This window comes from Rhyacophila brunnea, unplaced genomic scaffold (assembly GCF_057557595.1).
Source record: "Rhyacophila brunnea isolate RB1 unplaced genomic scaffold, BYU_Rbru_1.0 scaffold_4, whole genome shotgun sequence".
In the NCBI taxonomy this organism is placed as follows: Eukaryota; Metazoa; Arthropoda; class Insecta; order Trichoptera; family Rhyacophilidae; genus Rhyacophila; species Rhyacophila brunnea.
Genome location: NW_028233068.1, coordinates 46,857,958 through 46,930,046, shown reverse-complemented (window position 1 = coordinate 46,930,046; position 72,089 = coordinate 46,857,958). Strand labels below are relative to the sequence as shown.

At 35.0% G+C, this 72,089-nt stretch overlaps 3 protein-coding genes across 3 annotated transcripts in view; 1 reads left to right on the top strand and 2 right to left on the bottom strand.

Moving 5' to 3' along the window:
• LOC147067457 (uncharacterized) overlaps positions 1-15,159 on the top strand; it is a 19,997-nt gene extending 4,838 nt beyond the window's left edge. Inside the window, exons 1-2 of the mRNA XM_085953728.1 lie at positions 1-9,610; positions 10,286-15,159. The exon at positions 1-9,610 is cut by the window's left edge and continues 4,838 nt beyond it. Of these exons, the coding sequence (XP_085809854.1) occupies positions 3,330-5,432 (2,103 nt within the window). The 5' untranslated portion in view covers positions 1-3,329 and the 3' untranslated portion in view covers positions 5,433-9,610; positions 10,286-15,159. The remainder of the gene's footprint in view (positions 9,611-10,285) is intronic.
• Positions 15,160-33,219: 18,060 nt separating this feature from the next.
• Positions 33,220-43,623, bottom strand: LOC147067456 (uncharacterized). Its single transcript, XM_085953730.1, has 4 exons — positions 42,907-43,623; positions 38,045-38,286; positions 35,990-36,200; positions 33,220-35,618 (listed from the first exon to the last, which is right to left on the bottom strand). The coding sequence occupies exons 1-4, from the start codon at positions 43,117-43,119 to the stop codon at positions 35,430-35,432; spliced, it is 855 nt and encodes a 284-aa protein (XP_085809856.1). The 5' UTR covers positions 43,120-43,623; the 3' UTR covers positions 33,220-35,429.
• A 9,380-nt stretch (positions 43,624-53,003) lies between these two features.
• LOC147067455 (uncharacterized) lies at positions 53,004-71,764 on the bottom strand. The gene is made up of 6 exons (XM_085953726.1): positions 71,520-71,764; positions 68,486-68,727; positions 67,526-67,733; positions 55,524-55,765; positions 54,048-54,255; positions 53,004-53,627 (listed from the first exon to the last, which is right to left on the bottom strand). Exons 1-6 carry the CDS (start codon positions 71,727-71,729, stop codon positions 53,442-53,444), a joined length of 1,296 nt encoding a protein of 431 aa, XP_085809852.1. The 5' UTR covers positions 71,730-71,764; the 3' UTR covers positions 53,004-53,441.
• Between the last annotated feature and the right edge of the window lie 325 nt (positions 71,765-72,089).

Here is a 72,089-nt window from a genome sequence, read left to right as displayed (position 1 = left end):
AGCGCTGACTCGTTCAATATAATTATGTACTGGAATATAATGTTTAGGATATTACTTTCGACTGTATAAATTACGAATACTGATTTATCAAAATGTCAATCGAATCTAAGTACCTGGCTCGTAACTATCTCAGTACGAAATATGTACTGTCGTTGTATTTATACTAACGTACCGACAATTATGCTGTAAATAAAACTCGCTCCTGCTTACATCTTCGACTTCTTCATCATCATCCTCAACACCATAATCCACACATCGAAAAGGACTGCAAGCGATGGGCTCGCCAGATTGATTGACGATATTAAATACGGTATCACAATGGAAAATTAGTCTAATATCCATTATCCATTCCCAAAGTATCATATTATATTATGACTGTAATAATAAATTGTAGCGCGGGACCTCTCACTCGCACCGAATACTTTCTCCCTCGCACCGCGGCCGTCGCCTACAGTCAACGTGGGCGCCTCCCACCCCAGCGCGTCCCCGCTATCGAGGCATTCCCTACCTGCGCGCACCGGCGTCTCAGCTGGACGGCGAGGAGAGGGTCGCCCGGTTGGGAATATAAGGCGTTACGCAGCCCCAAACAAATCAGTTAACCTTGGGCCAGCTTGGCCTTGACTCAGCATACTAGTCTTGCTTGCACTGAAAATGGTATATGCGGCTTCCCGTTGACACGAACAGAAACGCCGACCTTCAGTTAGTGTTTGTGGCAGAGTATGGTTTAACGACATAACTATACAAATCTAGCCTTGTAGTCAATTCTACTTCTCAATAGCCGTGCGACAACCTCACGACAAGGTACAAACAGGATATATAAGTCCCATGGCTCTAAACTATGGAAGAAGCAGGAAAGAAATGGTCGAAAGAGACCTTGAACAGGTAACCAGTAGCGTAATCGTTTAGTAATAGGAAGTAAAATGTATGTTGTTAACCTTTTCTTTGTAAATGTAATAAAAATTTTACGTAGAAATTTCGCCTCAGAAAATCGAGACTGCTCAAGTGTAATTGGAACACTGTGATCACAGGCCTCGAAATGTCACGTCGTGAAATTTCAACGCGATCTATTTTAATATAAATTTCCGGGTAATCTCCATTAAACTTAGAAAATAAGTTATGGGAAAGATTGTTTACGTAAAATTTGACAAGTACATGCTTGAATAATTTTTATATGAGTAAGGGAAATGTATGAAAATTGGAAAAGAAAATTCAACATTTATAAATTTATGTACTGTGCAATTATGAGCGATGAATTTTAACACTAATTTTATTGAAACAAGATAGAAGCGAACTATCATTATAAAAATACTGTAAATGCGTACCTATATTTATAGACGCGTAATTATAACTATAGATTTTGTTAATACTATAACTCGCTAACTATAATAAATGTTATAAAAGTAACAATTGGAAAAACTTGAGATTCTGGTATAGATGGATTTCTACCCATAAACAATAATAAATCTTAGTCGCATCCTAGGTAAATAAAGGAATCAAATATCGCAACTAAAAACACAAATTAACGCGCAACCTTGAACTTTAAAGAAAATCTATTTCGATCAAATACGCGGCCCAGCTGTGTTGACTTGCGAGGTAAAAATAGATTAAAGGTTGCATTCAAATTACTATGTAAAAGTTACCATGAAAGATTAAATAGGTTAGTAACTGCTCATAATTAACATCTTGTTAGAATTAAGCATTTATATACTTAAGTAGAAATGTTAAGTATAATATTATAGTATTTTTACGTAATAATATTCGTCCGAAAGGTAAATATCGAATGAGAAAGTTTTTGCGAGACCAAACAGTTTTATTAAAACTTAGTAAAATTCTATTGGCCTAAAAAGGCCAAGAGTGGTGGAAAGAACCAGGACGTGGGTGTAACCCTTTCGTTCTGTCTTTTTAAAATTAAAGACTGCCATTCTTATCTAGCACACGAATACCTATTCCGATACCTCATTGGAAAGCTAAAAACTTTCCCCTTCGTAGAACACGAAAAATTATATAAAATCAACTATTTTGCTTACGTCATCGTAACTGCGCATTTAAGAAACTTGTTCTAGAGGGTGTTTAAAACACCCCTATTGGGACTTTATTTTGCGAAAATAAAGTAGAGTAAATTTAACCCGACTAAAGTAGAAGGTATCTCTATTAGAAAGTTGTCAGGAACGGAAGATATACGTAAATTTATCTCATGAGAGAAAGGGATATATCTTCTTTCCTTTACGGACTGTTTCCTGTTAAACCTCTATCCAGAGGGTATAAAAGGTGACATCTTTTTCCGTATATTCATTAGTTTTCTACACTTCTCACCAGCGATCTCCTACAAAGCAGCAGTCCTTCCGCGGATACGAGACATGGTTCTCAGTAGCATTCGTGAAATTTACATACAATAAGTCCCCATCGGCGGGCAAAAAAAAAAAAAAGTAACGCGAATACCACGTATCTGCCGGTAGTGACGTGTCGCGGAGTAATTTCTTTTTCATTACGCATCATACGAGGTGACGTAATCGGAATAAATTACGTGATCGGATTTGTTTTATAAAAACAAATTAATAAACTCAGTTTGTAATAATAAATTTTACAAATCATTTCAGAATTATAAAATAAATTTTTGAAACTTTATTAAGTAAACATAATTATAAAAACAAATTTTAGTAAACAAACCTTTTGTAAACAAGTTTGTAAACACAAATAAATATTTGTAAACATGCTGTGAACATAAATAAATTTTATAAACAACAATAAAATAAATTCTATTCTTTTTATAAACCCAACACTATGTGACTAAAGAATAATTTATATTTTTTTCTTACGGGAAAATATTTCATGAAATAAAAATGTTCAAAGAATATCTGCGTATACATTCCCCGAGTTAGGTGTGACTTTTTGGAAACTTGTGAAAGATTTCACAGAGGTCCTATAGTGAACAAATAAATAGTTTACTGACACTTTAATGAGATTTAATTACGGGAACAATGACAGTTAACTTTATTGTGAAACCGTGAACTCTAGAACCTGAATAAATTCGGTACCACACCAGCTGAGAGTTTTATTTGGGAATTCAAAAGTTGTGATACTACAAAGGAGATCCACCCTCCTAGTTCATCCCTAGTCTCCTCAGTGACGGCCCGGTAGCATTATTGAGCTAGCCGTGAGCCGGGTCATGTCACCGTAACCCTATCAGTGTACAGTGAGCTATTGTGGTGAGCCAGGTATGGGCTCAGGTTTCGCCTTCAACAACACAACGAACCCCTTATAATATTTATTAAGGAAGTACCTACTTTTACCCTTATAAATTGGCGCTCAACGTGGGGCTGATAGTGAAAATGGCGTCCGTAAATCTGACAAGCGATCAGTTTAAGGATTTGATAAAAGAGCTGACAAAAGACGCAAAACATGGAAGTTTTGCGCAGTGCACAGCAAGATACAATGGGACCAACAATAGCAGCCAAGTGGAAGCATTCATCGCAACTGCGACTGTGTTCAGGACGATCGAACACATCAACGAGTATAATTCACTGATTGGATTACAGCTTCTATTGGAGAAACATGCTGCTACATGGTGGATGGGAGTGAAAGATACCATCACTTCCTGGGAGGATGCAATGGCGGGGCTTAGGCACGCTTTTGCACCCAAAAGGCACGCGTACAAGGTATACACAGAGTTATGCACGATCAGTCAGAAAGCAAACGAACTGACTGATCTATTCATCAACCAAAAAAGAGCTCTGTTAGCAGAACTCCCAGCCCCGGCACACGCGGAATCAGTGCAGATCGACATAATATTTGGTCAACTGCACATAAAAATTCGCGATGGAATGCCGCGAAACACTATCAAAAGTTTCGACGATCTCATCAAAAGGGCTCGAGAGATCGAGGACAAGCTGAGAGAAAAATCATACAAAATGCAACCGGATGAGAATCACCACACGCCAGATCCATTCTGTTCGGTGTGCTACAGGAAGGGACATCAAGCTGATACATGCCGGAGAAAGGGGAAAAATAACGGTAACCCAACCGAACGAAACATCGAGACACGCATAGCCGACAAGTTTGCATGTTACGGCTGCGGCAAGCCTGGCGTAATGAGATCCAACTGCCCGAGTTGCCAAAAAAGACAACCACCATCACCGACAAAACTAAGTTTCTGTGCAGTTAATGCACAAGGACCATATGACACCAAGGCCCGCTACCGACCAATTATCAAAATTTCGATCGGTACTGAAACTGGTACAGCCTTTTTAGACACAGGTGCTAAGATGAGCGTCGCATCGGACTCACTATATAAGCAACTGAAAAAACAGGGACACACATTTCATGAGGAACATGCTAATATAATACTCGCGGATGGAATAAAAAATCTACAAAAAATCCTCAAAACAAATACCATAATAAAGCTCCGAGGACGAACAATACCAACAACATTCGTTGTACTGTTAAACTGCAAAGATAACAGGACTCTACTGGGTGTTGATTTCATTGAAAATGCTGCAATGGTGCTCAACTTACCACAGCAGACCTGGCACTTTTTAGACCAACCAACGCGAAAATACGACCTGGAAAGTGAAAAAACAATACGCGAGTGGGAAACAACCGCAGACACTCAGGTGATGAAGACCGACTTCTCAACAGAGAAACCAATATCGAGTGAAGAGTTTGGAATATACGGACCGGACATTCTCCTGAGCCCGATAACCGGTACTCCACAACGCCAAGTGGACGAGACAACCTCATATCTGCTCAAAACTGATGCAAGCAGTAATGCATCAGGGGCTGTTTCACTCCAGGGGGAGAGAAAAGAAGAGCAACCAGTAGAACATGCTGGTCGTCTACTCACACACACAGAGAGAAACTACTCGATAACGGAGTCAGAGAATGTTATACCCGAGATAACGCCGAATCTACTCCAACTCACCGACACTCTCAGATGCACTAGGGCAGTGCATGACAATCAGCAGGAGATTAGGAAGCAATATGCCGACCACAAACGCAGGCCAGACCAGGGAGACGCCGTACGAATTGCGTCGCATGTACTCAGCAACGCATCAAAAGGCTTCAGGTCCAAGCTTGCTCCACGACGGGATGGCAAACCCATTACCAGGACCGGTAACTCCTCTACGAAAACAGGGAAGACCGAAGAAAGGATCAGCTTAGAACCAACATCAAGAGACAGATTCTGGATCTTCAGCGGGGCGCTTATCAGATCCAGAGGGGGAGATTGTAGCGCGGGACCTCTCACTCGCACCGAATACTTTCTCCCTCGCACCGCGGCCGTCGCCTACAGTCAACGCGGGCGCCTCCCACCCCAGCGCGTCCCCGCTATCGAGGCATTCCCTACCTGCGCGCACCGGCGTCTCAGCTGGACGGCGAGGAGAGGGTCGCCCGGTTGGGAATATAAGGCGCTACGCAGCCCCAAACAAATCAGTTAACCTTGGGCCAGCTTGGCCTTGACTCAGCATACTAGTCTTGCTTGGTTTGAAAATGGTATATGCGGCTTCCTGTAACCCTATCAAACCACAGTGAGCTATTCTTGCTAAACCCTGTTCAACACAGTAGTCTTGCTTGCACTGAAAATGGTATATGCGGCTTCCCGTAACCCTATCAGTGACAGTGAGCTATTGTGGTGAGCCAGGTACGGGCTCAGGTTTCGCCATAGTTTCGCCTTCAACAACACAACGAACCCCTTATAATATTTATTAAAGAAGTACCTACTTTTACCCTTATAAAATAAAATTCACAGCTACTCGTATTTAAAGCGCTGACTCGTTCAATATAATTATGTACTGGAATATAATGTTTAGGTATTACTTTCGACTGTATAAATTACGAATACTGATTTATCAAAATGTCACTCGAATCTAAGTACCTGGCTCGTAACTATCTCAGTACGTAATATGTACTGTCATTCAGGGACGGCTCTAGTAAAGGAGCAAAGTGTGCAGTGCACTCCCATCATAGATTAAATAAAAATATATAATATAAAACCCCCATGTATTCAGAAAAATGCGATATCGAAAACTTATGCGAAATAACTCATTTTAAATTCCGCGCGTTTTCAAACAATGGTAACGCAAGTGCTTCAACGCTTCGCCACAGTCACCTATACACACAAATGTCGAAAAAACAATGTCGATGAGACGCGACCAATACACACGTAATAATTCCATCGATGTGACACGCAAGGAGCATTATTCGAAGTGTTCCTTGAATTTACGCACATTTTACACGCACACATTTATAGCGGACAACTACAACGACAAAAGAAATGAAGCTTGTAGAATCAAAATCACCAAAGTTCTATAAGACTACATGAGTCTTCGTTGGAAACGATGTTTTTCATCTTCTTTTTATTTAAAGTACACTGTACCGGTCGAAAGCACACACACATTAACTAGTCATTTGGACTTTTATACACAAACCTGACTAACCGATATGAATATTCCTACATATAACTCAGGCGACGCGTCGAGGTACAGTTGGAAGCCTAATTATTATAATGAAATGACAAACTTCATGTCGATGCATATTGTGTCAAAAATATAATCATATTCACGACGGTTAGTCTGGTTGTTTGGTTGATCGTTCGCGGTTCGACAGTTGGGTTTATAATATAGATTTAATAGTATTTACAATGAGTACCGTATATTCAGTTTCATATATTAAGGACAATCGTCACGATTTTTCCAAACGAATTGATATTAAAGTGGCAGGCCGTCCTTTGCCATGTATAAATTTAATTCAAAAGTGTACAGTGAAAACGAATATTGTTAATCGGAAATTTAATGTGCAAATGTACTCAAAAACACAATGGCTTTGCGGATGTAATATTCTTAAAACCCTATTTTGTTTTCCGTGTCTGTTGTTCGGCGGAGATGTTAATTGGACAGACCATGGAATTCAAGATTTGGTCCACCTGTCAGTAGAAATCAAAAAACACAGTGGTTCAGAAAAGCACATTTTAAATGAAATGCAACTTGCAGTCTTGGGAGAAATAGATATACGTTCACAATTGGATGCAGGGTACCGTTTGTCTGTGAAACAATTTAACAAACGTGTCGACAAAAATCGTTATATTTTATCCAGATTGATTGACTGTGTGAAGTTCTGTGGTGCATTTGAATTAGCTCTTAGAGGACATGATGAATCTGCAGATTCAAATAATCCAGGTGTTTACCGAGGGCTTATTGACTTCGTCTCGGAAATTGACATAGCCATGAAACAGCATTTGGAGAGCAATAATGTTTTTAAGGGTACGTCAAAAACGATTCAAAATGACATTTTAGATTCGATTCTAGAGGTGTGCCGTAACGAAATTAAAAATGAAATATCACAAAGCAAGTTTGTAGCTATACAAGCAGATGAAACAACGGACATATCTACTACAGAACAACTTGTTTTGGTCATAAGGTATGAACTACGCTGACAGATACATGAACGTTTCTGGAAATTTATGACGCCGAAAAACCACACTGCGGCAGGTATTGCATCTGAAATTTTGAAAGAACTTATATTTCTCGACATTAAGCAAGCACAACTAATTGGCCAGAGTTATACGTCGCATCCGTGATGAGTGGCCGATTAGGTGGTGTACAGGCTTTGATAAAAGCTTCGTATCCACACGCACACTTCATACATTGTTATGCACATCAATTGAATTTGATAATGGAAAGAAGTGTTTCAGCTAACACCATAGTCCGAAACTTTTTTGCTAATTTACAAGTGCTTCCAATTTTTTTTTCGAGGTCTGCGAAGCGAACTGATATCTTGAAAGAAATAGTTCATAGAAAAAAACCAGCAGCACCAACAACGAGGTGGAATTTTAATATAAGAACAGTTACTGTTGTCCATACTTATCGAGATCAGTTAAAAGAGTGCATGGAACACATTTTAGAATCTGAAAATTTAGACGCCGATACCATTAATCAAGCTGGAATGTTGTTACGGTATTTAAACGAAGACAATTTTAACTATTGGTTAGATTTCTTTGCCAAAATTATGCCAAACTGTGATATACTTTTTAAACAACTTCAATCGAGGTCAAAGGACGTGTTGGAGATAAATATGGACATTGAACACTTTACGCGTGCTATACAATGTATTCGTCAAAATAATCATATGTCACAAATTCAACCAACGAAAAAACGCCGTCCCAATGATCTACCGCATTCTGTAATATGCAATGAAGTATGCGACATTATAGTGAACCAAGCGAAAGATTGTTTCGAATATAAAGGTCATTTAGTATTGGCCAAATTGTTTTTTAGTGAAAAGTTCCGGGATTATCATACAAATTTTCCAACTACAGATTTTAATACGGTAACCTCATTATACGACATTATTGACAAATTTAAACTTAAAAATGAACTAATAGTCTTATACAGTAGAGAAGATTTCTACGTTACTGATGGAGCATTGTCGATACTTCAACTTTTCACTAATAATAATTTACTGGAAGTATTTAGCGAAAGTGTTACCCTATTAAAAATAATTTGTACAATTCCGATGACTTCCGTGGAAAGTGAGCGTTGTTTCTCAATTTTAAAGAGGGTTAAGTCATTTTTGAGAAATACCATGTCTCAAGGCAGGCTAAATGCTCTTGCGATGTTAAGTATAGAAAAACAATTGATATCGTCAATACCAGACTTTAATATTCGTGTTATTGACGTGTTTTCAAAATCCAAGGATCGGAGGATGGACTTCTCGCATAAATAGGTGAGTCTTTTTTGCACTCCCTCATATTCTTGTCACTGGCCGCCACTGCTGTCATTGTATTTATACTATCGTACTGACCATTATGCTGTAAATAAAACTCGCTCCTGCATACATCTTCGACTTCTTCATCATCATCCTCAACATCATAACCCACACATTGAACACTACAGATGTATAGAAAAGACACGAGGGGATGGATACGGAGGAGTAGCGATCTTGGTGCATAAATCACTGCCATCTAAATAAAAAGCCCTACAAGGCATTCCAACTGAAGTGGAAATTAGAGGGACACAAAAGTTAAAAATAGTGACAGCAATATATTGTAAACCCAATGTTACCATTCGGAAAAACGCAGGGAGCAGGCTCTTCGATCAATTATGGGCGGGGACTTCAATGCACACCACCCAATGTGGGATCCAGTAGCGCACCCAGGGGGGGGGGCCAGGGGGCCCTGGCACCCCCCAAAATAAAAATTATCAGAATGTAATTCACCAGCACCTTTATAGAAAAATTTCTTAGATTTTAATTTCTAACACAAAAATTTCGAAAATGTCGGGTTTTTTTAGAAACTCAATCCCTAATGGAAGTGTCAAAAAATTCTCGGTGTCCACTCGAATTCCGGAGTGGTGTACACCGAGTGCAATAGACAAAAGACCGATAAACGAGAAATTAGGATGTGTTGTGTTGAAGAGGTTTGTGCATAAGTTAAATGCAATAATACTTTTTTTTGTCCATTGTCAATTAATATTTTGGAAACTCAATATTAAAAAATCGACAATAACAATTCGGCGTAAAGAACGACTACAACCACCACAGTCGGCGGTGGTGTAAATCAAAATAACATTTTTTTTCGATGGAATTTGCCATAAATATTGTAGCTCTTGAGTCTAGACCAGTGCTTCTCAAACTTTTTCATACCACGGGCCCCCGAAACCAGAAAATAAAAATTCAAGGCTCACTTCCCCAAAAATTTTAGTCTTTAGTGACCAACAGTACTTTATTTACCATTAATTATTATTAAACCTATTATGTATATTTTTATTTAAAATAATAAAACATTTTCATTTACTTGCTTGTAAAGCAAAAACAAAAAAAATAACTTAAAATGTATTACAGCTCAGCCTACAAACACAAATTAATGAGAGGGGAATGATCGCATATTTTTACATAAAAGATCAAAATCCGGTACAATGTTTGAAATGATATTTCGCAGGGTTGTTCCCATTGAAAGACATGTACTGTGTTTATTTTGTATTACCAGTAATAATAAAAATGCTGTTTCGCATAGGTATGACTTGTCGCAATTAGGTCAATATAAATATTGTATAAGTAATATTTTGTTTATCTAAAAAATCTAAATAATTTAGAAATATTAGCAGATTATTTATCCATATCGGATAGTGTTTTCGAAAAATTCGATCCGAGATTTTAACTGGTTTGTATCAGGTATCACATTTTTATGATTTTTATTCAAATACTTACTGAAATATTTCGCGGCTCCCTAGTAGGAGCTACAGGGTCCCCTAGGGGGCCGCGCCCCCCAGTTTGAGAAGTACTGGTCTAGACCAAGTGGGTAGCATAGCCGATATTATTTGAGTAATGGTTTAGCATGCCCCGTTATATAAGCCGTATAACTTAACTAAAACATAATATTAGTCTTACGACAAGTCGTTTTTTATTTCCTGGAATATTTTTAAGTATTTACAAAATAATTCGTATTGCATTTTTGAGATTACGTCATATAAATAGCACTTGGTAAAATTCGGTAATTCGGGGAATAATTTCAGCAACACCGATGTAAATTATTGATACGCTGTACCTAATTGGTGACGTGCTCTACTTATTTGAGTTATATTAATTAGTCTAGACTCTTAGACGCTACATAACAATGCATGCTAATCACCTCGCCAAACCTAAAATTGGCGTTAGTATTGAAGTCACAGGCCCATATTGCACTCTTGGTTTAAGATTAACAAAGTTTTTATTTAGCATTTGTAAATTTGTTTCTATCATTAATTTAGTGAAGTGAATTTGTGTAAAAGATTAAGTGAATTTTGTGCTTTCAAATATGGCTGAAAAACGTAGGACAAGTGATATATCGACCTATTTCTTAAAAAAGCCGAAAAAAGATACTTCAAATCCAAATGGGAACACCAATGTCAACGATATTGAAGACAATTTGATTTCGGTTACAACAGTCGCAGGTCAAAATCATCAGGATCATCCCAAAGAAATTCCTTCTTCAGTCGTAATTATAAATAATTCTCACGATATCGCAATTTTCAAAAATCAAACTTTAAATAATGATGATAACTTAGATATCGTGAAAAAATTATGGAAACCTGATCCAAATTATAATTTCCCCGCAACCTGTACAGGAAATCATAACAGAAGGTTCCAATATATATGGTTTGAAAAATTTACATGGCTTGTGTACTCTCAAGATGAAAATAATGCGTACTGTAAATATTGTGTGTTTTTTGCACCTACTAATGTTGGAAAATCTAAATCAGAAGATCCCGGACAGTTAGTTACGCTAGGATATAATAACTGGAAAAAAGCCATTGAAAAATTCAATAATCACCAAAAAACAAACTATCATATAACGTCTATTATGGCTTACGAGAGGCTCCGTAACATTCGAGACGGAAAATGTCTTTCAATCGATCGGCAAATTGATTTGGGAAGTGCATCACAAGCAGAAATTAATCGAAAGCGATTAGAACCGATTATAAAAACCGTGATTTTTTGTGGTCGGCAAAATATACCGTTGAGAGGACATCGTGATTATGGAGAATTCTCATTTGAACTGGAACCAACCGTCAATGAAGGTAACTTTAGAGCATTGTTAAGAGCTCGAATAGATGCGGGCGATGAACACCTCACCGAACATTTTAAACATGCCGGAAAAAACGCTACCTACGTTAGCTGGAATATACAAAATCAAATTATAAGTGCATGTAACAATATTATTTTGAACCGTTTGACAGAAAAAATTAATAAGGCGAAATGTTTTTCAATCCTTGCCGACGAAACTTGTGACATTTCGACAACGGAACAATTTTCTTTGTGTGTTAGATACATCGACGATGAAAATAACAACAAAATTTGTGAACAATTCATCCAATTTGTTCCTGTAACAAGCACCACAGGAAAAAGCTTATCTGACAAAATATTGGAAAGTTTCCATAATTTTGGTATCGATTTGTCATATTTACGTGGACAAGGTTACGACGGTGCCGCATCAATGAGCGGGAAGTTTAATGGTGTCTAATCTCATATATCCGCCATATATCCACAAGCTTTATATGTTCATTGTGCATCACACAGTTTGAATTTGGCAATTGGAAATGCTGTAGCTGTGACTGAAATAAGAAATTGTATTGGCATTATTGAAAAAGTATATAATTTCTTTAATACCCCTAAGAGACAGGCAGTCCTTGTTGAAAATATTGATAAATATTCACCGGAAACTAAAAGACAGAAACTACGTCAAGTATGCCCAACTAGGTGGGTGGAACGGCATGAAGCCATCATGACCATGGTAGAACTATTTGATGCAGTGATTCATAGTTTAGAAACAATTACTTGTTGGGAAGATAGAGATTCGTCTTCTAACGCAAAACTTTTGAATAATTCGTTATGTGATTTTGGTTTTATATTATCATTACTGTGCTTGCAAACTATATTTGCGTACACCTTGCCATTGTCTAAAATATTGCAAAAATCAGACAGTGACCTTTTAACTGCCCTAACTTTTGTTGATGATGTTGTGTGTGAACTAAATATCGTTCGCAAAACAACAGAATCTTCATTTAAAGTTATTTATGATGAAGCGTGTGCAAAAGCCAATACCTTTAATGTTGATATAAAAAAGCCGCGAACTACATCGAAACAAACATTGAGGTGTAATGTTCCAGCTGATTCAGTAGAAGAGTATTTTAGAAGAACTATATTTGTTCCATTTATTGACCAAATATTAAATCAGCTCAATGAACGTTTTATACGACATCGCACAGTAATGAAGCAGTTTTTAACTCTTCTTCCAAACGGAAAAGATGCTCTAACAGAAAGTGCATTGGAAGAATTTCGTGAGCTGTGTGAATTTTATGACCGTGATATGCCTTCGACAAATATTGCAATTTTGAACGCCGAATTGAAATTGTGGTACAAAAAGTTCGATAAATCAAATGCAGTCACTCCATGCAGAAATGTTGTTGACGCCATTTCAAAATGCGATTAAAACGATTTACCCCAACATCTTTAATTTACTTAAAATATTTGGAACACTTCCCGTCACAACATGCGTCAGTGAACGATCATTTTCTACCTTACGCCTTTTAAAAACATACTTAAGGTCTACCATGACGCAGTCAAGATTAAATGGACTGGCCTTACTTTATATACACAGAGACATTAAAGTAACCACGGCCGAAGTAATTCAAGAGCTTTGCAAAAAGAAAAGAAAACTTGATTTTGTTCTGTAAAGTGTCTAAATTGTAAATCTGGTTGTTGTTCAAATTCTAGGTATGTACTTTTTTTTTTTTAATTGCATGAAAAATATATTTAACCCTCTTACTTGGCCCCCCCCAATATTAAATCCTGGGTGCGCCACTGGTGGGATCATATACTTTGAGACGCAAGAGGAGAGGATGTCGCAGATGTATGTCTTGATTCGGATTTAGTATCGATTAATATTGGACAAAGCACCAGGGTTGCCACTCCAAATCAGAGAGGAGCGGCACCAGACATATCATTTATCTTCAATGAGTTGGTACTAGAAGCCGAATGGAAAATAGACTCCGATACGATGGGCAGTGACCACCTACCCACTATCATCGGGTTATCCTAAGGCAAACTGGGAACAATATCAAGAAATTATCTCAAATGACATAGAGAGATTTACAGAACCTACCAGAGATGTCCATTAGAGTATGATAAACTGGAGGCAATATTGAACAATGGCGCACACGCGAGCATTCCGAGACTCAAAGTATGCAGTCTATAAAAATGCAGTTTATAAAATAAAAATTATTTTTTAAACTTAATATTATGTGAATACAATACGATTGTGACATTTTATAAGAAAATATTTTACGAAATAAAAATATTTATCTAACATTTGCGTGTACATTCCACGAATTGAGTGTGAACATTTCGAAACTTTTTGAAAGGTTCCATAGAGATTATATAATAAATCAAATAAATAGTTTACGGACAACTTTATAAGTTTTAATTGTTTGAACAATAATAAATAACTTGATTGTGACACTGTGAACATAGAACCTGAATAAATTTGGTATCACACCAACCAAGAGTTTTATTTACGGATAATCAAAAGTTGTATTACCACAAGGGAGATCCACCTCCTAGTTCATCCCTAGTATCCTTAGTGACAGCCCGGTTAACATTTTGAGCTAGCCGCGAGCCGGGTCACGTCATTATGGCGCCCAAATGCGCGCGGCATCTTCAGGTCGCGTGAGCCTGAACGATCCTACAACTAAGATCTACTAAAAGATTTTAAACAATATATTGTGAAGTGTATCGATCAATTGTGGTTACCTGAGAGGTTTTATGAACCCAATACCGGAGCTACAAGAGCGATCTACCTCAACTTAATAAATGTGAGTACAATGAAATAAAGTGTAACTCACATTAACAAGGAACTAGTGATGAATACTTTTGAAAAATATAATTTGGGGAAAGATACATACGTGAAGGCAACTATATATAGAATACTTTTCTTAGCCTATTTGGAAAGAGAAAGAATAAATAAAATAAATACTTTTAGTAATTTATTAGAGTCAAATACCGACATTAAGCAAAAATATGTCGATGAGACTATCCAAAGGATCTCTCTGGCCTTTTTAAATCACAGAGCAAGTACTAAAACAAATCGTGACTCACCGTAACAGAAATAATATAATTAAGAAGAAAATGCACAATAAAAATTTTGCATGAATTTTTAAGCTTTTTTGTAAAATAAAGTTAAGTACCATATGAGTATAGGTACAAGAACCCAAAGAAAAAACAATTTTGAAAAAATAAATTTATACGACTTTGTATATTAAAATTTTGATAATTATCATAGTTACCGTGACGTCATAGGTATAGGTACATGAAGGCCTGTACCTATTACAATATAAGATTTTAATCGGAGAAGATTGGACGCCTGTAGCAGGAGTTACAAGTCACTAAGGGTAACCGGCGACAAGCAGCGCATACCCTCAAAAAATTTAAACGTCGATTGCGGACGAACGGGTGGTCGTAGAGAGTTGAAAAATAGCGGGATCGATAGCTATAATTTTATATGAATTTACGCTCGAAGGTCCGTTACTTCCACCTTCAGGGAACGGAGGAATTCGAGGAAATTATGCCGAATCCTGTTACCGATCCAGAAGCTACTGAAGACAGTATATTCGCTGACGAATTCCAAAACGCTCAAGTATTCTCTGAGGAAGGTTCGTGTTTACAAGTAAGCACGTTGAATCCTAAACAAAACATGGCACCACCAGAACCAACTGTCTGTACCCCTTGTCATGTAAAACTGGAACTTCAATCCACATACGAGGGCAGCCCGAAACAAAGCGTTGAACTTTTTCTCGACCGCTGCAAGGAGTACTGTGAAGCTGTGAAGTACCCGGCCGAGCATTGGACGGAGTTGGCCTTGCGTCAACTCAGAGGAGAGGCTAAGACCTGGTCCAAGAATATTGATGCGTCAGATAGCTGGCGGTCGTTTAGTAACGACTTGAAAGAGCACTTTGAATCGCCTTCTCGGCGGCGTGCTCAACGAACCGAGCTCGAACATAAAGAGCAAGGACCTGAAGAAGGAGCTTATGGTTTCCTCTTGAAGAAGATGGAGTTAGCCAAAGTACTCCTTCCAGAAATGAAGTCAGAAACCTTGGCCTCGACCTTTTATGACCTGCTCACAGTGAGCGACCAAATAAGGGTCAACCAAGAAAAATGGAAGACGATGGACGAGCTGCTTCAAGTGGCTCTTACACTTCGTCCGTTAAAATCAGCATTGGCATCCGTGCCATCTACAGCAAATGCCGTCAAGGCGAATAATGAAAAAAGGCCCGCTCAACAAAAAACTTGGCGCAAAAAGCCGCGCTCAGTACAGGAGCCTAGTGCGCGTTCTGATAAAGCTCCGGAGGCTGACGACAAAAGGCCTCCGCGGCAATCAGATCGACCAATTAATTCGGAAAGACCTGTGTATCATCCGCGTCCTCGCGTTGAAGAGCGAGACGCCAACAGACAAAGGCGCTGTCAAAACTGTCCTGGCTTCCACGAGTTTTAGCTAAAGAAATAGACGCTCTTCTGGCGAATAAAGTTAACAATGGAAGTGAATTGAGAGATACCTTTCCGGTGAAATCATTTAATTCTAAGGTTCTCTGTAAGGTCGAAGCTGGCCCCAGTAACCAAGTTAATCTTTGTACAGGTCCTCTTGTAAAGGATAGAAGCGTAAGACCGGAAAAGCATCGCAAACGCGGTATTAAGAATTCTGCTAATAAAATAGTAAATTTTAAAAATAAAAAGAATAGCGGTAAGACGTTGTCCAATGTTGGGACTTCGCGAGCTAATAATTCTTTTACCGGCGCTGAGGTAGAATATAAAAAGTTTTTAAATAAATTAGAATTAGGGGATTGCGAAATAAATGTTGGCGGAGGGGAAGAAAAAAGTTATCAAGATGAGCAGTCAAAGACAGCTAGCAGTAGTTGCAGTGAAGGCGTAAGCAGTGGCGCTCTTGCTGTGCAGAGAACGTCTGAAAACGTAAGTAACTGTAGTTTCGTCGATACTGACGACAGACCTCTTGTAACAAATAATCTAATGAATTATTGTGCTTCCGCTAACCATTTGTGTAAAACATTAACTATACTAATCCTACTAGGGCCGAAGCTGGCAGTTTACTTGGTATTGATAATGACATATGTAGTTTAGATAGTCGATCGTCGTTGCAATTGAGCAACAAAGCATTAGGAAAGGACTTACCTTTTAAATTAGCGACCAGACCCCACGAGGTTGGCGTTAAGAATATTATTAGGAAGAGTAAAACTAATCGTCGGCTACGAAATATTAATACCTTCGGAAAGTTAAGGCGAAATAAACTTAACGACGAAGAGCTTATAGCATTAGATGACTATGATCATTATCTTAAACAAAGATCAAGTAAATGTAAGTCCTTTAGTATTAAAAATGTTAAAAATGAACTCTGATAGCATTAAGTTTGAATTAAAAGATATTAACTTAAGGTGATGTCTCTAGGTAAAGTTGTTATCGAAAAATAGCTAGAAAAGTTTATTAATCGGTAAATATATATTCAAAAGTAATGAGAAAAATAAAATAAAAAATTAAGATGTATCGTGGAGTTCTATATACCAAAAATACGTGTCAAATTCGGTACATTTCTATCGGGTGGTATGGATGAATGACATAAGATTTATTATCAAAATTACGATAAAAATGTACGTAAATCTATTACCTAGGGAAACGCTAAACGTTAATTGGAATTTATTATATCCTTATATCTTTTTTTTCAAATTTAAAAAACATCGATTTAGAGGTTAGAAAGCATGCAATTAAAATCGAAACATCTCGGTTCAGATGTAATTTATCGCAATAAACGCTTAGCGTTTCTATTAAAAATATTATTTAATAATTTTTAGGCTAGTTATTTAAATTTAATCTTGTATTTTTGTATATTAACGAATCGATTGTAAATAAAATGAATATTTGACAAGACTTTATCGACATATGCTGCTAACGCGGAAATAAATCGAACTATTTTTGAAACAGTACTTGCATAGATTAAAAAATACATACACACACACATACATTGAAAATAAAGGTTCGCCAGGTACGAAGACAAAAACTGTGTTAATTCTGCTGTCAATAATTTTTGTTTGCGATATTGGAGCATATGTCAATGGACTACATATATCAACCTCCACTTTCTGAAATAGTGTTGTGTAATTATTTCAGATATTTATTACTGTTTTGACGTACCTACCTTTTATAAAGCGATTTTAAAATAAATATAGTTTCATAATAATATAAAGAAAGCATACGAGCGAAAATGCCTAAGATACTTCTGACACACATCAAATTTAATCTTTGTCTAGTAACTGTACAATTTATCCATATTTATGTTAAGTGTTTAAAATGTTATAAGTAAAAAAAAAATCGTCTATTCACGTGGTAGTCGCGAAGAACAATATACAATGTTAAAAATAATAAGAATTGTTAAAATTTCTAGTCACAATATTATTCAAAGACAAATTAACCCGATCAAAACAGCCTCGACAAACTTCCACTTCACTAACGTTTGTTCTATATGTTTATCCTGGATACAGCGGCAAACACATTTTGAAAATAGCCGATATACTGGATTATTTGTTAGTTTGGGTTAGTTTAAGTTAGATTAAGTAATCCTAACAAATAATCCAGTATATAGGCTATTTTCAAAATGTCTTTGCCGCTGTATCCAGGATAACCGACTTGTACCCTAACTTTAATTACATACATACTATTGTACTATATTTGGGCCATCAAACGTTCATTCCTGTCTACGGCCTTAAAATTATTATCTACGTGCCTATATAACTGTATGCCGTCCTGTCAAAAAGTGGAGGTTGATAATTTAGTATGTAGAAAATAGAAGTTATTATTAGTCTCCATAAAATATAGGGTAAACAATTCAGTGAATGAACACATAAGAGGTGAATTTGAAAATAAATTAAATTAAAAACGATTAAATGAACTAAGAAAATTATAACAATAGGTAGGTACAATAAATTGTGTATAACCGTGGTATTACTAATTTTATGCCGTGATGCTTTGATAGTTGAACTTTTCATAATATTTGGATCACTATTTAGTTGCTCATTTATCTGCTACATCATAGAGTCGTAAATATTGTTTTTTTATGAAGCAATCATAAATACAAAAAATTAAGATCTACTTTTCAATCATAGTAGATACCTAGGAATATGGTATAGGTGTTGATAATTTTTAATTATTTATTCGAGATCTTCAGGGAATTACAAAAGTCCACACCTAGAAACCACTGGGCCAATAAGGTTTCTTTTTATATCTCCAAATCCATTTCACTTACACATTTATAGGTAAAATAAATAAAACTATCTTTTATTTTATCTTGCACTGTTCTTTAAAATCGACATTAGATTTTTTCAAATAAATAACGTTCTGTCTTTTTCTTAGAATATTATGTAATCAGTGGTGCACTTACTTCAAATTCTAAATTTTTTTCTTACGTTTTACAATTTTTTTTTTAATTTGTCACTTATTTTGTCCTTGGGTTTGCTTATCAAGATTTGTTCGCATGTTTATTTACGTTTTTTCTTACCTCCAACTTCTTTTTTATTCAATTCGTTGCGTGTCTTACTTTATTCTTATCTCAGATATAGTTAGTTAGTTAATACAAACCGTCCACTCTGTGGAGGCCCATATGAACCCATTAGGATCGGACATGGTTGAAACGAAATGAATTGGGATGTCTATATAATATCGACATTGTCATAATTATAACTACAGTCGAACTCGGTTATTACAATCTCGGACATAGCGAGATCTCGGATGTAATGAGGAAACAGTCGTTGACATTTGGTATATGATTTTATCCGTACATTTTTATTCACTGTTATAACGAGATACTTATCGGATATACCGAGCTAAAATACTGGTAATGTGTTGATCGTTTAAAGACATTTCGACCCTAAGCAATAAAATCCGATCGGACAGGATGCCGCCGGGGACAGATTACGTTTATGACACTAGTTAAGTGTCTAATTGTTGTTTTCGCCGACAATAAAAATACCTATTCTCTGATATAACGAGTACCGCTTATAACGAGCACATTCAGCCGGTCCAACCTTCCTAGTAATAACCAAGTACAACTGTATATTCCTTATTTTGTTTAATAATAATTCGAATGGCATTTGTTTTGCTATTCATTTCATATCATTCTTTTATTCCACCTCTAGTAGAAATTTGATGTAATTGTCAATTGTACAAGATTAAACTCAATCTTATAAACATTTGTACTTAAATGTTCATTTACTACTATAAATGAATTTTACTGTAGAAAAATATTTATATTAATTCGTATTGACAACGTAAAAAAATCTGGTTCATTGACTGGACAGGATACCCTTGTATTGCCACTGTAAAAAAAACTACGGTAAACAAAATGTAAAAATCATAAACACTTTAAATCAAATCAAATAGACATGTTAGAATTCTAAATATTTTATGAGGAAAATATTAATTGTAAATATTTTTACATAGGTAAGTAAATATATAATAAATTTAAATGCATTTTTATCAAGCTTATGATTTTTAATATGTGGCGACACACAATATTTTATTTTATATTTTATTGCCATCTGGTTGCGATCGACGAAAGTTTTTAGTAACACATTTTTAGAAATTCATGGTAGATGCCTGTGGATGCCTTTAGATGGCGTTGAAGTCACATTTGATCGTAAATTGAGGCAAAGAATTCGCCTTAATGTACATAGATAAAACTACATGTAGGGACGATAAGGTTATTATGTATGATCACGGTCTTAAAGCAGGTGATATACATAATATCGGAGAGCAAAAGTTATTGGACGCAGCTACGGCTGCCCATAACGAACAAAGCAACAATTCTACGGATACATTTGGTTTTGTAAATATTTTAGATCCTAGGGACAGGTGTAGTCGGGACAGAATTTTGCGGCGTGTCAAAGGACACTACCATATGTAACGACTATAGACCGTCCAAATAGCGTAATCAGAAATACGTGGGCGATTGTAGGTAGTACGTTGGATGCGCCGGGTGAAGAGACATTACCAACTACTGCAATTGCACGTAATAAAAATAGTTTACCTCATAAGAAATTAAATAATAACGATATTATAAGTTTTAATTGTTTGAACAATAATAAATAACTTGATTGTGACACTGTGAACATAGAACCTGAATAAATTTGGTATCACACCAACCAAGAGTTTTATTTACGGATAATCAAAAGTTGTGTTACCACAAGGGAGATCCACCTCCTAGTTCATCCCTAGTATCCTTAGTGACAGCCCGGTTAACATTTTGAGCTAGCCGCGAGCCGGGTCATGTCACAGTTATAAATTTTTAGGTATGAACCTGGACTATAGATTAACGTGGAAGCAACATATTAATCATTGCGCCAACAGCCTGACACAACCTCTGAACATACTTAAAGTACTAACGGGAGGTGGGTGGGGCGTGCACCTAGAGTAGGGTATTTCCCGAGAAAATCTCAATCTCGAGATTCGGGATTTTTCCAGAAAAGAATTCTCGAGAATTTCCGAGATATCAAGAAGATTTAAAAAAAACCTGCAAAACATCCTAAAATCAGTGTAAAAACAGACAAGATCGAAAAAAATAAATGATTTTTTTTATTTAAGTTCGAAGACAAACAAATAGAAGTTGGAAAACAAAAATAATTCAAAACATTACTTATTAAAATAGACTTTCATTAAACACATACTGTCAATGGCTGCGTCTGACAATCACGTACGCTTTTGGGACACAAAATTCCCTGATGTTGAAAAAATGCGCTCATTTTGAGTCGACGTTGGCATAATTATCCGTGTTAAATGCCCCGATTAGTCTTTGAACGTTTTGTGATTTCTGTCCAGTTTTTTCATATACATTTAGTTCGTTTTTAAACGTTAATAACGTTAAAGGCGTAATTGTATATCTATTTATAAACTAAATTCACACTATCGCACACTGTGTGACATACTCAAACTCAAATTTTGTTTTTTCAATTAATATTTAATAATAAAGAAATCCCGAATCCCGAGAAACGATTCTCGAGATCCGGGATTTCCCGAAATGTTAAAAATTTGAATTCTCGAGATTCGGGATGGAAAATCACGAAAATTTCTCAAGAATTCCCGTTGGGAAATTACCGAAACCCAACTCTACATGCACCCCATTCATATGAGAAGGTTATACACGGCACTCATTAGGAGCCGATTAGATTACGGGAATATGTTTTACCACTCCGCTGCCGAAACTAATTCGGTGAGGCTAGGCCGCATCCAGTCCAAAGCATTAAGAATATGTGGCATTTTATCAAGACAATACCCATTCACATGCTACAAGCGGAACTCAGTTTATCTCCACTAAATGTCAGGAGATGGGCACTGGCTACAAAGACACGGATGAATTGGAAATCTATAATGGATAACCCCCATATTGGCAAAGGTGAAACTCCTATACGAGCCCGTTGAAAGCAATACATACTATGAGAAACGAAAGCTCCCACTGCTGGTAGGAATCCGTCAAGCCACAGAAAGTTGGGATGTATTAAATACAAAATGCCTAGGTATGAATTCGCTGAGGCCAGTTGGTACCTACGACCTCAGCTCTGTTATTAAACTAGATGTCAAAGGAATATACAAACCAAAACGGAGCATGGCATCTGTTAAAGCAAAAAGCTTGTCGAAAAAATGCTGATAGAGAGGTGCGCAAGATGGTTCCACCTTTATACAGATGGGTCCAAAGATGAGAATAGAGCAGGAGCAGCTCTTGTGATACCAGAAGTAGGTATAAACAAAAGCTGGAAGCTAAACCCATCAATACCAATAATGACGGCGGAGCTTATCGCGATAAACAAAGCAATAAAATACACAATAGGCGATAGTTTCTCTGCGCAACCCGTTGTCATATTAACAGACTCCAAAAGCGCTTTACAACACCTTGCCGCAGCTACTCGCTCACTTAACAGTAAAAGCATAGCATACCACATCCTTGACCAGATCGACGACAAGAGAAATGGAGGAGGAGATCTATACCTTCAATGGATCCCATCGCACATGGGAATTGAGGGCAATGAAAGGGCGGATGATCTGGCAAAGTAAGCTGGCCATTCAGGGGAGCCATTTAAGTGGATACCAGAAAACCTGGACTGGAATGAGGCTATAAAGAAAATGTGCCAAAGCATGTGGATAGATTTTCACCATAGGGCATCATTAGAAAAGGGGTAATGGAGTAAGTCTATTCTACCATTACCACGGCTGGTGCCCTGGTTTGTAGTCTCCTTTAAAGAGGAATGAGCTTAAGCTAATACTGAGGCTAAGAACAGGGCACACAGTGGGTAAAAGATTTGATGTTCTCATGAGAAGAAGCGATTCGCAGCTCGCGATGAATGTGATGTTTTAGAGGACATTGTACATATAGCAGTACGATGCCCTAAATATGAACGTCACAGAGTATAGCTGCAAATTGCGGATATATATATGAGAATGTCGACGAATTGAAAGGTGCCCTGGCGGTGGGTAAGACAGAAGAGTTTGCCAAAATTGTAAAGTTCTTTAACAGAATAGGAGTGAGGACCTGATCAGCGGATCCCCTTTTGGAAGAGAAGAGGCGATATGACAGCGAGTCGCAGTCAAAGCCTCAGTAAAATCACAAAAAAAAAAAACTCTATCTTCTTTTCTTATTTCAGAGTTCAATGGATAGGTAGAATTACGAGTCATATGAACGGTTTTGAAATGTCTTTAAACATTACTTTTTTTAAAAACCGAAACACTAGCATTCTACAATAAACAGGTACACTTTCGATTAAAATCAAAGAAACAATATTGTTCCCATATATGCTCCCAATCGTTGTTAAAATAATATGGCCTGTCTCTTGTTGATCCTATCCATGATGGGTGATAATAATTATTACGAATAATTACGATAACAAAAAACCACGTGCGTCAAGAGCAAATGCTGTGGATGCACTGAGTCATATACTAGCATTTGTACATGACTCAAGCTGGACTTCCGAGTGTAATATTTGTCACGGGACCACCCTTTTTTTTTATGAAATTCAACTTGTTAGTGGAGTAACAATATTATATATTGGTGGTAACTGAAGGGCGCACCGGCATCTGCCGTTGCCGATCCCTGGTTTAATATAGTTATAGTATATATCTTTCTCATTTAATGTATTCAAAATATTCTACAATTAATATAAAGTGGAACCCCGATCTACCATTCTCCGATTGACCGTTTTTGTTGAATACTTTTCATTTCGCTTTCGTAGAATTATTTATGATACATACTATTACAGACTATTCAGTCGCGTCGCTTTGTTTGCACAGGTCAGTCGGGGCTCAGGCTTGCCTCGCATCTCGTATCACGAATTTTTATAAGTCGCAACTAAAATGCCCCCCATGAAGAAAACGAAAACTCAAGCTGAGAAACTGAATATAATTCAAGCGTCGAAAAAATACAGTATAAAAACGAGTTTTTTTTTTATATCCCGCATTTATTTATCATTTTTTTTCAAGGGTCTCTTGAAAATCGTAGAATCGGGGTTTCACTGTAATACAAATATTTGAAACATTTTTCAGGGAAAATAATATGATCAGGCGGAACGCCACAATCGAAATGCACTAGAGATCTACAAAGTGAAATTGAACCAGACGATCCAAAACTCACCGACATCAAACATAATTTGGCCATAACTTACAATGCAACAATTATTGTACAATCTTAGATTGTCGTAAAATTAAATATTAGAGAACTTTTTGATCTCAATTGCAAATTAGGTCTCAGTATTTGCTGTCGTGTATTAATGACACTGTCTTTCCAGTATTGTTGTGATTTTCCCACAAACTTAATATCCACTTTTCATGTCTGTGTGAGAGTTTCACCTAAACGTCTTAAATTTTTAAGTTTTACATTTTGGCTATTTTGCAATGCAATGTATCGAAGGTAAAATCGGAAAGACAGTTAGAATTTTTCCCCGAAACAAGCATGCCATTCATAAACTACAAAAGGTAATGAACGCTGGTAGGTACATACCGACTTCACAAATGGAATTTCAACCATATGCGTGGATACTTTTTCAATATTGTCGGCGAAACAACCAATTGGGTAGGTACTGAGACACATAACTAGTGTCATAAATGTAATCCGACCCCGGCGGCATCCTGTCCAGTCGGATTTTATTGCTTAGGGTCAGAATGTTTTTAAACAATCGACACATTAACAGTTTTAAGAAAATTTTTGACGATATTTTAGGTCAGTATATCCGATAAGAAGCTCGTTATAAAAGTGAATAAATGTATGGAGAAAATCATAAACTATAATGAGAACGAATGTTTCCTCGTTACATCCGAGATCTCGCTATATCCGTGATCGTAATAACCGAGTTCGACTGCAGTTAAAATAAAAATAAGTATTATTTTCTTCTTCGGTAGTCTAGGTCCGCTCCTTAGTTGGAGCATAATATGGCAGTGACGAAGGGCGGAGGTAGGCTGTTAAAATTGGACATAAATAATGCACACTAAACTTTGTCAGTCATACTTATTTGTTATCATCGAACTAAGAATACAAATTGCACATGGTGCTGGTTAGGTTTTAAAATTCAACAATCCCTGCCTGAAACCGAAGAATTAATTTTGATACAACATAATTTCAGGAATAATAATAATAATTGCTTTATAAAACAAATATATAATAATAATAATATTATGTAATCCAGTAAGGCAGCGATTTCCAAACTGGGAAGCAAGAGAAGTTCAACAGAAATGTAACCACCGGTTCGCAGTTTGCAAGTGCAATGTGAACGAATGTTTCCTCGATACATCCGAGATCACGCTATATCCGTGATCGTAATAACCGAGCTACTAAAAAAGTCACTAAATGTTATTGGATTATCATAATGCATACAGTGACGTCCCAAGACAAAATGCCGTCCCATTTTTTATCATCCTTTCATGACACCAATATCTAAGAAATGTGTTGTATGGATACATTACTAACAAGACCAATACCACTAAATCTAATTTAAATAGCATCTCTGCTTTAATAGACAAAAAAGAGTCCACGGTTTCAGATACATTTTAAAATAAACGTAACAACTTCCAAAGATCGCGAGTGACTGACAAAAATATTTGGATAAATTTTAAATTAGGGTATGTAAGTATGTAGGTACCTACCTATAATTCAAATGTAATTCGCAAATATGCATAAGGACGTGACGTCCAAGGACAACGGAAGTAAACTAGACATCGGGAACGAGACAAAAAAATTACAGTCCTATTAAACCTTTTTAGTAATTATGAATACACTTTGTTTTCAGCCAGTGAGCTGATTATTATGAAGTTTAGGTAGCTATTTCTATATATACCTAATGATTCTCTTAGATTTGCCGCCCTTCGGTTAACTGCCGCCCCCAAGCGAAGCTCAATCTGCCTACCCCCACGGGACGTCAATGTATGCATAATATTTTCACATTTGACCGGATATTTTTTCATTATATCAAGGTCCTACAGTATAAGAAAAAATCTAGAAAAAAATTCAGTGCTGGGCGGGACTAAATCCATTACATTCCGGCCAATAAACTTTACCAACAATTTTAACACCTGTACTGACACGAACAAAAACGCCGACCTTCAGTTAGTGTTTGTGGCAGAGTATGGTTTAACGACGTAACTATAAAAATCTAGCCTAATAGTCAATTCTACTTCTCAATAGCCGTGCGACAACCTCACGACAAAGTACAAACAGGATATATAAGTCCCATGGTTCTAAACTATGGAAGGAGCAGGGATGAAATGGTCGAAAAAGACCATGAACAGGTAACCAGTAGCGTAATCGTTTAGTAGTAGAAAGTAAATGTATGTTGTTAACCTTTTCTTTTGTAAATGTAATAAAAATTTTACGTAAAAGTTTCGCTTCAAAAAATCGAGACTGATCGAGTGTAATTGTAACACTGTGATCACAGGCCTCGAAATGTCAAGCCGTGTACTTCGACGCGATGTATTTTTGAATATAGATTGCCGGATAATCTCCATTAAACTTAGAAAATAAGTTATGGGAGAGATTGTTTACGTAAAATTTGACAAGTACATGCTTGAATAATTTTTATATAAGTAATAGAAATGTATGGAAATTGAAAAAGAAAATTTAACATTTATAAATTTATGTACTGTGTAATTGTGAGTAAAGAATTTTAACACTAATTTTATTGAAACAAGATAGAAGCAAACTATCATTATAAAAATATTATAAACGCGTGCCTATGTTCATAGACGCGTAATTATTAATTATAGACTTTAGTCATACTATAACTCGCTAACTATAATAAATATTATAAAAGTAACTATTAGAAAAACTTGAGATTACGGTATAGATGGGTTTCCACCCATAAACAATAATAAATCTTGATCACGTCCTAGGTAAATAAAAGAATCAAATATCGCAACTAAAAACACAAATTAACACGCGACCTTGAACTTGTAAGAAAATCTATCTCGGTCGAATGCGCCGCTCAGCTGGTTTTTGTCGCGAGATAAAAATAGATTAAAGATTGCATTTAAATTACTATGAAAAAGCTACTATGAAAGATTGAATAAATTGGTAGTTACTCATAATTAACATCTTGTTAAAATCGAACATTTATATAAACGTGTAAATGTTAAGTATGAAATTATAGTATTTTTACGTAATAATATTTGCTCGAAAGGTAATTATCGAATGAGGAAGTCTCAGAGGGACCAAACAGTTTTATTAAAACTTAGTAAAATTCTATTGGCCTAAAATGGCCGAGAGTGGTGGAAAGGACCAGGACGTGGGTGTAACCCTTTCGTTCTGTCGTTTTAAATTTAAAGACTGCCATCCCCTTATCTAGTACACGAATACCTATTCCGATACCTCGTTGGAAAGCTAAAAACTTTCCCCTTCGTTTGAACACGAAAAATTATATAAAAACAACTATTTTGGTTACGTCATCGTAACTGCGCAATTAAGAAACATGTTCTAGAGGGTATTAAAAACACCCCAATTGAAACCTAATTTTACGAAAATAAAGTAGAGTAAATTCAACCCGACTAAAGTGGAAGTTATCTCTATTAGAAAGTTGTCAGGAACGGGAGATATACGTAAATTTATCTCATGAGAGAAAGGGATAGATCTTCCATCCTTTACGGACTGTTTCCTATTAAACCTCTATCCAGAGGGTATAAAAGGTGACACTTTTTTCCGTAGATTCATTAGTTTTCTACACTATTCACCAGCGATCTTCAGCAGAGCAGCAGTCCTCTCTGCAAGTTTGCGAGACATGGTTCTCAGTAGCATTCGTGAAATATACGTAAAGTAAGTCCCCTTCGGCGGGCAAAACGTAACGCGAATACCACGTATCTGTCGGTAGTGACGTGTGCCGCGGAGTAATTTTCTTTTTCATTACGCATCGTACGAGGTGACGTAATCGGAATAAATTACGCGATCGAATTGTTTGATAAGAACAAATTAATAAATTCAGTTTGTAATAATAAATTTTAGAAATTATTTCGGGATTATAAAATAAATTTTTGAAACTTTATTAAGTAAACAATAATTATAAAAACAAATTTTAGTAAATAAATTTGTCAATATAAATAAACAACTGTGAACAAGTTTGTAAACATAAACAAACCTTTTGTAAACAAGTTTGTAAACACAAATAAATATTTGTAAACATGCTGTAAACATAAATAAATTTTGTAAACAAAATTGTAAACAACAATAAAATAAATTCTATTCTTTTATAAACCCAATACTATGTGTCTAAAGAATAAATTATAATTTTTCTTACGAGAAAATATTTCATAAAATAAAAATATTCAAAGAATATCTGCGTATACATTCCCTGAGTTAGGTGTGACTTTTTGGAAACTTGTGAAAGATTTCACAGAGATCCTATAGCGAACAAATAAATAGTTTACTGACACTTTAATGGGATTTAATTGCGAGAACAATGACAGATAACTTTATTGTGAAGCCGTGAACTAGAACCTGAATAAATTCGGTACCACACCAACTGAGAGTTTTATTTGGGGAATCAAAAGTTGTATTACTACAAGGGAGAACCACACCTCCCCAGTTCATCCTCTGCATCCTTAGTGACAGCCCGGCCACATTTAAGAGCTAGCCGCGAGCCGGGTCATGTCAGTACCCTACCCAATTATGACTAAGTTGAAATGAACTGAAGCGTTTATCTGTTCTTATCTGGCATCATAATTTTTTAACAAGATTTTTTCCAATACGCATATTTCTAAGGTGTTTCCGAATTATGTAGGCTTCTTGAAAGAATGTAACATTTTTAAACCTTGTGAATTATTCGTTAAAAAATAGTTTAATAAATATTTCACGTTAAAAATTCAAGAATGATCACAAAGTAAGAAGTTTTTCTTTTTAAGACCATCTTCAAAAAACATGCAATTTCAGCATACTAGATGCCTACTCAAAAATGTTAGATCTGGCAAGAAAAATGCTAACTTGGGAATGCTCTGCCAGAATAAACACTACTTCATAGCATTCTTTGAAAATTACACTATTCATCTACATTCTAAATGTTATGTATTTTTCTGATGTTCATAACGTAAATCGAATAATAGAGATTCTATTTTATTATAAACGTCCACCATTGACTTTGATTACTTATGAAATTTCATTATGTTATACCCATTAAAATTTCATAAATACATTGGTTTTGTCAACTAGATAATGTTCGAATCACTATAAGATATATAAAAATACTACAGGTAACCCCCCACGTGCATCGCGACCCCGGCGAGTGCGGATTCATTACATCGCAATCTTTTTTTAAAACTGGAAATTGTGGAAAGGAGAAATTATTTTTAATGTGGATAGACGTGATGTAGACGGGACTCTATTGGAAACGAATGCAAACACATACGTTTATTTCCATAGAGGAGAAGACTGCTTCTGGATTTAAAGCATCCAAGGATCGTCTAACTTTTCTTCTCTCAACTCATTGAAGAAACTGATCCGTTTGATTGAAAAAAATCAATATTATGAAAGCTATCTATATAGAGAAACATCGACGAAGCGTGGGATGAAGTCACCCAGTCGTGTATGAAGGATGTTTGGAAAAGGTTGTTCAGCGAAATTGTTGAAGTTCGCTGCAATTATGGAAATGATATTATCATCGAAGAGTATAGCCATATCCGGAAGCATCGAAGGTGTTGATGTAGATGATATTCAGACTTTGTTAAAATCACACGGCAAACCCTTAACTAATGAAGAGCTGCAGGAAATGGACTGCCATTCGTCCCTAGAAAATTACGTCTCCGAACCTGTTCCCGTGCGAAAGTTAACCCTTTAACAGCCACTGACGAGTGATTCTCGTCATGGGCGTCAACTTTCGTGCGCCCGTGACGAGCGAAACTCGTCGCGCCGTTTTTGCGCCAAATATGAGTCATATATTTATTTTTTCAATTTTAGTACGTGTATTGACATCTATGGGCAAGCTACATCGCGAGAATAAAGGGGATTCCCGAGAGGCCCATTCAGGGTTACCGATTTCTTCCCATGTACTGAGAAATTGTTGACTCATTAGTTCGCGCCGCGTTCGCGTAATAATTGGTCGTCGGGATGATAGTCTGATTTGCGTTCTAATTGAAAGATTTTGCATTTTTTCTTATTGAAATTTAATTTGTGTTGAGTTACGAAGTGTTGTGAGTATTTATATTTATATTTCGCGTATGATTTGCGTATACAAGTGTTATATTTACGAGTTTACTTTTAGATTGAAAATTTTATTTGTGTCGAATGACTAAGTACTGTGACTATTTTTATTTATATTTTGCATTCAATTTGGACAAACAAAAGTGTTATATTTACGAGTTTAGTTTACCAATTTTTCCAATTCAAAATGGATGAATATTGTGAAGATGGTGAATTTGACAATCTTTTAGAAACGATTGAATCTGAAGACGATAGTGATGATTCCGAAGTTGATGAAGTTGACGATACTTTGGAAGTTGAAGAAAATGAACCAACTACATCCGAAGCTACTGAAAGACCGACATTTGAGTGGAAATCGGATTTATTTGACCCGCGCGCATTTTCATTCGATGATACTGAATCGGGATGCAAAGCAGATAGTTTAGCTTCGGATGCACTTGAAATGGATTATTTCAAGTGTTTTATCCACATTTCCTTTATTGAAATGATAGTGCGAGAGACAAATACACAATTTAAATTCGTTACAAAAAATATCACGGTTCTGAGTGATCGTTTACGACGATGGGTAGACTGTACAACCGATGATATGTACACATTTTTGGGAGTGTGCATGCTCATGTCACGTAATTCTCGCAACAAAATTACTGAACACTGGTCTATCAAAAGAATGTTGTTTTCACCGTATTATTCCGAATCAATGCCCAGGAATCGTTTTGAGCTCTTGCATCGAATGTTGCATTTTAGCGATAATGAAACTCAAATTCCCGGAGATCTATTGTACAAGATAAGACAGGTCTTGAAAGAGCTGAAAATTTCTTTCAAACAGTACTTGTATCCTTATCAAAATTTGTGCATCGATGAGAGTCTTCTTCTCTTCAAAGGGAGGCTTTTATTTCGCCAATTTATCAGAACGAAGGCAAGTCGTTTCGGGATTAAAATTTTCGTAATGGCCGATTGTAAAACTGGCTTTGTTTTGGATATAATAATTTATACGGGGATACAAACAGAAATTCAGAAGAAAAATTACATCGGAATATCAGACAACGTTGTGGTAACATTACTTGAACCATACTTGGAACGAGGACATACGCTTTTCATCGACAATTGGTACAGCAGCCAAACATTGTTCAAGTACCTGTATAACCACCGGACAAATGCCTGCGGAACCGTGAGAAGAAATCGAATTGGGATGCCGAAATTCGTAAAAAAATTGAAGAGAGGAGAAACCGAGGCATTTCACACTGACGAAATGATGGCATTGGCGTGGAAAGACAAAAAAGACGTGACGATGTTGACCACAGTGCACAATAATGTATTCAAACCGACGGGAAAAGTAAACTATGTGACAAAAATTCCTATTTCAAAACCCGAGTCCATCGTGGACTACAACAAAAACATGGGCGCTGTAGACCAAAGTGACATGATGCTTTCATCCGTAAACTCATCACGAAAAACCCTGAAATGGTACAAAAAACTTTTTTTCCACCTATTAGATTTATCATTACTGAATGCGCATATATTGTACCAACAAAAACTGGTAAAAAACAGCCCTTAGGTGACTTTCAGTTGAACGTTATCGATCAACTGATTCAAAAACACAAGACACAGCCAAAGACAAATTTGAAGCGGAAGGCGCCGCTACCCACCAGGCTTACGGAGAGGCATTTTCTGGGTAAAATACCACCCACGGAAAAAAAATTAGTGTCACCAGAAGGTGTTAAGTATGTTATAATACAAAAAACAATAAGAAACGTAGGGAAACGCGGTTTGTGTGCAAGCAATGTGACATTGCACTATGCTTTAGAGATGTTTATGTGGACAGTGAAAATAATACTGATATTGCAAAAAAAATGTGTATTTGTAAAATTTATAAATTTTATATTTTTTTTGAATTTTTTAAAAATATTTTTGAACTATTTCTTGTAAATTCGCAGTGTTGTGATAACCCTAATTTTAGTGCAAATTTTCCGACATTTTCATGAAATTATGAATGAAAAACCCTTTCGACGAACTTCAAGCGATGTCTCATAATATGTAGCTAGATATAAAATTTTCCACTGATAATTTATTTTTTTATATTTTATTTAATTCTTGGGCCCTGGAGATTATACCTAGTATTATCAGCTGGGCTGCTAAAAGGTTAAGTGTACACACACAATAAACAAAGAGATGCCAAACAAGCGAAATTTTGCTTATAGCGACCATGTCCAGAACATATCCCCCGCGATGAACGGGGGGGGGGGGGGGTTATCTGTATTTACATACGCATATTAATTAGATATCTCACTGTTCTGGCAGAAGACACTAATTCAAAAAAATGACATATTGAGTTAGTTATTCCAAAATGCTCCTTATTTCAAATTCTACTGTCTGGAAAAACACACTAATTTTTAAAAAATATATTTTTACTCAAAAACGATTTTGTGCAAACCACTAAATGAAAAAATACAAAATGTTGCCTGGAAATAACCACTAAATGATTTAGTGTTTTCTTCCAGAAACATTTTTGCTTATTTCATTATACTGGCAAGCGACTTAGTGTCTATGGTCTGTACATCAACTGAATTTGACAGATCGACAGTGTGTGATTTGCATTTAGATATTATTTTTAATCAACACAATCCTTTTATACATTTATTATTTTATATTCAATATCAAATATAAGACAAATAATATGTATAAAACACGCATTGATAGGATTATGCACATGTGCAAACAGAGTCCAGATCATCAGTCAGGTAAGTTCCCACCTCAAAATTTATTTGATTCAAGACATATTACTAACTTCTAATAATTTTATTAGTGTATGTATCTTTAGTAAGTTCATGTGTTGATTTCATTTTTACAGGAACTGAAGCGATTAAGACCAGTGTTAAATCAGATGACGATATTTGTGAATTTTTAAACATCGAGAAAGGCACTTTTACTACATTACAAAATGTTTCGTTTGAACATGATTCAGGTATATCTTCAAATAATATTTTTTTACTATGACGCACACGAGTTTGTTTGTTTTTTATAATTATTGATTTTTTAATATTCAGATCGCAATAATGAAGTACATCCGCGCAGTGAAGTTAATACAACAGAGGGGTCTATTGTTTTAGTTAAAAGCGAGGGATCATTCGATACACATCAACATCAGAATGGAATCTTATCTACGTGTCATTATGAAATAGGTAATTTTACAGACAGACTTAGTGCGCATGAATTATTATTCATTAGATTAATAATCCATGTATTGTATGTAAAGGTAGCAACATATTGATATTTATATCTTAAATATCTACCAATGAACGGACTATACATCTCTTAATTTATTTGTTTATTTTGTCAACAGAAAATGAACATCCTTCATTAAATGACAGAGAAAGTGATACAGGTGAAATCGGAAATACAATCACTCGTTGGAAGAAAAGCAATCCAGCATCATGGAAAAGGAATATTGAAGAGGCTAAAAAAAGCAAATGCTTGCCATACGAAGATAGAAAAGGCATATCCCGAAACGCCAAAGTACCCAAGGAAGTTGATTGCTCGACTAGCAAATACAATTGCAGCAATGTAATTACAATTGACGACAGAAAAAATATATGTAAAATTTACTGGAAACTAGAATCATATAAACGTAAAAAAGATTTTATTATAAGACATGTAGACATTCAAAAGCCAAAGACTCAAATTTTGACTGTAAGAGGATCTCACAGAAGTAATGCTAAATCATATTACTTTAAAAAAAGTGAAATAAGTGTCAGAGTATGCCACAATTTTTTTATGAAGACATTATGCATTTCTAACACTGTTATCATTAATGCATTTCAGTATAGAGATGGCCAAGGGGGTTTCGGTGGAAGTGATAGGAGAGGCTCACATGCTCCATTAAATAAAAAATGTTTAGATGACGTAAATTTCATAAAAAGTCATATTGAGAGCTATCCAACTATGGAGAGCCATTACACTAGGGCATTGTCCAAAAGAAAATACTTGGATAGTGGTCTTTCCATAAGTAAGATGTTTTCTCAATATAAAATACTATGTGCAGAGTATCAAAGACAACCAGTAAAGTAAGCCAAGTGACATATAGGAGGATCTTTTGTACAGAATACAATATGAGTTTTTTCCACCCCAAAAAGGATCAGTGCATCACTTGTACAAATGACGTAAAGGCCACATCAGAGGAGAAAATTTCAATTGAAAGCAAATACAACAAACACATTGATAGAAAGGAGGCGGCAGAGGAATCGAAGCGTAGTGATAAAGATATGGCAGTTAAAAATGAAAATTATGCCTTCATCACTTTTGACCTCCAAAAAGTACTCCAGATACCATCCTCTCAAGTATCATTATTATATTATATGCGAAAACTAAATATGTATAATCTAACGATACACGAAGGAAGTCATCCAAGCAGAGGCATTTGTTATGCTTGGAGTGAAGTAGATGGAAAACGTGGAGCTTGTGAGATAGGTTCGTGTCTTTCTTCTTACATTACAAACAAAGTTCTGCCAACTACAACACATCTTGTTATGTATTCCGATACTTGTGGTGGCCAGAACAGAAATGTTCATATTTCTGCAATACTTCTACATCTAGTGTCTGTCACCAGTGTGAATGTCATAGAACATAAGTTTTTAGAATCTGGCCATTCATACATGGAAGCAGACAGCATGCATTGTGCATTAGAATACCAGAAAAAATTCATGGACGTTTATAGCGTTCAGGACTGGCTAAATATTTTTAAAATAAGCCGGTCAAAACGCCATAATTATAAAGAGCCATATGAGGCAATTCAAATGGCATTCTCAGATATGTTGGACTTAAAAAAATTATCAAAGGATATCATAAAAAATAGAACACACAATGAGTCCAACGAAAAAGTCAATTGGTTAAAAATAAAATGCTTAAAGTATGAGAAAGAGTTGCCTGCATTGTATGACGCTTAGATGCTGTTGAATTTAGAATTCATGTTCCCCATCTATACGCTAGTGCAAAAAAAAACATACTGGTAAAACACAAATATCATCAATGTTCGCTGGATCGATGACATAATCAAGTTTGGCAGATGTATGTGGCCATGTACGACTAATTACTAAAAAGAGCAGAGACGGTAAGGAGACACTTTTATCTTGCGTTGAATCGAGAGTGGGTGAGATGAGGCTGATATGTCCACGGATCTAAAGAATCCTTTATTCAAACAGTTTCACGACTGTTTCGGTGATGAGTTAATCCAAGTGGAGAGTGCAGTGAAGGTGAACCCAAGGGCGGTGAACATTTTCTTAGACGGCTCATTTTCATCCGTGATGCAGCCGTATACCTCTTTGCCTTGTTCAACAAGTCGTTTGCTTAGTATCCTTACAATTAATTGAGAATATCCTTTGCGGCGATATTCCTGTATGAGAAAAATAAAATGATTAATTTGGAGCTTGAATGGACTAATTCATATGTGGGTTTTCAATGTATGTTTGGGTCCAGAGTATGGACTGTGTAAGCGAAGTGAGTGGCTAACATTAATATCTCGCAAAACAAAAATCTATTAAGAAACCTCTTTGTGGGGGTAAAATCCAAATTGGATTGTAGAGCCAATGAAAAAATAAAAACAAATGCCCATGTATTTTTGTATTCTGCGGTGGTTGGAAAACATTGTTCATGTACTGATATCTCAGTCTGGACTAGGCTTAAGGGTTCAATCTCTTTTGCTCTGGGATAGTTGAATGATTAGTATTTATTTTAACATATTATGATGTTTAAAATTCTTTTTACCGGTTTTGTAGTTATAGCGTGAAGATCTCCTCTGGTGCTGATCAATCCCCATGCTAACAGAACATCATTATTCATCAGTCCGAGAGCTGCGCCTCTGGATAGCATCTTCTCGAAGTAAATGAGGGAGGTAGGATGACGGTGAGGCCATTCTACATTCAATTCGTTGGCCTTTTCCGGTGGCACTACTTGCAAAGAGATCCCCTCAGGTAACCTAAACCAAAACAAATATTTGTTTTAATATGTTTTATTCAATACAAAATATATAGAAGATTTCAGTATGCCGGTATCTCAGACGAGTTCGAAGTTATATAGTCCAGTATTTGAAAACAAGGTACAGCAAAAGTTTAAAAAAAATATACAATAATTGAAAGGGAAGCGCAATAGTTTTAAATTTAAAAATTAATACATGAGATTTTAATGTACAAAAGTATAATAATATTATGTAGAAATGACTAACATTTAGTTACTCATATTGTGAAATTTCAATGGGCAATATATTATAACGCGTAAGTACCAAACCATTTTTAGCATGTGAGATAATGCATGGCAATAAAATATACAAATATTTATTTAAATTAGATAACATACAGTAGTAAGCAGCGTATACTTTTCGCTATTTAATTTTGAAGGCCTAGCGCTGACTATACTTGAGACATTCTTTAGTCAGACTTGTCTTTGTCATAAAAAAATTGAAACAAAACAATTTTGACTAGTACATAGCGCACACTACGTCAAATCAGTCTTTAGACTACGACAACGTGCATGGTTAGTATGAAAATGGATACTGCCCTGAGTATCCTAGTATTACATATACGTAAACAAAGATGAAGAGATCCTTCGTTGCATCCTAGATATAGCGAAATACTAATAAATGGAAATTATTGTATACTTTGTAGTAACTACGAGATGATCCATGATTTTTTTTTAGATACTTATGAATGTGTGAATTCAGCTTTGATAATTTGTTACATTACTTATCAATACACAAATCTATGTCAGGCTATGTAGACGCTCAGATGATTCTGGTAGTAAGAAGGAGGGGCGCTAGACTGTTTTGTCGTAGTCTGCGCGTATGACAAAATAGTCTAGCGCCCCTTTTATATATTATATTTAAAAGAGAAGCAGACAGCAGTTAGTGAGACTTATCTAGGAGCAGTTCGCATGGCCGCTAGACCATTTTGTCTATGAGATGTATGTCAATGTGCACATCTCCATTTGTTCTCATGTTTTATTTATAGTCTTGACCATAGTCTGCGCTTGGCCTTAGGCTTGGGTTTAGCAGAATAAATCAAAACTATATGAATATAAAAAAAATGTTTAAACAATGATAATGATTATTATCATTGTAGCATCACTAGTTGTAGCGAGCGTTTGAATGATTTTGAATACGGCAATGACTGTTATAAAGACTATGGTTATAATATGAAAGTTGTTTCCTTGATCACCCAAATCTAACTGATCTTTCAAGTTCTCGCCTATCGCAGTGCAAATGCTATATGCAAAAACTGATGTTTTGTTCATCAACACACCACTGACAGCATGGTCTTTTGACAATGTTCAAGGACATTAAATGTGCCTGATCAAGCATATTATGTGTCCAGTTTAGTTTACATGATGAAACGCTAGTCAGAATTTGTAGACCTAGTGGTTGTAACGAAATCACATAGACAAAATTTTTCTCAGAAGTCTTTACAATTCTAGCAGTTTCTGGGAATAACCAGAGTTTGCGAGAAATGCCAACACATTAAAATTAGCTTACATAATTGTAAAAAGGGCGAATTAACCAAAATGCTATTTTACAGGAGGATTTTTAACTTTTGACATTTATTTATTAATTACCTGTGGATGATTATCTTTATCTTTTTTTTTTATCTATCTATTCTTACGATTATCGTTTTTAAATACTTTCCTGTGGAGATGCAAATTCGCCGTTTTTACACAACAAAGCTAGTGAAGTTAAATTAACAATTTCGCCAAAATGGTTGATTCCCCCTTTAAAAAAAAAAACACTGACGATATTACCGAGTACTAAATTGTTATATTGTGATAACTCACTGTACATCATAATTCATGGCAATATCTTTTTCTACATGAGCAATGTAAGTGTTGTTAAAACTTATGTTGGCTCTGTCCAATTGGTTTAAGGCATCCACGCAGCACTTCACATGTTCTTTTAAGATGGAACAGAATGTGGCTCTGTGGTTCCAATTGATTTGTTTTGTGTTCACCAATGCTTCTGTTATCTTTGACGTGTCATCTTTCATGCAGAATACTGAAATTTCAAAGGACCCTGGCAGCTGAAATATAAAAGAAATAGCATAAAAATTTAGTTGGAGATGTATTTTAAATAGGATACTGCAGTCGGCGATCCCAAGTAAATACTATCTACTATATCTGCTACAGACACAGCATATGAGTCTTACGTGACCTATTTTTAAACAATGAAGTATTTTTGAAATGTTGCTTGATTAGCATCAGACGCATCATTGACATACCTACCCAGCGAGAGTTATAGTTAGGAGAGAGGAGAGAATAACATTTGAGGAATTGAGTGGTCATTAATGAGTGTCAAAAAGTATAAGTTTTAGTATAAAGTAAAAGTATTTTTAGGGGCGGCACATTATAAGGCGACAGAAAATTGAAGAAGGAATGTGAACGACACAATAATATAATGAATTAGTCTGTATAATACGAATGTATTTAACATTTAAAAGTGCAGGTAGTAAGGGGCGACAATTTGAGTCTGTCTATGGTCAGTACTTTACTTAGGCATATAGATTTACAAGTTTCTTTTGTAATTTACCCCTCTGGATCTTAATGGGCGTCATGTAGGTAGGGGTTTCTTGAGATTTTACGAAATGCTCAATGCATTCCGTCAGGCAAAAAAGGTTGAAAATCACTAGTTCAGGGGTTCAGGTTGGTGAACCGGGTAAATTACCCGAAGTTGTATAAATAAAAATTTTCAGGCTAATGAAGGCTCAATAATATATAATTTCACATTTTTTTTCATTTAATAAGCGAATCGAGACTAATCTTATTATATTTTTCGCACACAGTTACCCGACTTATAATGTTAGTACAATAAAATTCAATGATCTATATACGGCATAATCAATTAAATATTGTCAATTATAGTATTTAGTTATAATATGATTTTATACAATTTATTAAATATTACTAGTATCATATTGGTTATTGCCAGTTGTATTTTATTAATAATTTCAGTTGATAATTAACAGCTGTAGCCATGTAAAGCTGATTTATCGGGTGATTTATCTCTTGTTTTATCTGTGCGATATAAAATAACATTTTATATTGTTAACATGGAAAAAAATTTGCACATTTAATAAATAATATTGCCATTATCAGTTCAACTGCGGAAAGACACAATATAATAATAACTATTGTGGTTTTTCCCAAATGAAACAAAATGTAATTACTGCTTGTTGCATGACACTTTGACAGTTCGACACGGGTTCACTGGTTGAATGAAATTCATGTGTAATAAAACGAACGACTAATAATCGATCCTTGAAAAAAAATATTCATGTATCTCCATACTGTAGAGATCAATGTGTTCTATCCATGGCCCCCACACCCTGAAGCGGGCCCCCAGGCCAGGATCTTTGGTAGGCCCCTTTACCTATCACTAAGATTAATCGACTGTGGAAAGGCAAAAGGATTTAACCCTCACTTTTTGCAAAATAGGTTTTATTGAATAATAGCATTGCACACAACTAAATACACGTTCTGCCTAAAGGATGTAAGCTGCAAAATGCCAAATTATTTTGAAATTTTAGCTTTTAATTTTTAAAAAAGAAGGGCGTTTGAAATTTGCGTCCAGGTAAAAGGATTTATTCCACATCAATGACATTATTAGTCCTTCAAGTAATCTTTTACGGAAAGGAAAAAGGCGTTATGCATCTTACGTTGCAAATGTATGAAAATAATGGTAGTTTTACTAAACTCTGCGGGCCGACCAGGTAAGTTAAGAACCAGAAGGAAGACTTAAGCCACGTACATTTCTCGGTCGGTCGTTTGACAGTTAACATGGATTTCGACAGTCTTTTCATTAAAAATCATTTAAAGTTTAAACATTGAGTGAAAATGGCAACAGAACGAAGCAAAATGATTCTTGAAATGTGTGGTGTTAATATGGACGCAACAAATAATCCCGACAAGAACTGTTAGTGTTTAAAATTACATCTTGAAGTTTTTATATCACACACGAGAAGAGCTATTGTAAATTCTATCTATATCGGTATGAAACGGCCTGTGACAACTTATATTGTGTTTTAATTGTCGATTATCGAGTAATTGATTTGATGATTTCATAATATCTGAGAAAAGTAATACAATATTTGCTAATTCACTTAAAACACTGCCATGCGATTTATAGGTTATGTGATGTGTCAAAAATACTTCTCAATTGAAATTGTTTTCAATTCGCTTTAATTTACGATTAATATCATTGTAATAGACTAATATCATTATTATGCACACATTTATGTTAATATATTATAGTAATAACATAAATCGCAAGTAAAATGTACGTGTCTAACTCCAAATATGTTAATACCTACCTAATTTTTTGTCAGGTAAAATGACTTAACCCTCATTTTTATTAGTTTTTCTTCAATAACATCATTATTTAATTATAGATTGGGAAAAAATAACACCAAATTATTAATCATCATGCACTTCAAGTTTCTGTCTATTTTATATTTCGACTTTGGCCCAAAATCTTTATCAAAACGTTTTTTGTGCCTCCTGTAAAATTTGATTAGTGTGGATTAACTCCTTTTGCCTTTCCACAGTCGGTATGGTGCATTACAGTAACGTTTTCCAAATGGTGTTCGAGGTAATTACTATATTTTTTAACGATTTTTAGTATTTTTTAATACATCCACTTGAAATATTGAATTGTCGAGTATCGACACACATCAAAAATTGCATCACATAACTACATGTTTTAAAATAATCAACATTAATATTTAAAGGAAATTAGCGCCGGAGGCAAACTTTTTTATTATTAGGGTCAATTTGTGATATGTGTTTATCTCACTTATCTAGTTGACCTACCCCGCCGGACCCCTCGTGATCCCGGGCCCCCAGGCTAGAGTCATGTCAGCCCTCCCCCCTTGCGGGGGCCATGGTTCTGTCTTGGAGCAGAAAATGTAATTTACCATTTACGTAGGTACTTATTGCTCATAATATTTTCAAGTGTATATCGATTTGCAGATATTGCATCGATTATGAGGGTTTTTTAGGATGGCTAGATGTTACCACAAATAGCAGGAAGTCGCAAATTTGATGATCTGGGATGAACAGGGATGGTTTGGACATTTGGAAATCAGTTATGGTAAAGTGTGGGTATCGCAGCAGAGGGACGTACTGAAAATGATAGGTATAAACAATACATTGTGTCTATGCACAATTAACGCGATGAGTGGTCGGCTATATTCTTAATACAGCATGCACAATACGTATTCATATACTTAGGTACAGTAATCGAAATTTTGTAAAAACTTTAATAAGGTTTGATTACGAGTAGGTAATAGACAATTGACATCAACAGTAGTCTATGGCATAGTTTCTTAACCGGTGGTCCGTGAAGATTTTTGGGAGGGCCGCAAAATTTTTCTGCAGTTCAAAAATAGTTACATAGAAACCCAACATTTGAAGTATGGCTGTATTATATTTCGACAATTATTGTTTCAAAAGTAGTGTGAATATAAATATTTATTTTATTTCAATGATGATGGTCTGCAAAACATTTTTTGATTTTTTTGTGGCCCGCGGATGTAAAAAGGTTAAGAAACATTGATCTATGGCATCTTTCTTAGCCGGCTCTCAAACCTAAACTCGTCTCGTCTGCCGCACAGTCATAAATAAAACCTTCCAAGAACGTCGATCTGGTGTTACAGATGAAGCAGTTACAGACCGCGCAGATCTACCTAGTGACAGTCGCACGTAACCTTCGAAACGTATAGATATCTGGATGCGGCGATCGGCGAGCCGGTATACGAATGACTAATTCGTAGGTGTTTGTATGCGTCCTGGCGTTTTCGACTCGCAGCCCGAGAAGCATGCAACTTGTCGATTGTAACAGTAGATGTCTTTTTCAAACTAAAAAGTCGCATTTGACCAATATGTGGAGCTCCATTTGGCAACATGTGTTTTGTGAATAACGATGACGTCACATCGACGTATTCGACACACTGCAGGTGAGGCAAGTTTTGATGTGAGAGCTGGTTTACACCGATCTACGCGGTGGGAGGTTTCACATGGCAGAAAATGCAGAAAGTGATGATAAAATGAGAAACGTCTGACCTTATGCTTGTCCTATACTTGGATGCTGGAGTGTGAAGTAAGTATTAAGGACGGCATCCCTGATAGTCAATTTATAAATATTGATAAAGCAATCAAGCTACAAGTCGGTTATAGGGAAGCCAGCAGCAAACACATTTTGAAAATAGCCGATAAACTGGATTATTTGTTAGGTTAGGTTAGGTTAGGCTTTCATTCTAGAATTCATGAATTTTGTCAAAATCGGCTATGACGATTACCGCAGTTCCTGCCTGGCTTCCCTATAATTCACTTGTACCGAAATCGGTAATTGTGCCGCAGATGCCGTCAAGAGATTTTATATATATTTTTTTACGAAAACAGTTTATTCCATGTAGACAATTATAATAATACCTTTTTCTGTAGGCGCATAGGCTTTTCGATCCAATAATTGTTAATTTAAAATTTGAAATTTTCATACATACATGCGTCATTATCACAAACTACGATTATATTAGGTAATATTAGGTTGGGGTAGGTTAGGTTAGGTTTGGTTTGGTCTAAAAAGAAAGTTATAAAATCTCATGATGGCATATGCGGCACATTTAACAAAATATGTTAATAATCACCTGACTCCAAGTGCAGACGACTCCATTGTCTGAGTCACCGAAGACTGAAAAAACTTTCACTGGATAATCCGGATCCTTTTTCAGGTTGTAATATTGTGTTAAAATAGTATTGTATGCTGTTAGTCCGAAAGGCCAATTCTTCTTGAAATGGTCTTTTAATTCGAGCAATTCTTCTCTAGGCACAATTACCAAGGGATCAGATGCGCAATTCATCGTGGGCGAGTCACAATTATAGACGCTGGTGTGATTAGTACATCGGATTTTGCTCAACTGTCACGAGGTAGAATGAAGTGTGACGGTGTGATAAGCAACATGTCATGCACTCGTTTTTTAAGTTATTCCGTAACTGATTAGTCAACTATAAATCCATAGCAAACAACACAATGGCATCGCATTTGCTACTTACTTTATCAAGGCTGACTTAAAATGGCTATGCTATTTTATTTAACATCGCGAGGACGATATAACCAAGGCTCAAAAGTTTTTAAAATTTAGAATACCATGTTGCCAATCAAACACTACACAAATTTAACTTATCCGGAATTATTGAAATATTTAGTCACATTGAATATTATTGATAAGACAGATTAGATATTCATGTAATATGTATGTTATCTATGATTATTGATTAGATATTGAGCGTATCTACCGGTATTTATACATAGTGAGTGTCTAACATAGATAAGTGTCAAATAACGTCACAATTCGTGACAATTCGATTACGAAAATGTTGAATTTTTACCAACCAAAGAATAACTTCAACATATTCGGTACCAACAACAGAAAAATAAATTGAAAACTAATTTTATGGCTATTCAAAAATTTATTGATTACATGGATTGTACAACCATTGACGGTTTTGGTATCGGACAGTCTTCAGCTGGTGTGTACACTGTACAGTGTTAATAAAGTTATCCCAATTATGTTAGCTAGCAATCGATCATTTTTTTTGTTTATATTGGCAGAGTCCGATGTAGGTACAGACCTAATATGGTACAGACCCACAAACTTATCTGAAGAATGGGACGGGGCAGCCACTAACTATCCAATCAAGACTCGTAACTGGACAATATCTGACATTCGAATGAAATTTTCAAAATGGCGACCTATGGTAGTTTGTAATTTTATTTTTGGCCATTCTACAGATAAGTTTGTAGGGTCTATACTTCTCAGAAGGGAGCAAAAAACTCCTGGTTAAGAATCTTCCCCAAAGTGAACTTTTCTTCGTTTGCTGTGTTACATTCTTCCTGAGCACCTTGAAATATTATACAAAACAACGACATAAATAATATACAATAATTGATTACATGTAAGTACATACCTACTATTGATATTATTATCTGACAATCCACGACCCATACAGTTATCTGCCTCTCCATCAGTAAAACAAATAGCAACCCCTTACGGCCTACATCTATAAATACTTTAAAAACTGAAGAAGTTTTCTATGTAGACCAGGGGTAGTCAACCTTTTTCTACCTACCGCCCACTTTTGTGTCTCTGTTAGTAGTAAAATTTTCTAACCGCCCACCGGTTCCACAGTAATGGTGATTTATAAAGTAGAGAAGTAACTTTACTTTATAATTGAAAATATGTGATATAAAAGGCATCATTTTTTACTGGTTTTAACTGTTGATACAGATTGGTCTCATTATTAGTTTCCAAAAATTGTATGACACTATCATATAATGCTACAAAACGAGCGAAAGATGTACCCTTTGACAGCCACCGAACTTATGTGTGCAAAAGTAACCTAATAAAATCTTCATTATTGTCCTGGCAAAGCAGTTGAAACATTCTATAATTTTTTGAATTGGATTTGATCTTGTTTACGGCTCGAATTATTATAGTTAATGATGAATGGAGATGACTGCTTCGATGTTTCAACATAATGAATGTTTTTAAAACCCCAGCCGCCCACCATGAAAGCTGGAACGCCCACTAGTGGACGGTAGGGACCAGGTTGATTACTGTGCTGACTGTCTCTCCAATCTCATTCTTCAAGAGTAAGCGAGACGCGATGTTGTTATTTTATACTACTATTTTACAGGACATATTATTGAAAATCAGTTAACTTCAAAACGAGTGGTTTGTTTTTTTACCGGCAGGTTCGCCATTATCGTTCTACTGCGCAGGCACAGATCTAACTTGCGCATAAAAAATCAGAACAATTCAGAAGCTTCCGAACTTGTTTGATTCATGCACGCAATTTTGCCAACTGCAGGATAATACATGTTTCCCCATACATTTTCTTACTGTGCACAGTAAATCCATGCACGTGTAAACGGGGTATAAAGATGTTGAAAAAATCTTCTTCTATAAAGATGGGTCAAAATGTATAAAATTTAAACAAAAAAGGACCTCTGGTATATTAATCAAGTTAGTGAGATACCCGGAGTTCCAGCGGCTAGCTCAGGTGTCCATTGAACCCCGGATTCACAAAAAAAGAGATTTAAAATTGAGGAGAAATTAAATGAAACCACGTCTGTCTCGTGCGTAACTTGGTATTATCTTATATTTTACATTTTCTTTACACGTTTATATATTTTGTTTTAACAATAAGTTTCGCAGGTCCGTACATGTCGGAAAAGGGACGCTTACTAACTTTCTTTCTCTTTTTCAAATTTCGCGTACCCACGCCGTCCAGCAAAAAGGATTCTCGTGATTGGCCAAATTTTATCGCGTGATGCTTTTGATTTGACGAATCACGAGGACCACCCCGGCGCAGGCGCGTGGAAATTTGAACGTTGCCGGCAAGCGCGGCGAAATTTATTATATATGAATACTTATATTTAGTCTTAAAATTATCTCTCTCATCCATCATCATTTATACTTTTTTAAGTCAAATTAACTTTTTCTTAATTACACCTCCGCTCAGTATATGATTTTCACACACCGGACGAAGGCCTTTACTTATGAATAAAAAAAATTACGTAGTTGAGCAAGGAATCAGATTAGACGTTTTATGAAGCCGTTTCTAGAGGTCAGGGTTACGTTTCGACTTATGACTACTAAATGATTATTTTACACCGGGAGAAGCCCGCCTGTAGCAGGGGTGTATCATTAGCTATAAGTAACTTTGCATTATAGGTTCATTTGAAGAGACATTCACATAAAATAATTTGTACTATGACATTCCACTATAATTTCAGATTCACCCAATAAGTTATTTAAATACGTAATTATATGTGCAGATATAGATAGTGTATAAAATCGACTTCAATCTGACATATCACGCATCTCACGTATCCGACATAAGAATATAACATCACCGTTCAGGCAAAAGTCACCAACCCTGAAAATGGCAATTTTGAGTTGAGTATGTCACCCGAAGCGTAAAATTATGTTCTTTAAGATGCAAAAGTTACCACGGTACATTAGTTAGTAAAATGTTGCTTAAATCCGAATTATTTGTTTTCCACAAAATGACTCGATAAAATCTTAACAAGCAAAAGTCATTATAGGTGAATAGACATTATTGACTCTATAAAAAAAATAAATCCTTCGTTATAAATATACAAGCAAAAGTCACTATACTATGGATGGTGAGTTTTACTGATTTGTAATTCGAAAACTTCTAACACTTGTCTGAAATAACCAAACAGGAATAGTTTACCTTAGCTTGTTATAATAAGATCGCTTTGGTCTAAATTAAATCAAACAAAACTCACCATAGCGTAATGGTGACTTTTGTCTGCTCGTAAATGCAGCACAGTGATGACGAAATAAACAAGCAAAAGTCACCATCCATCCATAGAGAGTTGTGATTGATAATTATTTTTCATTTATGGTCAGTTTCGTCCATGATTATGCATTTTGTCCGACTGTCGTTGAACGTTTGGATCTTCGGGTTACGCTATTGTTTCGATTGTGGATTGTTTTATGATTAATTGTTGTTATTTTACTAGATACCGTAATGCAATATTGATTTGTCGAACAGGAGTTCTGTTATCATGCATTACTCGAAATATCACAGTGCATCAAGTGATGTCATGATTGTTGTACCGGTTAATGACAATGACCAGGAAACCGATGACCCTAGCTATGTCCCAGATGATATTGATGGAGAAACAGAAGGTAGTCACTATGACATTGTTATTTACCTGTTATGAATACTATTCAATCCATATTATTCAAAAAATAAAATATTTAAAAACAATGAGACATTTTCTTGACCACATAGTTTAGTTTTCAGAATGCGAGCAACATACCAACAAAAGAAGTCGGTGGCGCAAATCAGATCCTTCTACTTGGACTCGCAACGTTGTAAAAGATCTTAGGAATTCTGGAAAGGCCTATGAAACAAAAAAACGGGCGTTTATTGCCAAAACTCCCAAAACAGCCAGCTGCACTAAATGCATATTCAATTGCTCCACAAAGTGTACTGAAGAACAAAGAGTATTAATATGCTCTGAATACTGGAGTCTGGGTGACTATTGTCATCAAAAGGATTTTATACTGATGAACACAAAGACTGTAAATACAGAATGGTAAAACCACCTCGATCCAAATCCAAAGATCCAAAGATCAAAGCCAAACGATCGAATGCGAAGCAATGCTATTTTTTTTAAGGATAGCAGAGAAGAAAGGGTTTGCCGAGACTTCTTTTTAAAAACATTGTCTCAGTAATGGCCTTGTTAACAAAGCTTATGCAAAAGCCAATGAATTTAATGTATTTAACACCGACGATCAGAGGGGTAAGCATGTTCCAGGAAACAAGATGCCCAACAGCATGGTAAAACTTATCAAACAACATATCGAAAAATTTCCTGTTACGGAGTCACATTACGTATACAATCATCGAGCCGGCAATATTTATACAGAAAAGACCGTGTGCTCTCTGCACAAAATATAACGCGATGAAGGACGGCGACGAGAAGAAACAGTTGGAGCAAAATTACACTGAACATAAAACAAGGATTGAGAAGCCAACACCGACAAAGCTATGGACAAAGAAAGGGCAACTCGAGAAAACACTTTTGCAACAGTAACTTTTGACTTGCAGATTATTTTACAGATTCCAAGTAGCATGTCTCAGCTCTGTATTACAGCAGAAAACTCTGTTGCTACAATTTGACAATTTATGAAAGAGCTCCGCCTAATAATGCTTTCTGTTAAGCTTGGCATGACGTAAATGGCAAGCGTGGTAGCATAGAGATTGGTACATGCTTGTATAGTTATCAAACTAACTTGCCAAGCAATATAAAAGAAGTGTCAATTTTTAGTGACACGTGCGGTGGCCAGAATAAATAATATAAAAAAATATTTTGACCCTTTTGATGTAGGTGGTGCAGAACTCAGACAATATTGAAGTATTGGAGCAAAAGATTTTAGAATCCGGACATTCAATGATGGAATGTAACAGTATGCACAGTGCCATTGCGAAACAGAAGAGATTCATGAATGCATGACTGGATAAACATTTTTTCAGCTGCTCAATTTAATCGCAATAAGAAAACTGCGACACCGTATACCACAAAAGAACTAAAATACAGCGATTTTTATGATTAGGGTCTCCTGTCCAAACAAATATTAAAAAACAAAACCAGGAACATGGCTGGACAAAAAGTTAACTGGTTGAAGGTGAAATGCTTCAGATTTGAAAAAAATAGTCTTTCAATTATAAAGTATGGATATGGCCATTCCGGCGAATATTTACAAAATTAATATTGCCCTTCGGAATCGTGCTCCAACTTTCCGAATGAATTGTCAAAGGCGTATTTATAAGTGATTTTTAATGTGATACCACAAGAATTCCACCACTGGTACCAATCTCTGCCGAGCTCAACCAGCGTTATTGATAGGAATGCAGAACCTGATGACGAAACTGATACAGAGGAGGAGTAGTTTTTAATTATTGTTTGTTAATCTTTCTTTACTTTCATTATGTTATTACTTAATTTTCATAATTTTCATTGGTTTGTTATTATCATTAGATTCCATTAAAAAAACACTTAATTCATTTACTTTAGGTATTTATATCTTAAAACATAAAAAAAATAAACATGTTAAAAGACTATTTCATTCAATAAAACTTATTATTTACCACATTATCTTTATTATTACTTATATCACTACTTTTCACTATCCTTCTTTTGGCTAACGTTGTTCAGATTATTAACAAGCAAAAGTCACCAAACCATAATTAAGCTACCTTGCCTCCTTCAAAACCTTCCAGATGTTTTAATTAGCACTAAAAAGTAAAAGTAGCTTAAAGAAATTATTAAGAAGACATGAGAAAATAATGTAATGTAGATAAAACATTAAAAACATTAAAATCTGATTTTTCCTGCATTTTCAAACTTTCAAATTGCGATATCTCAAAACTATGTTTTTAGGGTTGGCGAATTTTGCCTGAACGGTGACGATAATATCTATAGGTACTCGTAAGCAAAAGGAAGAGGGTGAATCGAAAAATGAGTTAAATATGCCAAACAAACCATACTACATATCGACACCTCCTACGTATAAGGCCGGAACAGCAAAATGGTACTTTTCAGTAGTACGATTTTAATAAATTTTAATGACACCACAATGTTAATTTTTAATAATGAAATCGTAATTTTTTAGTTGATTAATTGATATTATATTGATTGAATTTTTGTTATTTTTCGATTATCATTGTTGTATTATCTTTAAAATTATTTAATAAAAGGCAATCAAGTCAAAATAGTCAAAAACGCAGTTCCGGCCTTTTACGTAGGAGGTGTCGATATAATAAATGTACAAATGAGAAAAATGATAAGTTGAGTTAACACCTCTGAACTACTAAATTCCATACAAAATGGTCCCAATACAGTTCCCATACAAACTGGTTCAAAAATCAATCTTCTTTTGGCTCTCCTGAAAGTGATTTTATACTTAGCGCCTTTTTCCTTTCGCGCACAGATATAAATAACTAGATATTTAGTAGGTAACCCACCTTTTTTTAAATTTACTACAATCTGATGTGGTTCTTGGCCGTCTCACGAAGAGATTTCAAAATAAATTAGAAACCTACCTACTTTATAAAACCATATCTTTTTAACAAAATTTTTCCTGATCATTATTTAATCAAAATCTGATAAATTCAAAATTTCAGACTCTCACATCAATGATGTTTGTTATATAAAATTTTGTAATTGTGATTTTTGACGTCACAATTACGAAATAAATGGGTTTCTAATAAAGTAAAATAGTTAATAGTAAAGCATGAGCATGAGACATGAACACGGGTCGTGAAGTTACATGATCTTTTCCAAGCCGAACTCCGCTATTCCTTCGGAAATCTCGCAACTCATAACTGGAATTTGAATTAAAAAAAAAGGGATTGCACGAGCCTTCAGCTGTGTCTATACTATTCTTTGACTTGGAAAAATTATTTTCAAAGTGTTATAAGTTGACGTACACGTGTTTGTATAGAACGCTTTTCGGAGAATTGATACATTTTTCATATAAAATCTTTCTTTTTTCAACATTAAAGCTGTATCAAGGTACGAGGGTGGGTCAATAAGTCCTTAGAAAAGCCGACAGGTGGCGCGACTATTCCTGTAAGCGGTTTGTTTTCATGCAGCGGCACTACCGATTCAGTATGCTGCGAAGTTTCAATCAGATTGGTCGGGTTGTTGTGTGTTTCTCGTACATTTAAAAAAAAAATTTGCTTGTTTACAAAAATGGAGAAAATTGAGTTCTGCTCCTTCACTTGCAACTATTTATAACTGGTTAAATGAATTTAAACGTGGTCGTACATCAACAAAGGATGAACCTCGCTCAGGACGTCCTGTAGAGGTGACTACACCAGAAATGATCAATAAAATCCACGATATGGTGTTAAGTGACCGAAGATTAAAGTTGAGTGAGATAATTGAGGTTACAGGGATCTCAAAAGGTAGCGTCATTTCTATTTTACATGACAAATTGGGCATGAAAAAAATTTCTGCAAGATGGGTGCCGCGTTTGCTCACAGTCGACAATAAACGCAATAGGGTGGTGGCCTCTAAAGCCCTGTTGTCGCTCATGCAACGCAATCCGGATGAATTTTTTCATCGCTTTGTGACTGTAGATGAAACATGGATACACCACTATACTCCCGAGACGAAAGAACAGTCAAAGCAGTGGATTGCGAAAGGCGAACCATGTCCAAAGAAGGCGAAAACCGTAAAATCAGCTGGTAAGGTTATGGCTACTGTATTTTGGGATGCACGTGGAATTATTTTCGTTGACTATTTGGAAAAAGGAAAAACAATAACAGGGGATTATTATGCATATTTATTGGACCAGCTAAAAAACGAAATTGAAGAAAAACGGCCTCATTTAAACAGGAAAAAAATCCTCTTTCATCAGGACAATGCCCGTGTTCACACATGTTTACGATCAATGGCTAAAATTGAAGAATTGAAGTTCGAATTGGTCGACCACCCACCGTATTCGCCAGATTTAGCCCCCAGTGACTTTTTCCTTTTCCCAAACTTAAAAAAATGGCTAAGTGGACAACGTTTTTTTTCAAATGAAGAAGTCATCGATCGGACAAATGTTTATTTTGAGGACCTTCCGAAAACTTATTTTTCTGACGGTTTAAAAAAAATTGAGAAACGTCTAACCAAGTGTATTGAGCTCCAAGGAGATTATGTTGAGAAATAAAAAAAAAATACAAAAATAAAAACTGTTTTAATGCTTTTTTCTAAGGAATTATTGACCCACCCTCGTAATATTCATACTATTTATGTTTTTATAATGGTTTAGGATGTAGAATTTCTGGGCGCCACACGATCTTACGACCGTGAAAGATAATAAATATTTAACAGTGTGGAATATGAGAACAAATAAAATAAAATAGCGATTTACACTTGACAGAAACTATATTATCGCAAAGACAAGAATTAAAAAATACATTAAATGGATATTAAGCAGCTCGATACTGAAATTTGAAATACTAACTTTAAATGCAAGCGGCTAAGTTTGAAAAGAAATAAAGGAAGAATAGTTAATCAAATAAATAGTTTTAAAATACCCAAATTGGAACGATCAGAGACTCTTGACACGACGGCTGCATCGTGCTCCGTTAGGTGACGTCCATGATTAATATTGGGTATACCCAACCGGAGCACGACTGTTCTGGCGGCAGCCAAAATCAAAAAGCCTTGTTTCTACTGTCACACCACGCGACCTGACATTGTGTCTCCGGAAATTCCAACAGCGCCAAATTTGTCCACACGACTCGCGAAGATAGCTCGTCCCAAGACAAGTCGGTGTGACCAGTTGAATTAATTAATATTGTAGGTGATGTTTATTTTAAACATAACATGTTATATCATTGATTTACATGACAGAAAATGAATATAGTCGATAATGAGCAATGGTGTTGCGTAAATGGTATTTGTTTTGTGGTGGTTCAAAAAAAGACTTCGCTCCATGATGATTAATTGATTTTTCAGGCCCTACGAGCCTTGCCAATCTGGGACCCTAGGCTATAGGCTTTTTAGCCCAATGTATAATACAGGCATGAGTGGATGGCAACGGCGAAGGGTGGAGGTAGGCTGGATCTGACATAAATATTTGCTTTCATTGAACAAAGTGTAGTGTTTGTTCATTTTTAAAATTTAATTAAACCCTATCTAATCCAAGCTATAGTAATAGTAGATAATAGTCAAAAATTATTTGTTTATCTATAAAATGAAATTTATGAAAATTATGCCATTAAGCCATACGTAATTTTAGATATTTTGTAGATCGAAGAATATTTGGTATAGATGGCCTAATGAATTTGAAAAAACTTACCAAACCATCTGAAATATTATGTATTCTTAATTCAACGAGACTGAAAAAGTGAGCACTATTTTGTCGGATCGCTTAAACTATTATGGTTTTGGTTTAGGGTTTAATTGAATTTTAACAATTAACCGGCCCCATCTGCAAATCCTTAGATTAATGAAAACAATGACAAAGTTTAGTGTGCACTATTTATGTCGAATCTTAACAGCTTACATTCGCCCTTCGGCACTAGTGTATGGATCTAATAATGTGGTTTTTAGAATTTCATTGATTGTCGCGAATGACGTGTTGGTATCTACAAATTAAGAATTAAATAAAACAACAAAGGCTGATGAAATGTCATCTGTTTGTTTATTTATTGATATTTTTAATGAATACTATTTTAGCACAGATAAATATAATGTCATTTGGCCTTTTTTATGACTCTATCAGTTGACCCTCAGTATCGTAGTCATAGAACAAGTACTAGGACACAGTTGTATTGAAATTTTATTGGGCATTATTTTGCTTATCTGTCTTTTATGATTAGTGTCTTAAAAGGATAGAAATAATTATAATAAATGTTATACATAATAAATGTTATACTATGTTAATATAATATAATATTATAGACTATTCACACATTGATCGCCATGGGCGTCACCGGTGACCTGCACTAGGTTACTTCAAGGGCGCCGTAGGGGTCACCATTGACCATCAAAGAAGACCTAAGATAATGTGTTTAAAAACTTGCTTCAATTTGGGTTATCTCTAATTACCAAAATAAATCAAAGGCTATTTATTATTTATCTTTCAGGGTATGTTTCAATCCAAGTAGTAGTAAAAAGAAGCTTGAATCCAAGTGCTGTAAACAACTTCTTGGACGGTTCATTGTCTACTATGATGCAGCCAAATATTTCTCTATTTTCTTCAGCAAGTTGTTTGCTCATAGTTTTCACTAATAATTGTCCGTAGCCTTTTCGACGATGTTCCTATAACAATACAAACATATTAAATTTAGCATTCAAATTCATAATTAATATTAATTAATAACTAAGTATATTATCATATTGTAAATTGATTCATCACAAAATTATATACCAAAATTCCAATATAATTTTAAAATGAACATAATATATTTATGTTCAGCCTGCCACAGTAAACCATATTTTTTTCCGATGTAGATCTTGACTCCCTCACGAAGACGTCTCTTAACAGTATGTACAAGTGGTTATCGAATGCGATTAGCCTAGCGGCTATAATTATAAGGATCGTTAGTATCATGCTTCGTCAGAATATTAAAGTAAATATTGAAAGTCCCAGATGGATGAAAACTCAATTATCAATTTCCTGGAATATGAAAACATAAAATTGACTATTAAATGTCATTGTATAATGGTTTGAACTATTACCATTTTAGTATTAAGAGCATGAAGGTCTCCTCTAGCATTTGTCAAGCACCATGCTCTAAGTTCTCCATTCACTACTCCGATCGCTGCTCCATTCTTCAACATCATCCTAAAATAATCTAAAGAACCAGGATATCGGTGTGGCCAGACCGCATCAAGTTCGTCTGCCATCTCTGGGGGCAACACTTTAATTGAGCCACTTTCAGGATGTCTACGGTAAGAACAGAAATTTAGTATATTATCTTTGAAGTCATACAATAATGGGGCATAAGGTAATAAAGCTTTGCATCTCATGCGCTTATAAAAAGGTATGGATAATCCATACCAAAGATGTTGATGAAACCTTTTTTTTTTCAGGTGGATCATTCATCAATTCATCTATGGTTAGCATATTCTGCAAGTGTGACATACGTCGGTGGGGTCGACAACTCCATACCTTGTTAGCGAAACGCTGCGAGGCAGCATCAAGGTGACAGTCAACATATTACCCAATTGTGACCTTCATCAATAAAACCATGTGCAATTTATCAAATATTCATTTCAATAAATAGCGGGTCACAGTTGATGGGACATAGCACTCTACCAACACGCCTCGGCCGTGATACTCACTATCAGAACCCCTCGGATTGAGCAGACCTCACTGCGCATTACCTTGCATGGTTAACTTCACACCTGTCATTGTATTTATTTATCAGTATATAAACACTCTCCTCAATTCACTCGAGTAACCTCCAACATCATCACCTCCAAACTACTTATTTTATTTTAGAATTTATTATTCTCCTGGTTACTGTATAGAAATAAATCAATATTTTTTTGTATGGAAAATATTCATTGTATAATTTTATGTGGAATTCACTTAGGGGGGATCCTTATTAGATTAACTTTATACATTAATCTTTACATATTTGGATGTACAGATGCTTAATTGAGACAAAATGGCCAATTAAATAGATGGCCCAATTAAGGGGGATCCTTATGCCAACAGAGAACCTAGCGGAAAAATATGAAGCTTGAAATTTGAGATTTTTTTTTATAAATTTAGTTACCTAATTAAGATTTCTATTTTTTCTCATGTAGATTTTTGACTAATTCATCGTTTTAATATTATTTATATTTATTTAAAAAAACATCGATTCTTATAAAAATATAAATGTGTACAACATGAAATCCTTTTTATTTAAAAATTCTCAAATTGTAAGCTTCGTATTTTTCCGCTAGGTTCTCTGTTGGCATAAGGATCCCCCTTAATTGGGGCAGCTATTTAATTGGCCATTTTGTCCCAATTAAGCATCTGTACATCCAAATATGTAAAGATTAATGTATAAAGTTAATCTAGCTACGCCGTGAACACCAGACTTTCTAATCTCTATGAGGTATGAGGTTAATTAATATTAGATGGTTAACGTCATTCCAATTCAGAATAAAATAACAATTATTTTGTCACAATAATGACAGTGACAGTCAGTATGTACTTACTCTATTTCATAATTTTTGCCAATTTCTTTCTCTAAATAAGCCACCCAAGTGTCATCGCCTTTAATTTTAGTTCTTCCTAATTGAACTAGTACGTCTTGAACGCATTTGACGTGCTCTTTGATGAGACAACAAAATAATATTCGGTATGTCCAATTTATACGCTTTGTTTTCAACAATGCTTCTGTTATTTTTGTAGTGTCTTCTTTCATACAGAATACTGAGATTTCGTATGCATTTGGTATCTGAAAACAAGAGATTAGACTAATTAATACAATACCTAGGTATTTTTATGGCAACATTGAAATAACATTATTTTTAAGACCTTACGGCCTGCACTAAGTAATTTATATGTTTCATAAAATCATTTTTTTTTAAAAAACAAACCTAATCTATTGAAGGATTCATGATTTATAATTTAACCAACAAATAATATACTTGATTTTTCATTGTGGTTGATGGTGTCATTATTTGCAAAGTTATTTATCTACAATTTTTTTTTGTTAATATTTCATTCATTTATCCTTTTATAAGTAAAATTGTGTTAAAAAGTTCATTGCAAAGTCGTTATCAGCTGCTATTAATACATTATTAAAATTTGACAAATGACGCAATTTGGATTTGTGGTCAATTCTTTTTCGATATACTTACGCCCAAAAAACACGATTTGATACATTTTTGATATTCGGAACAAAATATAATATTCAATAATGTACATGTACATAACACTTTGACACCCACAATGGTTGCGTGGCTTAAGGGTTGGCGTCAGCCTACAGCGTCGTGGGTCTCAGGTTCGAATCCTGGGTCTGGCAAGTACACATATTGTTTTTTAATTTGTGTATGAGTCAGAATATAGATCTGGTAGGTTGAGCAAGTGGCTGATATCCATTTCTCGTAAAAACAAAATGTGTTAATACAAACTTCCACTCTGTGGAGGCCCATATGATCTTATTAGGATCCGACATGGTCGAAAAAAAACATGTATAAAAAATTTGGGGAAATAAACAATTATTGGAGATAAAAATATTTGGATCTGATATGACAGAACAGTAATAAGTCATTAAGACGGTACTTCAGTGAAACGGCAAATAATTTTCAACTATAGGTGCGATGAAATATTGGACTCGCTGGCAATCGAAGAGCGAACGTCGAGCTATGAACACGTCAATTTATTTTGTGATGGCGACAGGGGTATTAATTCTTAAATCGTGTAAAGATGACTAAAAAACGTTACCCATTTACTTGAAAAAGAAATCATGTCAATGAATTTATTATTATTGTTACTAATAGAACAATAAACAGAACATTAAATGGACGCATGTTGGATTTATATGACAAAATTATATTTCGTTCGGCACCCGTCATTTGCACAATCCGCGCATCGCCACGATCTTTTTAGACCATGCCTCAACACCTGCATCATAAAATTCGACAAAATATGACATAAACTACTTGGCTTATGGTTAACTTAGAAGTATTTGGGCATTTTCGCCAAAGTTTGTACATGTTTGAAATTTGGGTAATATTATTTTTTCACTCAAATTAACCATTTTTATATAGCTAGCAGATTCCTTGTTCTATTGCTGAATTGGTGATAGCAATTTTTCAGCAAAATATTGATTAATACAATATTTATATCATTTTTATTATGAAATTGGGCATAATAAGTTTCCGTTCCGTGACTACGAAACTTAGCTTTTAAAACATGAATGAAACACTTTTTATCACTTAAAAGAGCTCTATTAGATTAAAAAAACCATACACTTCAAAATAAAACTACAAATAGTCAAAAAATATTATTGAATTTTAATTCTTGGGCACATTTCGTTCCCCTCCGTTACCCTATGTCTATAATGGCAGAGCATTTTTCCTTTAGTATTTGAAAAAACCAATCAATGTTCGTTCTGCTATTTTTTTAAAGACAATAATCACTTTTACTAAATTTTATTGGAAAAATAAATAAGTTTCGTTATTTAATAATCAAATGAAAAATAGTTAACGTTCAACTTTTTTGGGGACATTTTCGGAATGGAACGAAATGGTAACGGAGTGTAATTTGTAAAGCTTAAGTTACATGTTACCATAAAAACAAATTTTTGTTTTATGAAATTTATTTGAATTTTTTGATAGACAGATAAATATTCAACGTGCGTCAAAATAACAAAACAAATCAAACTTAATCACTAAAATAGACATATTTTATAATAAATTTCACAATACTTGTAAAATAAGGTAGGTAATAATTTTGACACACTATACATTACCATAACTTTATTTGGCATTTATATTATTTGTAACTCAGATAAAAAATATTTTTAAGCAAATTAACAATATATGAAAAAAAAAATCAGCAAGGGATTCAGACGCGAGTTCCTAGCGCGGCACGGAGTATATAACTTTTACGAAAATAATTATAGTCAAACTCGGTTATTACGATCTCTGACATAGCGAGATCTCGGATGTAATAACGAAACATTTGTTGACAATTGGTTTATGATTTTCGCCATACATTTAATTCTTTCACTGTTATAACGAGCAACTTATCGGATATACCGAGCTAAAATACTGTTAATGTGTCGACCGTTTTAAAACATTTCGACCCTAAGCAATAAAATCCGATTGGACAGGATGCCGCCGGGGTCGGATTACGTTTATGACACTAGTAAAGTGTCTAAGTACCTACCTTATTGGTGTTTCACCGACAATAATAAAAAAGTATCCACGCATATGGTTGAAAAATCCAAGGTTTGTGAAGTCCGTAGGTACCTACCAGCGTTAATTACAATAAACAACTTCTTTTGTAGTTTATGAATGCCATGCTCGTTTCGGGGATTTTTACGATGGTTTCCAAATTTTTTATTTTCGGCTTTTTGTGTAATGTGACATGCTCATTTAAAAATACCTATTCTCTGATATAACGAGTAACGCTTATAACAAGCAAATTCAGTCGGTCCCATCTTCCTCGTAATAACCAAGTTCGACTTTATGTTGTCTTGAAATTTAATTGTATTCATCAACATAAAATGTAGCTATACAGGTTGATTGTAATCAAGACGTACTTTTCTGACATTTCGTGAATACCTACAGTTCTAGGTATTAAATCTAATCGAGTACACATTTCTGTTAAACGTGACAAAAAAATACTTTTTCATACATTTTTATAAATTTCTATGCCTAAAATGTATGGAGAAGTTTTAAAATTTTGGTGGCGTATAACAGAAAGAGTATGACAGAGCCAGTGCCTGTCTCGCAATTATTTCAGTCTGGTGTTTTTTCTTTTCCTTCTGTTGTTTTTTTTTATCTCCATACTTTTATGTGCGCTATTTTTGCGTATTCAGACATATCACATACTTTTTTAATCTTTATTATATTATTATATTATAGTCAGGTTATTTTTTATATTTTTTAATGAAAATATTTTTGTTTTTCATACGAACAGACAAAATAATTTTTTTTATAATCTATGAAGAACTAAACACACACTGTAAACCCAACTTTATGCATGCCATTTCGTTACTTTTACATTCCACATATACGTTACCACCAATATAGTTTCGGAGTGGAAGTAACGGATTCTGTTTCAGAAGTGTTTGAAGCCAAAATTTAGCTTAGTTTTATTGTTAAACCTGCGATATGTTTTATTATATCTGTAGTATGAAAGATAAGCTCCATATGTGTAGTATGTGAAATAGAAATATGTGTTTTCTTACCTTATAAATCGTGGTAACAGTAGTGGAACTTCTTAAATGACCAACCCAGAAAGCAACCTGTTCCGATAGCGATACCGACACACACCAACAATTTAAAGTGTACATGGCGATCAGTGTTATACAAAAATGTTGCTACATTAAAAAAAAACATATTTATAGTGAAAATTTTTCGCCTTCATGCTAAAATCGTGGTAACGGAATGTGGAGTTCCACTTTTTCAAATATCCTGGGACACACTTTAAACGTGATTTTTTTTCAATATTGGTACAAATTTACGAAAAAACTATATATTTTCCAAAAATATATAATGTAAGCTGTTGAAAACACTACGAATTTAATTTTACACACTCAAAATTAATGACGAAATCAGACTTTGTTTATTTGAATTTATGGGTGGGACATGGTAAAAACGCACTACCTTTCGATCTAAATAATCAATTAAAAATATATACAGGTCAGATAGTTGTATTTAACTGATTGAATAGAGTAAATTAATAAATTTGCATGTTAAAAGTACATAACTTTCCAACATTTTATAATATAATAACTATGAAAAAATCAATCAAAGTCATGGGACATGCCAAAAACGCAATGTACAAACTTTGGCGAAAATGCCCATTTGCTAAAAGTGCTTTCTCATTTTGAATAAAGAGTGAACATTGTCCTATTGAAAAATGCATTTATTTTTGTAATGAAAATGTGATAAGAAAATATTTCACTGTGGTTTTTGAATATCTCAGGATAAAAGTAGGTAATATTAAGATAACTGACTTTGCATATAGTTACCTACCTATGTACCTTCATTTATAATAATATGATATTATAGAATGGGACATTCACATAAATTTAATAATACAACTGTAATATCTTCAATTTCACTTAATGTCTCTGCGCCGCCGTGATGTGACAGCAGACTGCGATGTTTAATTCTTTTGTTCAATTATCTTTAATAAAACCGTATTGCCCATTATTTTATGAAGCTCTGATAATATTTTATCACTGCCTATAAAATATATGTCTACTTATACATAGGAATTCATTCGGCTTACACTGCAATTAATTGCAAACTGTGATACCTACTTTTGATTGTCTACCTATACTTGCTCTGATAATAAATTATGTAGATAAGTATCTATCTTTTCTATAGGTACTTATTTTAAGAAATTCCCCTGCTGTTTAAAGTTGCTATAAATATCCATCTACACCATGGGTGGCCAACCTTTTCAGCAGCCGGGCCAGATTCTAAAAATGGGATTTCCTACCGGGCCGCACAACTTTTTTTTTATTATACAAAACAAAAAAGAAATATATATTATATATTAATAAAATACAACGAAAATAAGAATCAAATATATTTATTAGATTAGACTTTTTTTAAATAATAAAAAATAAACAAAATAATATAAAAATAGTAAATTTTAGTGAGAAGTGCACCAATATCGATATTGAGTGAGGTTGTTTCTGCACGCAAACAGTTTTCCAAATGCACATCAGTGATTCGTGTTTTCACTTGGGATTTGATATGCTTCATCCGACTAAAAAGCTGTTCACACTTGTAAGTGTTTCCAAATAGCAAAGTCATCATTAGAACATGTTTGTAAAATGCAGGAAATCACACCTTATCCAAATATGTTTTGTAAAACTCTTCCAAACCAACCTGATGGAATTTCTCCTTTAAATCGCAACATATTTCACAACGTTCCATTTGTAATTAATTTCCTGGTAATAAATTCATGTCTACGGAGAATGGCGTTGCAAATGCAGCAAAAACCACATGGTGCTTTTTAAAATCTTGAGCTAATATCGAATCTCAATTTGCGAAATTAGCCCATCTAGCGGCAGCATTTGATATTATTTTTATTTTTAACTGCTCCACGGGCCACAAGTTGACACCCAGTGGGCCGCATGTGGCCCGCGGGCTGCGGTTTGGCCACCCATGATCTACACAATAGTTTTTTTATTCCTGAATCTTTTCAAAAAGAATTTTATAATAGAGTTAGATTAAAATGTTTCTTATGATTGATTTACTGTAAAGCGATTTTCAATTCAAACTTTTTTTTAAATTCAATACACAAGATTTAATGAAAATACATAATTTTGAAATATTTGTAGTTATTAGAATTAATTTGCATTCATCATAGACCGATCGGTAGCTTAAAGGATACAGACACTCATATGGATAGTGAAAGATGTATGTAAGTTTGTTTTTCACTCGAGTAGGTAACGTAGGTGACGTTTTTCAAAATAACATATTTCAAAGTAACTTCATTAACTGATTAAGTAGTAGAAAATAAAATATGGTACTAAAATATAATAGCGCCTGTACACGTGCATGGATATACTACTGGCAATAGCGTATAAATTAAACTATTGCGATAATAACTGTTTACACACAAAAATGTTAATTGTCGTGCCAATCTCACTTTTCAGTTGTCAGTGAGACGCATTGGTTATCGTTGCGTGAAGATTTTCTGTGGTGCGGAGTGTGGTTTGTATTATTTCTGGCAGATACGGCACCATCATTCTACTGCGCAGATATTGTGCAAGTTGCAACTTTTTTTGATCCATGTATGCAGTCTTGTAACTTGCATGATAATACGTGTTTACACTTGCATTTTATTGTTATGGTCACGATAATAAGTACTGCCAACAGTTAATCCATGCATGTGTAAATGGGCTATTATGCTAAAAACACATACAATTTTATATTTGCAAAATTAGCCTCCAAACAAAATCTGTGACTATTGCAGAAAAGATTAGTTGTCTAGTGAAATTAATTACCATCACTTTATATTTTAGATAATAAAAAATCATATATTTAGACATTAAAATATATGTTAATATTAGCAATAATCTTTAAATCCTGGTCTAAGGTTATTAGAGATTATGGTCTGGTTGATTAAATCTTTTTATTATTAATTAAAGATTAAAAAAAGTAATGTGCAAAATAATACATATCAATAGATATCAAAATGAATAATAATTACCAGTCTCCATATACACACAACTCCATTATCAGGGTCACCGAACACTGAAAAAACTTCCACTGGAAAATCTGGAAACTTTTTGACATTTATACATTGTGTCAATAATGTGTTGTAAGCCGTTAAACCGAAAGGCCAGTTTTGTTTGAATTTATCTTTTAAACTAGGCCATTCTTCTTTTGGTAGTACTACTAAAGAATCAGAGACATCCATCACGTATGACGGTCAAGTAGCAACTGAGAGAGACATACAAAATTAACTGAACATAAATGGCTTGTGTTACATAGCAGTAAATGCAGGGTGACCAAAAGATTGATTTTACACCAAAACAATTTTTAATTTATGGTGACATTTTTTATGTTTTACTATATTATTATTATTATGTTCTTTTAAGCATAACAACTTAAGTAATTAGTGCATGGTGACATTATCTTCAGATTTTCATAGAGAAATTATTTAATAGTGCTGCAAGACTTTGGTGGATTTATCATCACATCCTATGATGGATGGATGGATCAATCAACTGCTGGATGAAGACATGTTCAAGCTGATTCTACTCCTCTCGGTGCGGTGTATGAATTGCCACCTACTTCTGCAGAACTTAGCTATTTCACTGAATTGATTAGAATGTTTTTTACTTCTTGAGTACTAAGGATGTCTAGATTTATCCAGCGATTGTCTCTTCTTCGAATTATGTGTCATCCACCCTGATATCCATTTGGAAGTTTCCATATTTATTTATATCGCTTTAAATAATCGGTTTCTGTATTTCGTTCAATTTTTAAACATTTTTTTTAATGTGATTTTGTTTTTTCGAATTTCACGCCTATGTGGTATGTTTATATCTGGTGAACCTTTAAAATACGTCATTAGCGAAAAATTATTGAAAAATATGTTCAGAAACTAAGATGGAAGTAATATTTTATATTGATAACAGTGTTTGTTTGGGTAGATGTTAGTATATTGTCAGATAAGGTTACATAATAGTATAAATTTGGAAGTGAGTCTCCGTTAACAATGTGATAAACAATGTTTAACAAGTTTATTGCTATTATTACTTTTGTTATATAATGTTGCGGAAAACTTCTAAATGTACTATAAACAAAAGTATTTAACAAACATGGCACCCCCCAAAAATGAAAATTATCAGAATGATTTTAAACATTGAAATATTGAAAGCCAATAAACTATACCTTTGGGCATATATAAATATAATAAAAACACGCCAAAAAAATGATTTGTAATAATTCTCCAGCACCCTTTTTAGAAAAATTTCTTAGATTTTAATTATTTCTAACACAAAAATTTCGAAACACTAATGTCAGGTTTTTTTAGAAACCCAATCCCTAAAACTGTCAAAAAATTCTCGGTGTCGGTGTGTTCACCCGAATTCCGGAGTGGTGTAGGTCATGGCTGGGGAGGGCTGATAGGGCTCTAGCCTGGGTGCCCGGGCTGTGGGGGGCCCGGCGTGTCGGGTTGACCAGATAAGTGAGATAAACACACATCATAAATTAGCTTTAATAGTAAAAAAAGTCGCCTGCGGCGCTATTATACTTCATGACCATGAACATTTTTAATTACTTATATAATTGAGCAATATATTTTTTGATTATTATGTGTCGATACTCGACAGCTCCATTATTAAAGTAGATGTAATAAAAATTGCCAATAATTCACTGTATAAGAAGATACCCTTAATTTGAATTAAAACACAATTTGAAAAACGTTAATGTAGTGTTTCACACTGCCTTTAATCTTAGCGGTAGGTAGAGGGCCCGCCAAATATCCTAGCCTGAGGGCCCGTTTCAGGATGTGGGGACCATGGTGCAGGTACACCGAGTGCAATAGACAAAAGACCGATAAACGAGAAATTAGGCTCTGTAGAAGAAAAAGAGCCTATAGGACTAATTTACATTCTCCTCCTTGGGCCCCCCCCAATATTAAATCCTGGGTGCGCCACTGGTGGACACGGATCTTTATTTCAACCAAAGAAAGCTGTATTTTATTATAAAATTATGTAGAACCAATTATGAATGAAATAAAATACAAAAAAACACAAATTACCACCTATTTGTTTATTTAATTCATATTATAATTATTAATAAAAACTAGGAATACCTATATGTATTTCTTTAATGATGGTAGTTGTTTTTAATGCATTTTATTATGTAATGTGATTATTAATATAGCATAGATAATACCTACGCCATAAGGCTCTTATTATGGCAAAAATAGACTATTATTATGTCACGTGAGCACATGCAAGTTCACGGTAAGCTCACACCACAAGCAAAGAGTATTTAATGTCATTTCACTTGGTATTTAAATGTATCAAAACGACTTTGCAGTCACCTCACTTGTAACATCATACCACCAACCTCTCATGGGATAGAGCATATTGTTATTTTCTGTAAATTTACAAATTTTTGAGTCACGTGACCTCACATATATTTGTTTTTAGTGGTTTGGAAAGGAGCTACGAATGACAGGCAATTAAAATGTAATATTTTTGTACGTTGTCAGTTTTTATTATTGAATGTTTTAATGGTTCTAATAAAGTTCACATCACAGACAGTCAGCACTTTAACATATAAACAGTTATTATCGCGATAGTTTAAAATACACACTATTAGTGCCAGTAAATCCATTCACGTGTATAGGCGCAAATGAGGGTATAGATTACCAATCTTGCATGATTCCTAATTTTCTAACAATATACATTTTCGCAAATAGTGACTCACATTGCCTCTGTAACTCGTAACTATTAAAATTAAACATTTTTGTAATATCATGTTATAAATTACTGATGGATGAAGCACAAAAAATAATCATTATTTAACTAGATATACTATTCTGCAACATCTTCTTGGCTACGCTTCTAGGCGCTGTTATCGACTAAATGGGAGGAGCTTGTTAGTTTATAATGGAAAAATGGTAGGAGCATTGATACCAGATGAAGGTCTCCCACAGGAGACTACCTCAAAGGGCGGACCGAACCATCAACTTTCCCAGAACACCACAGCCTACGTCCACTCTTCGCGGTTCTCGCAACCCGAGCAGAGCCCGCCTCCTCAAAAATTCAAATTCGTCTGCGCTCCCGCCAAAACAGACGCGGTCTACCGATAGCGCCGCCACTGGTCAATCTGTCGGTAAAACAGGGAGGTTCGCGACTGAGAGCGCGATGACGCCAAATCTGACGGTTGAACACGCGAAAAGCTCTCTCTTACATCAGACGCCGAACGAACAGCATCGACCGCAAAAACTCTCTTCGATTGGCCGCCGGACAGCCAGCATCGTCTCTGCTCGCCTCGGACGCGAAGCCAAGTGAGCATCTCCAAGTCTCGAGCAACAGCCGGCCAAGAAGACCGCGTCGGCACCAAGCAAGCATCAAGCTAACCGCCAGCAAAAACCGCCTATACCCTGTAACTAACTGCAAATACGATAAAATAAACACGCCTTGACAAAATACACCGTGCGTTTCTGTCCCCCATCCCCGCTTCTTGGCCATGACATTATCACGGTCTGCCATCTCCGCCTAAGAGCGCAAGAAGGACGGTGATAGCATGTTAGTTCACAGTTTTAACACGTAGCCAAGAAGATATTGCTGATGAGTACATTGTAACACTTAAAATTAACATGAATGATAATATGGCAAAAGCGGTTGAGCATGTTTTTTGATAAAAATATCATAGAAGAACTGTCACAGGTTATTTAAAATTTTACAATTTGACTTAGAATTTAACCGATAGATGATATTAATTAGCTTCTAAGTAATTTAATTCTTGCTTAAAAAAATATAACAGATACAAAATACAATTATTTAATTTATGTTTTAATGACATTAACCCAACAGTGGTGCTACAAAAGCGACCTACATGCTGCAGGTCTGACATGGCGGGAGGCGCAAGAGTTGGCGATTGACCGACGGAAGTGGCGCGAACTTGTGTTTGCCGTATGCCCCAATGCTGGGTTGTAACAGGGTGAAAGAAGAAGAAGAATGACATTAAAAAAAATTAAAGTTTTAAGATAATAGCTCAAGAGCCTTTCATTCTACACAATTTGCCAATATACTTCCATAATTTCCACTAAATGTTATGCACTATTTAACGCAAAAATATGTACAGATAGCAACAGCCTTTGTTGGTGTAACATTACAACACTATCACATAAAGCCGGGTACTCATTAACGAGCCATAAATTGTAACCGTTGCAGATACAGTAATTAGTATCGATGCCAAATATTTAGTTCGCAAGCCTAATAAATAATAAATTCACATCCAGAGTCAGCTTCATATTACATGACGTATAGATGTCTCTGTTAGTCTGTTATTGATGTGGTGTAAATAAGTCAGATTTATTTTTATTAAAGTAGGCTCTAAATAATTGCCTAGTATGGAGTCAATGCTATACATTAAATTGGTTTATCTATAATTATTGCCGTATTTCATTTTCAAGCTTTGTTTCAATCCAAGTAACGGTAAAAACAAACTTAAATCCAAGTGCTGTAAACATCTTCACGGAAGCTTCATTGTCTAGTAAGATGCATACATATATTTCTCGATTGTCTTCAGCAAGTTGTTTGCTCAAAGTTTTCACTAATAACCGTGCGTAGCCCTTACGACGATGTTCCTATAACAATACATAAATATTAAATTCACCAATCAACGTAACATTATTATGAACTATGTATTATGCACATCGCAAAATATATCAACATCTTATATTTAATTTTACATTAGTCAGAACCAATTTTTAGATTAAAACTCAATGACTTTGATAATTAAGTGAACCCAATTTATGTGTCGCAGTGAAGTTTAGGTAGATGAGCAACTAATAAATCAATAGTTTCAGCTCTAAGATGGAGTGTATTGATTGCCCTCCAAATTGTGGAGATATCTTAATATAAATTTTACGGGGATTAGCTAGAGGCGGCAGGTTATATGAAAGTATGGTGAAGCAGGCAAATATGGTGAAAAAGTATGGTAAGGCAGGCTGGTAATTAATTTGAGGCAAAATTTCCACGTTAACATTATATTATGAGTACATTATAATGACCAAAGTAAATCCTCCGTGATGCCCTGAATTTTTTTTATCGCGTCGCTATTTCTCGTAAGTCATCGGCTATTGTTGGCCTGCTTCATTCAGTTGTACGAGAAAGCCGATGACTTGCCCCTCTTTCTATTTAATATCTCTATGGGAATTAGTCTGCGGTTATTGATTGAAAAAAATAACATTAATAGCATAAAATAGCAAAAACCATTAAGTTATTGATGAAAACTAATTTTTATGACTATAACATCATTATTACCATTTTAGTATGAAGAGCATGAAGGTCTCCTCTAACACTTGTCAAGCACCAGGCTCTAAGGTCTCCGTTCACTACTCCGATAGCTGCTTCTGTCTCCAACATCTTCCTGAAGTAATCTAACGAGCCAGGGTACCGGTGTGGCCACTCTTTATCCACTTCGTCTGCCATCTTTGCGGGCAACACTTTTAGTGAGCCACTTTCGGGATGTCTACAGTAAGATCAAAAAATGTGTATATTTTTTACCACACCACACAATAAGTGCCAATAAAGGTACAACAATTTTCTATATCCTATCTATAATATCCATGTATGGCGTGAATATGTTGATAAATCTAAAAACAACAATTCTCAGGGTAGCTATTTGTAAGGTTGGTTTTCTGACACATATAAATCTTGTATATAGATGGAGCCTAAACATGAAAGTGATGAGAAAAAAGGACCACTAAGACCACTAAAATTTATACAAACTCAGAGAAGATAGACGAGGTACTATGCAATGACTTGGTTAATTTAACATGACAATTCCTCCAACGGTTCGTCACTAGTAAATGTCATGTGTATTTTTTCAACAGCATCCCTACATGTGAAAGTCATCACACACCTCTGTTCCTAACCCCTATGCGGTTCAATTACCACCAATCCACAGTTATCGATATCTGAATTTCCTCAGACAAGCGATATGGACCTGGCTCGCCCATATATTACGGGTGCCTCAAGAGAATTTCCACTTGGCCTGTCCGTTTTTCAAGCCAACCTGATTACTGCGTCACGGAAAGCTGCTAAATACCAACAAGGTGTAGACAGTGAGGCTACCAAATATTGGTACGGCATCTGAAGATGCAAGAAGACTGGCGAGAGGCAGGGATTCTTGTGCTCTTCGCTCGTATGCTCCATGTGGCCATAGATTAAGAAGAGTTTACTCAGAATAAAATAACTTCTTCGTCAAAGGTCTTTACTTACTTTATTTCATAATTTTTGCCTATTTCTTTATCCAAGTAAGCCACGTGCGTGTTGTTAACTTTCAAGTTAGTTCGTCCTAATTGAGCTAGTGCGTCTCGAACACATTTAATATGATCTTCCATGAGAATACAAAATAATATACGGTATGTCCAATTTATATGTTTTGTTTTCACCAAAGCTTTTGTTATTTTTGAAGTATCTTCTTTCATACAGAATACTGAGATTTCGTATGCATTTGGTATCTGAAGAAAAGGAAAATAGATTAATCAATATGATTGGTATTATATTATCATTGTGAACGTAATGCAAAATAGGTGCCTGGCAAAATCAGTGACTTTTGATTTACATATTTGTGTCCAGATTCAGTTAGATTCAGAGATTGGGTATCTGCTTGATTTAATCTTTTTTTGCATTCAAGATTAAAAAAAAGTAATATTAATTAATGCATAGTGCAATGTTACTAATTTAATTACATTAAAAATATATTGAAACTATAAATTATTATTTAAAAAATTCTTTAATAAGAAGCCAACAACTGCAAACGTTATTAACTTAATAGCACCTGTACACGTGCATGGATTTATTTGCACCAATAGTCTATATTTTAAAATATCGCGGTAATAACTGTTTATACTAAAAGTGCTGACTGGCTCTCTAATCTCATTCTTCAAGTGTAAGCGAGACGCAATGTTGTCATTGAATGGTGCTATTTGACAGGTCGTGAAAATCAATAAACGTCAAAGTGAGTCTCAGGGCGTTTGTCCGTAGTCCGTCACTATATCGGTTCACGGATGTTTTGATCCGAGAACGGAATAAGTGGACATTGCTTTAACAGATTTTTGTTTTTATTAGAAATGAATATTAGCCACTTGCTCAACCTATTAGGTTTATAAACTCTGGGTCCAAACACACATTGAAAAACATGTGATTTTTTGCCAGACCCGGAACCACATTATAGGCCGGCACATTACTCACTCGGCTATTGTGAGCTGAATATCACCTATCAATTCAATACATTATAGCAAGGGCTCCCAACCCCGTGCCCGCGGGCACCATGGCGCCCGCGGAACGATTCGTATGTGCCCGCCACTATTCTATACAATATCTATTCACTATTCAATAAATATGCCTTTGCACAAGCTGTCTGCGATAACCACCGATGGGGCACCAGCAATGGTAGGTAAAAACAAAGGATTTATTGCCCTCTGCAAGAAGGATGAATCATTTTCAAACTTTATGTCCTACCACTGTATTATCCACCAGGAAGCTCTGTGTTGTAAAATATTGCCATTTGAACACGTTATGAAAATAGTTACAAAAATAATCAATTCTATTCGAGCAGCTCCTTTGCAACACGGACTTTTCAAGGCCCTGTTAGAAGATACTGAAGATAAAAAACATGATCTTATTCTGCATAATGAAGTACGTTGGCTCAGTAAAGGAAAGGTTCTTACAAGATTTGTGAGTTTAATTGAAGAAATAAAAACATTTATAAACGATAAAAAGGAAAATTATGATGAACTAGCTGACTCTCGCTGGCTGATTGATTTGGGATTTCTCACAGACATCATGGAAAAATTAATTTCTTTAAATTTGGAGTTGCAGGGGAAAGACAAAAACATAGCTGAAATGGTAAGCTCTGTAAAGTCATTTAAAGCTAAATTGGATTTGTTGATATCACATCTGCAGATCAATTCTCTCGTGCATTTCCCACATATGAATAAAATGCTAGGTAACAATGAATTAAACGGGTCATTATTTATTAAGCATCTTCAAGTGTTAAAAAAAACCATTTGAAGAGAGATTTTTGCAGTTTACAGATATCGAGCCAATTGTTTCCTTCTGTATCAATCCTTTTACTTGCCAAATAAATGTAATGGAAATGGCCGCATGTATTGCAGATTTTGTTCAAGGTAAGACAGAAGAACTAGAGTTAGAAATTTTGGAGCTTAAGAATAATATTTTGTAATTAACTATTTCTTTTATTCAACGAATAATTCACAAGATTTAAGAATATATCATTCTGATTATTGAACATATATTATTTTGAAAAAAACGCTTTCTGATAAGAGTATATAATAACCAATAGAAAAAATCTTTTTTGAAAAAAGTAAGTCACCCCGACGGGGAATCGAACCCTGTATCTCCCGAGTATACGCCTCATCCGTCGCATTAAGCCATTATGCTACGGCGTGACATACTAATAGCGAACAAATTTTAACTATTGGTCAATTTCTATACCTACCCATCAAAGTGTTTTTTTCAAAATAATATATGTTCAATAATATTTTGCTTAAATCCTTAATATCAGAGGACTTTTGGAATACAGTGGACAGAGAAAAGTTCTCATTTTTGAAAAAAGCGGCATATAAAATTGAATCATTTTTCGGTTCGACATATTTATGCGAATCATTGTTTTCAAACATGAACTTAATAAAATCAAGATATAGATCTCGACTCACCGATGAGCATCTTTATGATTGTTTGCTAACAGGATTATCATCATACTCTCCTAATTATGTGGCACTGGCCAATGATATGCAATGCCAAAGATCACATTGACATATTGATATTCTATTTTTTTATAAAATGTTTTCTTTGTATTTGTGTTTTTTGTTTACTTTGTTTACGTTTTGTAAATACATTTCTCTGTGTGTATTCTGTTCTCCCACAGGCACGGGGTTGGGAACCCCTGCTCTAGATATAGAATAGATAATAAATGTACCTACCTAATGTTTGTTGGACTTCCGTGTTTATGGAATTATTATAATGGTTTATTAACATTTTTCTTAGAGCATAAACATCGTAAAAAGGACACCCGTTGTTTATGCACTAAAGTGAATTGGACTTCAGTAATTTTTTAATTAGCTATATCGGTTAATTTACTACTTATGGACTTCAGTGTTTCATTCATTTGTGTAATGAAATAAAATAAAATTTTCTGCATATTTAACTCAGAAACGGTAAAAACTGGACTTCCGTGGTTTATCCTCTAATGTACAGAATAATAATTATTATCAAAACGAATAATTACCAGACTCCATACACACACAATTCCATTATCAGGGTCACCGAACACTGAAAAAATTTCCACTGGAAAATCTGGAAACTTTGTCACATATATACATTGCGTCAATAATGTATTATATGCAGTTAAACCGAAAGGCCAATTTTGTTTGAATTTATCTATTAAACTAGGCCATTCTTCTTTTAGTACAATTACTAAAGAATCAGAGACATCCATCACGTATGAGTGTCAAATGGTAACTAAGATCGACATTCCAAATCAACTAAAAAAATGAGTTGTCTTACATACAGTGATAAGAAGATTGCAGGGTGGTCAAAGAGTAATTATGTTTTATACCAAACTGGTTTTTGTTGTATATAATAATATATTTTAGGTTGTTATGTTAGTGGCCAATTATAAAGATATCGTCGTTAACTTAAACAAATTAACGTAAGACGTGGTATTATCACCAAAGAGTGGCAGATTTGAAAAACGCATGTGGCATCTGTAATAACAGTCAAGCATATTGTACAGAGAACCTAAATTTAGATTGAAATTCAAATGAAATACGACACTATACTTGCAAAAAATCCATTT

What these genes read in the sequence shown, in the direction of transcription:
- LOC147067456 (XM_085953730.1), bottom strand. Translation starts at nt 43,119, where the DNA reads ATGAATTGCGCATCTGATCCCTTGGTAATTGTGCCTAGAGAAGAATTG. An exon ending in TCGTCTGCACTTGGAGTCAG is followed by an intron (nt 38,287 to 42,906) that starts GTGATTATTAAC and finishes TTTATATTTCAG; the next exon opens with CTGCCAGGGTCCTTTGAAAT. An exon ending in ACGCTATAACTACAAAACCG is followed by an intron (nt 35,619 to 35,989) that starts GTAAAAAGAATT and finishes TTTCTCATACAG; the next exon opens with GAATATCGCCGCAAAGGATA.
- LOC147067455 (XM_085953726.1), bottom strand. Translation starts at nt 71,729, where the DNA reads ATGGATGTCTCTGATTCTTTAGTAATTGTACTAAAAGAAGAATGGCCT. An exon ending in GGCAAAAATTATGAAATAAA is followed by an intron (nt 67,734 to 68,485) that starts GTAAGTAAAGAC and finishes ATCTTACTGTAG; the next exon opens with ACATCCCGAAAGTGGCTCAC. An exon ending in GGCAAAAATTATGAAATAGA is followed by an intron (nt 54,256 to 55,523) that starts GTAAGTACATAC and finishes TTCTTACCGTAG; the next exon opens with ACATCCTGAAAGTGGCTCAA.